At 34.9% G+C, this 61,655-nt stretch overlaps 2 protein-coding genes across 3 annotated transcripts; one reads left to right on the forward strand and one right to left on the reverse strand.

Moving 5' to 3' along the window:
- Window positions 1–13,626: 13,626 nt before the first annotated feature.
- Window positions 13,627–27,734, reverse strand: LOC138314244 (uncharacterized). Of its 2 annotated transcripts, none has more exons than XM_069254477.1 (4): window positions 27,665–27,734; window positions 24,499–24,562; window positions 19,726–20,368; window positions 13,627–19,133 (listed from the first exon to the last, which is right to left on the reverse strand). In XM_069254477.1, exons 2-4 carry the CDS (start codon window positions 24,499–24,501, stop codon window positions 18,829–18,831), a joined length of 951 nt encoding a protein of 316 aa, XP_069110578.1. In that variant the 5' UTR covers window positions 24,502–24,562; window positions 27,665–27,734; the 3' UTR covers window positions 13,627–18,828. The 2 variants fall into 2 exon arrangements, with proteins under 2 accessions (XP_069110578.1, XP_069110577.1); XM_069254476.1 differs by having other exon boundaries at window positions 27,632–27,710.
- A 274-nt stretch (window positions 27,735–28,008) lies between these two features.
- LOC138313764 (DNA-directed RNA polymerase I subunit RPA2-like) lies at window positions 28,009–55,831 on the forward strand. The gene is given in 30 exon segments (XM_069254069.1): window positions 28,009–28,117; window positions 30,066–30,143; window positions 30,698–30,757; window positions 31,288–31,362; window positions 31,915–32,034; window positions 32,690–32,755; window positions 33,120–33,194; window positions 33,646–33,744; window positions 34,662–34,757; window positions 34,975–35,051; window positions 36,030–36,176; window positions 39,250–39,303; window positions 39,715–39,802; window positions 39,804–39,833; window positions 44,084–44,219; window positions 44,590–44,663; window positions 45,482–45,694; window positions 46,264–46,467; window positions 47,271–47,378; window positions 48,106–48,282; window positions 48,735–48,818; window positions 49,412–49,472; window positions 50,079–50,175; window positions 50,978–51,119; window positions 51,420–51,478; window positions 52,003–52,100; window positions 52,411–52,536; window positions 53,179–53,306; window positions 54,048–54,212; window positions 55,028–55,831. Coding segments are annotated over 30 exon segments (3,240 nt in total). The 5' UTR covers window positions 28,009–28,033; the 3' UTR covers window positions 55,247–55,831.
- The last annotated feature ends 5,824 nt before the right edge of the window (window positions 55,832–61,655 follow it).

Consider the following 61,655-nt stretch of genomic DNA (forward strand, 5'->3'; position numbering starts at 1 on the left):
CCTCATAATACATTTGTTTTTCAGTTCGTGTTTGTATTAGTGTAATATTAGATAAAACGGCATGGCAGTTTATGCAATAATATTAGGTTCTCGTGTTGTTGGATCCTAATTTTTCGGCAACTCATCAAATCAATTACAAAAGAGCTTTATGAACTTTAAATGCTGTCATATATGATTCACGGATTAAAGAATAAAACCATTGATATCTACGATAATCAGTCGCACAAACGTATACAGAGCCCAAAATAAAAACAAAATATGTTTACCAATGCTTGCAATTCCTGTGCATGCACAGCAATCACAAAATTCAAATGTATTATTAACGTGCCAAGCCCACATGTTTACATAAAATCACCAAAGGATTTAGGACAAAACACATGCCCAGTCAGAAATAGTTTATTAGACATGGACATGATATATATTCATCAATTATTGATCTTTGTTCAAATGTCTATGGGGTTAAATCGCCCGATGAAATAAATAATAACAGAGCTATTAATGTTTATTCTACCATAGCGACATAACACAATATGAAATAGTTTCTTTGACAAATGTCAAAATAATTATCCGATCTAAATGTGAATTACAAGAATGATTATACAGTAGCAATAGAACGTCAACCGATATATATCAACCCATTTGTGACGTCACATAACAAAAGTAATATTGACTCGGTGATTCTAAAATCGTAAACAATATATCGAGTCCTACGTAGCCATGTATAAGTCTATGAGAATATTAGAAAATAATCGGGAGAGATTTTATTTAGGCTATGCCTGTTGTTCAATCCCTTTTCAAATAATATTTGATATAAAATTTGTTGAAATTGAATATAGCACTGTCAAGGATAAGGATAATAGTTCTTATACAGTAGCCTTCCAAAACACACACCGGTACTTCATATACCCGCAACACACCGCATACATGCGAAGCCGTTCTTATATGACCCTGGGTTTCAATAGGACGGTAATTTAATCAAACAAACAAACAAACAAATTGATGTAACTTAGATATCGCTCAAATTCAACCTTCATAATTACACATAATTAATGAGAACTGAAACGTGAATGCTATTTTCATATTTCATATACAGACTCGCATTATCATTTTGTTATTGTAATAATTACGATTCTAAATAAAAACCATTCATATTGGCGGTAACTATGACGTCACACTTCATTTTATCTGTTAAATGGAACGAAGTATTCAAAATCCAACACAAATACACGTGGCACTATTCTTCAATTAAGAAGATAACTGTTATATCACGACAATTGTAAATTGTCATACCTTTGAGGTATGGGCTGTCGATTTCTTCACCAGTGGTATCAAACCTCTGCACTATAGCGATGTTATTTTTGTTGAATTTCACATCAAGACACAGGGGTAATCTAGCACAGTTAACAGGTGATTTGATTTAAGGTAATTTATAAAGACATCTGTTTATTTTTTTTCTTCTAAAATTATAAAACAACCATATCATTCCTAAAATATTTTCTCAGTTTCTTCAAAATATAATTAGTATTATTTTCCATAACTGGGCGAAAATTTTGACACGTTAATTGTTCTTTACAAATCTATTAAAAACAATAATGTTTGATGAATTAAGCTGTGAAAATCATTCATTTATGATTTCTTAAAAAACTAAGTTCAACACTGAATGGATGCACTGTAGAATATTTGTTTTTTATGCCTTATGAATATGTGTATGGAGATGGATACGTTCCTGCAGAAATCGCTTTACAAATTTCAAATTAAAATGTTTCATGAAATTGGAGACCACAATTTGGCTTCACGATCTGACCGTATACATTCATTTCACTGCAATGTAAATGTAAATATAACATTTTTGGCAGTATTCCCAAAAATCATTTTCAGCTCTTGTAAAATTGTAAATACTTGTAAAATTAAACCCTATGCATTATATGTATTGTAATTCTCAAAATGTTGGTATTTTTCGTGGTGAATAACATATTGAAAGCTCTTCTTGATTCGTTAAAATTACGGCATATATATAAATCTTTAAGATATAATTTCTCACACACAAAAAAAAAGAAAAAAAAACAAAATTCACTCTAGATCTGTAACTATTCAAAAGTGTTCCACAAATATCTGTTATCCCCGATCATGCATGTCTGTTGTGAAGATTAATGTAATTCCTTTATCTGAATGCGGTAATGTTATAATTCCTCGATTTTATATAAGTTGATTGTCTTTAATCTGCAGTTGACATTTCAGTGATACAGTGTATGTTGTGTACATACGTATGGCTTCAATTGTTTTCAACTCATATCTGGCTTGGCCCGCAACCTATCATAAACATACAATAGTAAGAGGCCGATAGGCCTTAACGGTCACCTGAGTTCGGATACAGAATAAAAACAAAGATATATAAGCACTATAAGGCTCTTAAAGTCAGTAAATGATGATATCTCAATTCTAACCATTTAATCCACATTTTGTATGACGAGTATTTGATTCCATTACATCCTATGAAAATGTAGCAAATAAATTATAATAAATTTGATCCCTTACCCAGGGGATAAGATCTGAGACCAAAGAAATTCACAAAATCCAATCTGTGAAGAGAATTTGGTTCCATCAAATCTGTGAATTTAAAATTAAAATTACAGATTTTTGAAATTTTAGTCATTTTGACCTTTTTTGGCCCCGCCCCTCTGGCCCCTAAAATGTCAGCCGGAACCTATTTGGATATGATCTTAAAATGCTATCTCAGGCTAATAATTCTAACGCATTTTGACTCATTTGTATGAAAATTTAGCAAATAATAGTCATAAATTTTCCCATGTAAACGTAACTATAGAAAATTTGACCCCCTTCCAAGGGGAAAATCTGAGATCGCAGGGCCATTGAATTCTCAACTTTGGTAGAGGGCCTTGAGACCTTTCAATCTATGAAGAGTATTTGATTCTACCACATCTGCGAGTGGAGAAAAAGATTTTAGTCATTTTGACCCCTTTTGGTTAATGACGTATATACAGCGTTACAATGTGGACTCACATGGATCTTGGAATTAGTTACAGTGTATGTCAATTTGGACCCACCAGAGTGTCCTAGACCATTTTAAATGTTTTAAGGGTCTAGATCAAAACTCGGTAGTACTATGCAGAATATGATTTCACCGACTTTTGATATATACCCTTAAACGTCTAAAAATTGTCACATTCATATACACAGTAATAATTATCAGACCTTGGTGTGTAGACAGAATATTCATTCTGTTAAAAAAACGGAGAAAATCTAACAAATATTCATTAGTATTTGTGTGTGTACTTAGAAATATATTTGAAACGGACCATATGCACATTGCATGTGGAGACTTAGGTAATATGATTTATCGATTGTTTACTTTCATTTGTACTCTTAAATAGTACCCATGTAATTAAAGAAAGCACCAGACAGACATGAGAAGTACCGAGGCACGGGATGTGATGAATTTTAAGTAAAGCAGCGAGACATGTTTGTTTGTTTGTTTGTTTGATTCATTAACGTCCTATTTACAGCTATGGTCATGTAAGGACGGCCTCCCATGTATGCGATGCGTTGCCTGTATGTTGTGCGAGGTGCCTGTGAGACAGTGAGGCGGTGCCAAGGGAGGCATTAGGAAAGATAAAGTCAGTTAGGAAGAAGAGAAAAGATAAGATCCTAAATTTAGTCGCCTTTTACGATCATGCAATAGGGGCAGCAGGCACAATTCTGACGCCCTACCTGCAGGGCAGAAGCAGCGAGACAAGTACAGCGATTAGTACAAGTAGTGAGACTAGAACAGCGATTAGTACAACTTCGGTCGTCATCATCGGGGAGGTATTATATACATCGATAAGTTAAGAAATTATATACATACATTGTATGTAAAAATAGATAGATACTCCCCCTCCTTTCTCTCTCTCTCTCCTTATGTATATTTTTGTATATATATTTTGTGTTCTTTGTCATATCATTAATTGTAATTCTATAGGTAGAGGGCTTCATATAAGTTGGAAAACTTGTGTCCAATCTCATTGTATATAAAATTACGCAATAAAATATGCTTACATTGAAGTACCGGCCCTGCAGGTAGGGCGTTAGAATTGTACCTGCTGCCCCTATTGCATGATCGTAAAAGGCGACTAAATTTAGGATCTTATCTTTTCTCTTCTTCCTAACTGACTTTATCTTTCCTAATGCCTCCCTTGGCACCGCCTCACTTTTGGCCTTGAGTTGAGCGTTCGCCCCTGTGAGGAAGGCTCTGGGTTCTGTCCCCTGGCCGAGACACACCAAAGTCTATAAAAGTGGTAGTTTCTGCTCCTGCTTAGCGTTCAGCATACAGGGAGTGGGACGACTGGTTCGCCCGTTGTCAGTATAATGTGACCGGGTGGGGTGTGTTGCTTGGTGTCTTCGGCGGCATGCTTCAGTGATATAGCACTATAAAAAGGGCAACAGTTCCACTATACAAGAAGACACAACACGAACATACCGCAGTCTCCCAGTACACTCACCTCGCACAACATACACGCAACACACCGCATACATGGGAGGCCGTCCTTACATGACCATAGCTGTTAATAGGACGTTAATAAATCAAACAACAAATAAAATATGCTTACATCAAAGTACCCATTCTATTACAATTGTAGTATATTTCATTCCTGATTCTAATCATGTATGATAGAGTGCTGATAAGATAGTGTTGTATAGGCTGCTCTGTTATGTCTTTATACTAAACCTGTAACCTGTCAGAACCACACCGTGTCTTTATTCCGTTATCATGCCATCCTTGGGCCGAGTATCAGGGACAGTTTTGTCATTTTTTTACAATTTGTTCCTGACACTATTTCGAATCCATATAAAAATTCTAATCAGGTCATTATGGAGTAATCGAGATTTTGATCTTTGTTAATTTTCAAATACTTGATAACAAAGTTGTAATGCTATATAACAAAGTTGTAATGCTATTCGAAAATTGAACCTTGTTTGTCATACTGGGACACACGTGGCACTATTTAATTACATTGAGACAATTAGAAGGCAAAATACAAACACACTCATTTCTTAATCCACAAGTGAGAAGCATTTGCTTTGATATTTCATCAAATTTCATTGGCATTGAGCAGTTCACGGCGTATTGAAATACAGGCATTTTTTCATAGCTTTTTTTGGGGGGGGGGGGGGGGGGAAGGGGGATCGTTTGTGACAAGCTCCAAAGATTTAGAACATGACATGACATTTACATTCAAACCTGCCTTAGCGACCACCTCTGTATTCAGACCACTTGTTTATTAAGACCACTTTCTTAAAGTCCCAAATGGTCATTTATAACAGAATTTGATCTGTGTATAAAGAACACTTATTTCATGAATAGGAATGTCATCTTTAGATCTGCTGTCCGTTATTGAAAATGGGGATAAGCAATATGCAAAAAAATGGCAATAAAATATTTACTGCAAAATATTGAAAGATTTAACTACTAATTTTAACACTTTTATTTCATTTGAAATCGTATGCTGAGTGTTGTGTGTTGTTTGTTTTGTAAGGCTGTTGTCATTACGTGTTGTGTCTCCTTGTGATAGCAGAAACTCTCGTCATTGTTATAATGCTTTTTTTAATTACTGCAGCATATCACAAGAGTCACCGGACAGAGCCCCAAACCATGTCACATTTACGGCTTACGTCTAAATATGTGGAATGTGTTAATGGATAGGACCCAATGAAGTGTGTTGTTTAATTAAATGAATCCCTTAGCCTTTGTTTATTCATCCGTTTCTTAGCCAACGAAATGGAAAGGTTCCCTTGAATCGCTTTGATGGTGCCGAAATGCAACAAAGTAAAACATGTAAGTATTCTAATTTTTGAAAGATATTTTTTCAATCTTTTCAAAGATGCCCAGGACACTTGAAATATCCTTTAAAATATGTTAGGTACAACTTGAGCATAAACCAAAGAAATTATCACTGAAATGTCAATAAATAGATAAAAAGAACAACAACAACAAAAACGCAAGATCCGACAATAATTGTTTACGGTTTAATTATTTGGTACCATTCGGCAATGATTCTGGTGTGGTAAACCTTAACATTTAGGATAAAAATCTGTCATCGTCTGTTTAAGAAAATCATATTTGGTGTTTACTTGCGCAACCTTGGGTTGAAATTATCTCTGTAACTTAGTTCTACCCATTAATTTCATAATAAGGAGTCGTTTCGTGTGATATGATTTAAATCCGCTACTTAAATGTTAATGTCAAATAGGAATTAACGTTTATGGTTTTATATAAGCTAAATCACAGGGATCTGAGAATTAGTTACAGGTTATACAATCATGGACCAACCAGAGTACCCTAAGACCACTTCAGACGTTTTAGAGGCCTAGATAAAAAAACCCGGTAAAAATCGTACTCTGTATATATAAACCTGTATCTAATATAAAATATAGTGACGTACGATCACTTTGATAGAATGTGATATAATGCCCTCAGTCGTTATTTATTCTTCAACGGCAGTATGCCACCAAATGGACTTCAAGCAATAATCATTCAAGGTATGGATGAGCATTTGTATTTATAAAGAACTTTTGAAAAAAAACCAAAAAAAAAAACAACAACAAAAAACACATTCAACAGGAAGATGAGGTGATAGATATTCTGTAGACTGTTTGTGGACAATGCTCCTTAACATCCAAAAGTGAAGTTGAGTAATGTGAAAGTTCAGTTATACCATCAAACATCACCACATTCACACAGCCTATGGATCAGGGCACCATCTAGTCGGCAAGGGTCGAAGTTTCGAAAGAGACAACCAACTCAAACACATGGTTAATGAAATGGACAGGGATAAAACCTTGTGCGGTTCTAACATTTTAAAACAGATCAGTATCCTTGACGTCTTATCAGTTAAAGCATTATTGGGCTGAAGTTGCTGAACACACGATTAAGAGGTGTTTTTCAGAAAGCAGGCATCGGTCCTGGAGTCGACAACGAAGACAGCGACAGCAATGATGAATACAGCGAGGAGGATGAGGATGATATTCCACTGACAGCATTTCAAATGGGGAATGATGTATTTGGATGCTTTTTCAAATACTACAGTGAACATCGATAGTTCAACCCATACATCTTTCGATTGGGAGATGCAGACTAGTGAAATTCGCTTACATGATCACACAGATGACAAGGAAAGTGATGATTATGACAATGAAGTTGAAAAATGTCCATCTGAAGAAACTCCAGCATTAGCCGAGGATATAGCAACATGATTATGAAGTTAAAGTTATTTCCAATGTGTCGGTTTATTCGGAAATTCCGGATTGTATTGTAAAACTTGATGACAAACTTTCAGTCATTGTCGTAAATTCGAACAAGTAAAGCAAAATCCCGGAACTTTTCGCGACAGAGAGATCAAAATAGTTTTTAATCTTAGGAAGTCTTGTGCCTGTTCTTATAGCGGAACATTTTATTGTTTTAACTTGTTAATAATGCGCAATTATTCTAGAACATGTAATTACATTTATTTATCTGATCCCTATAAAGATTTTAAAATTATATGTCTCAGATTACCAGCATAGTTTTAATTTCATTATTATAACGACATACATTTATATACAGTCAATATATAAATGTGCAATAATAGAGCATAATCTTTTAAAAGTCACTAAATGAACTTGTGTTTGAATTTATCATTAATTGAACTATGTTGATATACAGGATAGTTGTTATACATGATATACACGAAGTTATAAACAAGGAGTGATCTAGAACTATTACAATTAATGAATCATTTTTCCCAGTGATGTAGCGGCCAGACTTGGACCATCTTAAACAACCCTTTTAATCGGTCCATTGAAAAGTCTCATAAGAAAATCTCGACTGTATTAAGCTTAACCGCGGTGGACGAAAACTGGAGTACCACAGGAAAAAAAAACCGACCAACAGTCAGTATATGCAACAACAAGATTGCGCATATTGGCAAGTGGATGATCGACTCAATTTAATCAAATACATCTTTTTAGTAAATTTTGTGATTCTCAAAACCGATTATATATATATGCAAAAGAAACATATTAAAAGAAGTCAATTGAATTCCCCCCTTCGCTCATTGGTTCGCTTTTTAATTGATGAATAAATATTGCAATTCATGTTGGGTCTACGTGTGTAACAGAACGTGAGCACATCAGGAATTAATGTATAATGCTCCAGTAATGTCGTAACGGCGGTTACTTTTAAGCCGATTTCACATGTTTTTGGTTGTTAATTTGATAGACGTAGTAATCTTATGGTGATTTAGAAATGACACATCATATGATTCCTACCTGTCATAGATCCATTTTACCGCAGTAATATTATTGACTTCAACTTTAAAGATGCTCCACCGCTTACAAATGATTATTTTCCTCTATCAAAACCAGGAGGAAACAATTTAATACTTTTCTTCGGTTACAAAAGTTACTTACTTTACACCATTATCGTCATTGACTGAATAATTAATTGCATCCCGAAAAAATCCATAACACTATGTCCTATATGGAATGCTGTACTGATTGCATTATATTTTATATTATTTTTTGTGTTAATTAGGCATATGTATACACGATTAAACACCAATTATTGTTCCAATGATTAATATCATTTATGCTCTGTCGGCGGTGGAGCATCTTTAAAATTCAGATCTAGATTTTTATCAATATCATTTCAATTGGTATATAACAAGTCAAGTGCTTATTCAACTGCTTAAGCCTCCAGGTCCCAATTTAATATTGCTTGTATCTCAAGACAAGAAAAAATCTTTTAAAACGTCGTTTGTATAAGTCATGAAAAGAAGAGGTCCAAGACTTGAGCCCTGGGGAACACCAGCATTTATGAAATCAGAATCTGAAGAAGTTACAGTAAGCCTCAAGATTTACAACATTCTGTGATCCCGAGGGTAAAAGTCGAATATCCATATTCTTCATATCCGCATACGAAATAGTATTTGTCTCTCATATCTCATATCTCATTATTACAATTTTGCAAGTATGATAACTTCATATTTTGAAAAAAGTTCAAAGAAAACCGCGACTGCAAGTCAGTTCTCCGTACATGAAAATTGCGTGTTATCATAACGCAGATTCTATTGTTTTATTTCTCTATAGTAAAAGCAGCATAGTTTCTGATAATAATGTTAAAGTCTTAGCAATAAAATGTCAATTGTGTTGACGCAGTGACGTCACGAGGCTGTATTACATGGCTAGTCATGTACATGTAATACAGCCTCATCAAACACGAATTTCTTTCATACCTACGGGTGTAATACTGGCTGGTCCAATGCAATAAAGCCTCGTGACGTCACAATCTGATTAAAATCAGATCTTCGATTACGCTCTGATACTCTACGCTCCAGTACGTAATCGAAGATCTGGTTTTAATCAGATTGGTGACGTCACGGCGTCAACAAAACCTCTATTTCCTCGGTAAAATTTTAATATTTTTTTCACAAATATGACTGGTTTCACTGTAAAAGATGCAAACAACGGAATTTGTGTTGAAAATATCACTAATAATTTTTCATGTATGGAAAATTTCCTTCCAGTAGTGGATTTCTTCGAATTTATTTCAAAATGGCGTGACATTATAGTTGTAAAATTGCAATAAAACGTCGAGGTATGAAAGATGAATCCTCTTTCATTAGTGGATATGAAGAATAGGGATATTCTACCCTCGGGATCACAAAATGTTGTAAAACCCTCGGCAAGCATCGGGTTTTACTACATTTTGTGTCCCTCGGGTAGAATATCTCTATCCTTCATATCCACATATGAAAGAGTCTTATAGTATTGCGTGGGATAAACCAGTAGATATGAGAGAAAGTATGATATAATTCAAACACTTGGTACACAAGTTAAATGGCCAGTCATAAAATCTGATTGGAACTGATAAAAAAATATCAATGGAGTAATTATGCAAATGTTGAACGCTTTCAAAACCTTTGCCAACAGTTCGTAGAGTTAAAATAATAGTGCATATCATTCTATTTTGGAAAGCGGCATACGACTCAAACAAATTAACAAACATCAAGATAGGTACATATTAATAATGATAGATTAAAAAGTAATTCAAGACGTCAACAGATAGTAAATTCCAACATGTTGTGGCTGATTTCATCTCCACTTGGAGCTTTGACAAGTCTTTCATTTCGCTTTAATACATGAAGTGTCTCAAAAATACTCCATTTTTTTGTCCTATGAAGGAATATCAGCATTAGTATCATCCAAGTTTTTTAACATGTATTGCAAAAATAAGAATTTAGGGATATTTGTTTTTTCCTTATCTTCAACTAACAAATGACCCGAAATCAGATCTAATAAATATACTGTGAAGTCTCTGAACTTCTCATCAGTTATTTTGACTAGTCGCTGATAGTTTTCAATATAAGGATCTGGTGAATAGTAAAAATCTTCAAGAATGACTGTTTAGCATACTTTTTTCTGCTTGTTTTAAATCTGGTTTTATCCTGATGTGCTTAGTATATTAAGTTGTTTTACGTAACCTTTAAAGGGACAATTCAGTCTAAGAGAACAATAAAATGTGTTAATGGAAATTATATCAGTCGGTTTTACTGTAATATGCCGGAAAAGCCCATGGTGGTGAAATGCGTGTGAAATGTTCAAACTCGCTCGCTGTCCGCCATTACGCATTGTGGTCGAACATGTTGTATGTCGAACTCTGTCCCTTGCTCATAGAGTAATGCAACTTTTGTCTAGAACTGCTCAAATCGCTCTGACAGTAGTGTGTTTACCTTATTAGGTGAATTATATTGCCTCAAAATTATTTCATCACCTCCTCAGCGGTTATGTAGTTCATTTGTTTAACGAGAGTGACCTGCTTAATCGTATTGATCAACGATTTGTAATTACAACGGTATCAATTAAAATGCTAAACATTGACGTGGAATTTGTCAATATATAATGTTATATGTTTCATAAAAAATGTAGAACAATACATTTATTCCATAATTTGCTGCTTGGTTATGTAAAAGAATTAACCTGAGTGAATTGTCTTTTTAATGTAATCTCATATTTTTTCTGATGTTTAAAGCATATATCGTTTGGTCATAAAATAAAAGTACAGTTACATGGGGTATCGATAACCAGTGAAATCAAAGATCGTTCACTGGCTATATATTAGGCATCATGTAACAAACAGAGAATTCCAATCATATCCCTAGGTAAGGCGATTAAATAGACCATAGTGACTTTGAGAAGGAGAGGGAGACAGACTCTGACATCAATAAAGTTTTAAGAAATTGCAATTGAAATCATTTTCTTTTCCATGGTAAACTACATGTAGTAAAAATACTCAGAGGTTCCATTTTGCCACCCGTACATGCTTACTGGCTTGTTGAATACACATGTAACATAAGTCCTATTTTGCATCATACATCTGCTACCCACCGACTCTCTAATACCTTTTGCAGCTGTAGCCACAGGTTTACGACGCGCGAGTATTTTTTTTTTTCTTTTTTTTTCTTTTTTTTTTTTTGCGCGTAGTAAACCTGTGCTGTAGCCAATCGTAAGTTTCTGTGCACTGGATGTCATTTAAACATTCCATCCATTTCAAGGCAATGCCGTTGGATACTGGACAATGTCGTTCGACACATCAGTGGCCCTTCACACGAAATGCTAAGTCTCTGAGCTGTTTGGTTATTGATAATTCATTGAAGTTTAAGGTCATTCATATCTACAAATTAAGAACATGTAGCCCAACGTCCACGCCTGGAATGAAATGTCTCGCTGCCATGAATTGGTCATCAAAAAGTTTGAATGTTTTAGCCAATTTGATCCTTGAATGAGACATTAAAAAGGTCGAAGGGCATTAATCTAAATAAAGTTGGAAACCTTCATTTAATTCTAGGTCTTTCAGTTATTGGAAGTAAAACTTGTTTTTAGATATTGATTCATTTTGAACCGGGTGACATTGAATAACAACTAGTGCAAACACTTTATTTTGTATTCATGAATGACATGAAATTTTATTGAAGACCATGACGGAATGGAGTCTTTAATTTGGAAGTTTCTTACAAATGTAAATGATTGCTCAAATAGGCTGCCATTCGAAAGCTTTTTTGTTTTCTCATTAACTAATACTAAGAGATACCTTGATATCTGGCTTACAATCTAGAATAAAAGGTTATAAGCTATAATATAAAGTTAAAGATATTTGCCTAAATCTCATCAGTAGGAATGCCATTGGTAGTCATTTCGAAGTACAAGAGCAGTAACTCATTATCATACAAAATAATTTACAACATTGTCATAATATAGTCTCCACTCACTTTACATACATACATACATCTCTTCATTTTAAAATTTACAATAAATAAATGGTTCTATAAAATCATCAGCTAGTTTTGCACTTTACAGTAAACACATGTGCAGCAGATTTCTTATCATCTCCATTGGTGAAGGGTATCTATTACAAGCATCAGCTATTGGTTTCCTATTTATTTTACCCCGAATATATTTCCGAGGAAATTTGGTTAAAGTTACATGTGCCGTAACTAGGCGAAAATTTTGACATGCTATTTTTTCCATCGTTAATCTATTAAAAACCATGAATTTTGATGAATAAAGCTGTAAAAATCATTCAAATGGCTTCAGATGACTTATAAACGTTAGTTATAACACAGAAATTTTGTACTGTAAAATTGTTGTTTTTATGCCTTAAATATGTTTACATGGAAACATATACATGCAGAAATCACTTTACAATTACTAATGACATTGTAAAAATGTGTAATGAAATTGTAGACCACAATTTAGCTTCATGGTCTGACCGTATGTACTCATTCCACTTCACTATTGATGTAAATAAATGATTTTTGGCAGTACTGCCAAAAATCATTTTCAGCTCTTATTTGTACATGTAAAATTAAAACCTATCGATTGAAAGTACTGTAATTTTCAAAAAGTTGGTAATTTTTGGTGATGAATAACATATTAAAAGCTCATCTTGATTCGTGAGTATGAAAAATACGGCACATATAACTCTGTTCAGTGCATCATGACAAGTGATATTTACACTGAAAATTTTGTCATGGTGACCAATTGGTCTAATTCAAATATTTCTTAATATAGTCTACTGTTATTGATATGGGTTGTGGGAATAGAACTTGTGTGGGTCAATTCTTATCAACAAGTACTGACCATACATTCTAGGCCAGACATTGTATGCCAGACGTTCTATGGTCACTCACATCAGACAGTAGTATGCCTTTAATGACCTTGTCCAAAAGGACCCTCATGCAGTTATCTAGACAAATATGCGCTCTCAGCACAAACTATCGGAATTGCAAATACCTGGTATTCCAGACTTCTGATCAAATTCAGTCTATTTCATTAATGTAAATTCAAATGTTTTCACTGACATTTCTGTCCGATTGTGATTTTCCCTGACTTTCAGCATTCAGATTACCCCGTGTCCACTGTACATGATAGCTTCCAAAAAGGATGTAAAACAAAAGGAAATCAGAATAAAAATCAGATATATTCCAACCACATTATCAAACCATTCCCAATTGATCGAGAAAGCAACTTTGTCGGACCAATTTTCTGATCAATGAAACACATGTCCAAACAAAGACAAGTAGAAAACAAAGCTATCTGAAATAATACTTTATTTATGTGCATAACAGAAAAATAACTACAACAGTTTTCTGATTACAACCAATATGGCCAGTGAGAGTAACTCCTGGAGATCGAGGGTGTCGATTCAGAAGAGTATTCATGGGAAAAAAATTACACTTGGGGAAAAAAACCGTCAGCATGAATCTATATATTTACATGTATACATGTATCATGGGTAGGACTAGGAATCAAGTTATTTTTAATATTTGTGACAAAATAAATCCTGTTTCTCACATTAATACAAGAGAGTGTGTTTGATTTCTGTCATTTATAAAACAAAATCATATAATAACATTTAAATAAATTGATCCCAGAATATGATTTCAAGCAAAGTTAAGTTTGTATTTAAAGCACATTAAAATAATTAAAACTTGCAGAAATAAAAGGTTTAATTTGGATTTCAATAAAACGTTTTGGATTTCATTTACGATGTAGAAGTATATATACTTAAAAGCTTTCCATCAAGCAATATATAGTTCATTTTTTTAAATTAATTTATTAGGAGAAAAACCTATAAAACTGTTTGGAAACAGTACATTTTGGAACACCTGAGTATAGACTAGACTTGTTTAATCTTAAAAAAACCATTTTCTTAGTTAAGTAATTATAATATACAAATATACGAACATAAAAGTAAAAGATTTGATGTATTTATTATGTATTAGTACTACGACTAATGGAAAGCACTTTTAGTCAACATCTGCTAAGAAAATTCTGTTGCGACAGATATTTTTTAACTTGCACATAAATGTTCCATTATTTTTTTAATCAAATTATAATTAGGATTTTTTTCTTGGAAAAAATCTGAACAATCTTCAAAATAATTTTCTAGAAAGCTTTCCATTTTTTTCTCAGTCACAAACAAGAAGGAATGTGGTCATTACGTTCCAAAAGTCATACTTAGACTGTAGTATATAATGATTCAAAAACAGTTTTCTTTTTACATGTTTACAATGTTACTTTTTGTGTGTAGATATACTGTAAATACAAAATGTCCATCATACATATGAGAACTGGACACTTTTAGGCACACATTTGAAACATAAAGTATGTACATCTAAAAATTGCACAACTATATGCATTACTTTTGTGTCAACTTATTGCATAGTACAAGTATCCGTGTAAAAAGGTATTGCATATTTATACTGAGAGCTCCATTTAATTACCACATCAAACCTAAAACACATTAAAATGCATACGTTATTCTACTGCAAAACTATAATCAAGTCATATTAAGCTGTATATTAATTTTAAAAAAGAATGGAAATTAAATACTAGGTACATGTACAAAAAAAATCAAAAAAATCATGCAGTGTTAACAAAATTCTATTTAATAGGCTGTTTTGTATAAATATATTGATTATCCATGCAACATTTACCATAATCGACCCAAAAAGTGCTCATGGTGCTAAAAAAAATTGAAGCAACTCAGGGCGCGCTTATTAGGAATAAGGACTTGCTTTCATAAAATTATTCTACAAAGTAAGTCATAAGTCAATTTACAAAGGAATTGGAAAGAAAACCAACAAAGTTTTCATATTTTCAGGCTGCAATAAAATTTAAAGTAAGTGAAATTGAAGCCTAAAAAAGGGGGAGGGGTGCTCATAGGAGTTGGGGGGGGGGGGGCGCTTATTGGGAAGAATACAGTAAATGATAAAATCCATCCACTGACATGAATACACAAAATATACAATAAAATCAAACAACATTTTTGAAAATTAATTGATAAGAAGTTCGACTTCCAAACACAATACATTCTGTATAGCTTTCAAACATTCAATATAAGGTTCATATCATAAGGTTATCATTAACTCTTTCACAGCAGAATAATAAAAAAAAACTGTAATTTTGAGAGAATTATTTTATTTATGGTACTTAATTGTTAATTCCACTCAAAGATAAAAAAAAAATAGAATTTCAAAAGCTTTTCAATCTAGAGATTAAGTTCTGGTGAAAAATATGTATTTAGAACAAAAATAAATAAATTATTTTGGTACCATACGTAAAATAACGAGAAGTGAATTCATAGATCTGATCATGTCTTTACATAAACATGGCTATTGTTTTATGTTAAAATATTTTTTTTGCAAATCAAGATGTTTTCATTAAAGCAAGTCACCAACTTAAAATCAATCGTAAACAAAATGAGTGAATTTTTGACACATTTAGATTAAAATCGCCATAGTCAAGAATAGAAAAATTAAATCAGTGATAAAAACAATTGTCACACCGCGATAATACAGCAATAAAAACAATGAAAAATTAAACAAATGAAGCTCGCATTAAGCCAATTTAAAAAGGCCTGATAACAATGTAACCTATACATAAATATAGCTACTTTTTTTTTTAATTTTAACACAGATGTTTTGAGATTCTGAATTGATGTGGCTATAAAGTATGGTTTACCATCGATTAGTCACACTTATCAGTGATTATAACGTCACAAATTTCATGTCAATAGATGACGTACACGCTGACATTCATCGAAAGGTAGGATTAATCAACAGTAAATTGTACTTTACCCACAACATTTTCAGATCTCGAACCCCCGTTTTAATTAATCTATCTGATTCAATACTATAAATCAAACATCACAGCTTATAAAATTTCTTAATTTAAAGTGTTTTCATCTGATCATGAAATAAGACCTGACTTGAACCATGTACATCTACATAATACTTATATGACTAGATCGAAAATACAACACATCAAATTGACTGCTTACACTGATCAATCGACCAACTTCAATATCTAACATTGTCATAATCTTACCATGACTCTTAATCTGTATTGGATGACCATACTAATGCAGTTAGTACATTTAACTGATAAAATTCTATTTGATGGTTTTATACAGATTGTGTCATTTCTATACTTGAGCCTTAATTTAAGCTGGTTTCGTGATATTTAATGTGATTCAATATCTGATTAACAACAAAAATAATGCTGGAAAAGAGTGGGTGAGGTTGGAATGATGTGGGTGAGGTATGATAGTGGTCGGCGCCTTCTACCAAGTTTGCTTTGTCATGATTTAACAAACTTTAACACGTAAACACTTGCGCAAAAAAAAGATCTCGAGAGACGACAAATTATTTGTTAAAAGCAAAATAAGGTAAAGGTTCGATTAAAGGTAAAGGTCAGATTAAAGATGCTCCACTGCCAAAAGAGCATAAACAATACTCATTATTTGAACTATAACTGATGTTTAATTGTATGTGTATATATATATGTGTGTGTCTACTTACATAGTGCCATCAACTTTTTTCAGGAACACAATTACTTATCTTTAATATTTTTATCTTGCAGTAGCTCAAACTTTTCAAAGGTGGTAATGATGTAAATTAATTAAGTAACTTTTGTAAACGAAGAAAAATACCAATTTGTCTGCTGCCTTTTTTGATAAAAAAAAGTCATTCGTCAGCGGTGTAGCATCTTTAAGGAGAAGGGGAGGGAATTTTAGTGAATGCAAATTTAAGTTACAATTATATGTTACGCTTATTACTAGGAATGCTGTTTTAATACTTTTATCAGCAAATGTAAGTCTTAACTTAATTTATTAAATTAACTCTTTCACCCCTTATATATTAGTAGACTCTACCATGCATTGATGTGGACGAGTCCATTATTGCCTACAGTGGTGAAAGGGTTTATTATCAACAACCTTTAAGAACCTTTAAGAGTCATACAATAATATTAAATGAGCAACTAATGAAGGGAAAATAGATATTCTGACAATCCTAAATCTGTGAAATATACTTATTCACAGATCTGTGAATGTAATACTGATTTTATCAATAAAAGCTTAAGCATACCAGACTTGTATTTTCAAACATACTGTCTTTCATACATATGTTGTACACTTTTATAGCAAAATTGAGCTGTTTATCACAACAGCTGGTAGCTCATTTTTTTGTTGTTTTTTTTTGTATCTCAAACAGCATACAACTGCAGCACCATACAGTCTAAGTATTGATTGTAGCGTACAAATACAAGTAACAAAAAATCAATATAGTACAATATATTTTTCTCTTGTACAAACCTTAGAATATTCATTTCAAGTATATAATGTATGGTATAATTTCAATCAAATAATAATGGTCCAAGTATGTAAAACTGAATTAAAAAAATATGACATATGTATTGTTCCACTTTCTAACAAGGCTTAAAATAACAATTAACCCACTTCATTTTTGTAACAGTAAACTTCTAATATTATCAGAATCAGAAAGTGCTAAAAAAATAAATTATATTTAAAAATCAAAATAAAATTATTCACATAAAATCAAGTATTTTCTAATGTTTCAATTCTAAAAAAAAATGATATTAAAATCCTTTTTAAAAAAATACTATTACATAGAGAATGACAAGTGCTTTATACCAACTTTCTTTGGTGTGTGATTTAATTTTGCAATTTTTGTGATTAAGATTCATTCACAAAAGTTTATCTCTGAAAATTATTATTCACTTCGATAATACTATAATTGAAAGATACTAAAAGTCAGGTTTTTAATCTGCGGACATTAATGTCAGTTAACTTGATTTGAAAATGAAACCGCAAAAATTTTTAGTAGCCGCGAATGAAAGTTGGTTCAGAGTATTTTGGGATGCCAACAGATGAAACCTAAGATGAATAAAACATTTACATACTAAAGGCACATGCAATCAACTTTCTTGAAAATTATAAAAAAAAAACTCGACATTTTTCAAACATCCATTTATTCAACTTTGGCAACAAACTACGATTTGATGGTAATTTAATTAAGTTTGGCTGATCATGTCATATCAATTAAAAAATTTTGGCTATACAATTAATGATCAGTTCAACAAAGTTCATCAATCTCATCAGTACCAATATCTAAGTATCAAAGGGCAAATGGTTTATACTTTTGCCAAATAGAGTGTGTTCAACACATGGAAAATGAACACACTAGCTAATTACGTACGTGTAAAAAAAAAATGAAAATAAAAACAACAAAAATTTCGTAAGTGTGAAATATATCATATGGTTTGAATGTATTGACTGTAAACATCTACCAGCACCATCTAAATAAAAATTTCAAAATAACAATGATCTTGATTATTATATAAGAATATAATGTTGGACCACAGGGACATTTTTGTTTTTCATGATTAAAAAACAACATGGAGACATTTTTCCCCCCAAAGCAATTATACTTAATACCATCGCTTCTTCCTTTTTCGTAGCTGCTTCTTGTAATTTTCTGCTGAAGACTTTGTACCATTCTGTCTGGTAGCAGCACCATTGGAAATTTTGACATCAACCGACTTCTGTCTCTTACTTTGTGGGCCAGACCAATCTGGTAGTTTGATGAACTGGTTAAGCTTCAAGGCAAAGAAACACCCAAGGAATGGTCCGACCCAGTACACCAACAGGTGCTCCCATTTCTCTGTGCCATCACATCCAAACGTGAGACCAGAGGCCATGGCTGGATGCATATACATCCCGGTAAAACTCACGCCTGAAACCAATAAATTACTTAAATATTCATTCTTAGTGGGTCTATAAATATTAAAGTGTATCGTATCTCACAGAAAGATATTTTTGTAAGAACCACAATCTAAAAGCAATTTGAATCAGTGGGATTTAGCAACTGTAGCCAGGCCACAACTCTAGATCTGTCCCCACTGGTTTCACTTATAATATAATTGACCCCTCTCCATTTCTTTCAAAATGAAAACAAAGTTGGATGCAGATAACTTTTACTTGGATGCAATCTGCACACGCGTTAAAGTCAAGAAGGGATTAGAGGGTTGAATGAATCTGTTTTATCTCTATGGTTGGTTTGATGTGATATTAACAGCCACGGTCATTAAAAGAAGTACCAGGTTTGTTGGTGGAGGAAACCAGAGTACCTGGAGAAAAACCACTAACCAGCGAGCGGTCAGTACCTAGCTGGCAACTACCCCACATGAGCACAACACACACAAGAATGACTGAGGCAGTATAATGGCCACAGGTTATCCATTCCAGATAATCTTAATAAAATGGTTATCAAACTTTAGCTTGTGAATGAAATCACTTCATTGTTACTTCAAATTTGCTTTACTCACCTAAATTCACCATAATGCTGACATTGATGAGCTTGAGTAGGAGGTCAACGTGGGGAATTTTAATCAAAGTCTGTTTACCAAGCCAGCCATCAAATGTTACACCAATCATCTCTAACAGGAAACCTGTAGCAAGAGTTGCCTTCATATCAGTGTAGCACCTCTCCGAGACAACAACGGAGGCGAAGGATTCGTGGAAGTCAAGCATGTAAATGTACCGTCCCAGGCTAAAGGAAGCAATGCCGCCAAGGATCTGTACAGGGATGTGCGTTAACATCGTCCATAGTGAGGTAGTTCCTTGTAGAAAGCCCATCCAGTAGCCAAGCGGGGAGCCCTTCCCTTTCGAAAATATTTGTATGGAAACGAAAACTAAAGGCACCATTGCACACATATAACCGACACCACCGTATGTCTGTCGCATTATAGCATGGCCGAAAGGATACGAACAGAAGGCTGTGGTGGTGAAGAAATCAAAGGCGTAGCTTTGGAGGAAGGAAGGGAGGAGGCAGGACAGTTGGTAGAGGACGTAGCAGAATATCATAATGAGCATGTAGATGCAGATGGAAGCCAATATGGGGTGGAAATGTAGGAATTCCGGGGCATCACCAACCGCCAGAGCCCACATATCGCGCCAAGTCATCATGCCCTGCAAATACATATATACCAGCAAATTCTAGAAAATTATCAGTAATGCTGATAATTTATTTTCAATCCATGGAAAAATTTAACATCAAAGTTTAAATATTGAAAGTGAGATACATGCATCTAAATGTCAAATCTTAATTAAAATTTTCACCATAATTATTTAGCAGCACATTACATCACCAATCTAATTAAAATCAGACTTTAATTCCGCTCCACTACGATGCTCTACAATATGCTCCATACAAGATCTAACAACGCCCCGTTCGAGGTCACCACAACATGACCCCTATGATTCAGTGGGTCGCCTAGGAAACCTTTGGTGTGATGTAAAGTAAAAACAGCTACTAGTGTACATGTGTCCCGAGAAGTTCCGATTTTAGGTCAGTGGTCATGCTGAGGTGATTTTAATTAGATTGATTACATCACCAAGGACTCAAAATAATTGCTTTACAAATGTATGAAAAATTGCTCAGGGCTGAAAAATAAATTCAAAAAGTCATCAAGTCAGAGGTATTACATGTAGGGACAAATTACTAATATCTATCTAAGGTACATGTGTATTTGATGTCATATATGTATCATTACAACATTGGCAGATGTACAATGTACCTGATGGGAATACGATATCAATAACACTAAATGGAAAATAAACATCGTGATTGTGTTAAGAAAATTTTAATGCAATAATTACTATCTTTATAAGATAAACCTAACCTGAATACACAGATGCTTAAAGTCGTTATTGTTTTAATTAAGAGTATATTGATTATTTTCACCAACTGTGGGAGGTAATTATAGATTCGAAAGAAAGTTTATTTTATTCTGGTCCATGCTAACTTCAAGATAACTCAAGGTTTAACATTAGAGTATAAATAAATGTTTTTATATACATACATTGTACATATATAGTTCTACATACAACTGTTGAACAGCCAACAAATTGTGCTATAATTAAAGCGACTGTTTGGTAGAATTGTTTTTTGAAATCTTATTAATTATTTCAATATGTCAATCCTTTCCAATGTTCATTTCACCCAAATAATACTGTATTCATATAGTGTATATAATTATATACTATACAACGTATTTGTACATTGTACCTACCCCTTTATGGTGATACCTTGAGATTGGAGAATTCTTGTGCTAATGCAGACTTAATATGTCATTCAATATATATTGTAATACAGATGTAATTGTGTAAGGTCATAGCTGAGTGAGCACAAGAAATGACAAGGACACCCTGTTGATATAAATCTATACGTTACTGAAAGAAGATATATATATCAATAATAAACTGAAAGAAAAATATACTTTTAAATATTGACATAACTTAACCACATCCCTGGTAGCAGTATATGACAATTCTTTTCCAAAGCTGGTGCATATTTAAACAGATCTGAGTTGATCGATCCGTTCATTGTTCTGAACCATCTGTTACACATAATTTCATGGACAATTAAATTTCCTTTTTTAATTTGTATGTATGGATTTTTTAATTTGTATTCATTTATTTTTTCATTTGTATTTATTCAATGTAAAATTTATTGTCTGGAATATGTAACACACAAAAAATTAAAGAGATATCACACATGTGTTAAATTAATAAAACTTTCTCTCCCAGTCTAAGCTTATCCCCATGCCTAATACCACTACCCTTATCATTCCTTCTACCCTCAACAGTCCCTACCCTCAAATCATGCAACATTCTCCCTACCCTCAACATCCCCATACCATAAACATTCCCTCTACCCTCAACATTCCCCCTACCCTCAACATTCCCCCTACCCTCAACATTCTCCCCATACCCTAAACATTCCCTCTACCCTCAACATTCTCCCTACCCTCAACATTCCCCCTACCCTCAACATTCTCCCCTACCCTAAACATTCCCTCTACCCTCAACACTCTCCCTACCCTAAACATTCCCTCTACCCTCAACACTCTCCCTACCCTAAACATTCCCCCTACCCTCAACACTCTCCCTACCCTAAACATTCCCTCTACCCTAAACATTCTCTCTACCCTAAACATTCTCTCTACCCTAAACATTCCCTCTACCCTAAACATTCTCTCTACCCTAAACATTCTCTCTACCCTAAAACATTCTCTCTACCCTAAACATTCCCTCTACCCTAAACATTCTCTCTTCCCTAAACATTCTGTCTACCCTAAACATTCCCTCTACCCTCAACACTCTCCCTACCCTAAACATTCCCCATACCCTCAACACTCGTCCTATCCTCAACAGTCTCTACCCTCAACATTCTCCCTACCCTCAACATTCTCTCTACCCTAAACATTCCCTCTACCCTCAACACTCTCCCTACCCTAAACATTCCCCCTACTCTCAACACTCTCCTACCCTCAATATCCACTGCACTTAACATTCTCCCCATGTCCTCAACATCATCCCTATACCATCCTCATTCTCCATCTACCCTCAACATTCAACCTACCCTCAACGTGAGTCGTTCCCTACCCTCAATCTTATCCCTTTACCCTCAATATCCCCATACCCTCAACATCCACATACCCTCAATATCCACATACCCTCAACATCCCCATACCCTAAACATTCCCATTCCCTCAACAAAACCCCTATACCCTCAACATTCTTCCCTTACGCTCAACATCCCTCTCTACCCTCAACAGCACCTACCCCTATACCTAACCTTCAACATTCTCTCCATGCCCTAAACATTCGCTCAATACCCTCAACATTCAACCTGCCCTCAACATTCTCCCCATAACCTCAACATTCTCCCCTTAACCTCAACATTCTCTCCATGCCCTCAACATTCTCCCCATACCCTCATTATTCTTCCCATACCCTCAGAATTCTCTTTACCCTCAACATTCTCCCTATCCTCAACACTATCCTTCCTTCACCCTTATCAACATTCTCCCCATACCCTCAGCATGCAACCTGCCTTAAACATTCTCCCTAAACTCTCATTATTCTCCCCATACCCTCAGCATTCTCCATACCCTCAACATCCCCTAACCTAAACATCCTTCCGATAGTGTTCAAATTCATTTTCCCTCAACCCTCAACATACTGCCTACCCTGAACACTATCCTTTCTCATACCATCAACATTCTCCTCATACCCTTAACATTCCCCCAACTCTCAACATTCCCCCAACTCTCAACATTCCCCTAACCCTCAACATTCCCCCAACTCTCAACATTCCCCCTACCCTCAACATTCCCCCATACCCTTAACATTCCCCCAACTCTCAACATTCCCCCAACCCTCAACATTCCCCAACCCTAAACATTCCTCTACCCTCTACATTTCCCCAACCCTTAACATTCCAGACACCCTCAATATTCCCCCAACCCTCAACATTTCCCCAACCCTCACATTCCCCTACCCTCAATATTCCACCAAACCCTCAACTTTCCACATACCCTAAACATTCCAAACAGCCTCAACATTCCACACACCCTCAACATTCCACACACCCTCAACATTCCCCATACCCTCAACATTCCACACACCCTTAAAATTTCCCATATCCTAAACAACCCCCATACCCTGAACTCTTGAATCATTCCCAGAATCACAACACAAATTTGTACATATTGGTAAAAGGTTTGGGTCCAAAAGAAAATATTTCATAAGCCAATTTAATGAGAAGATAATATGTACATTTTGTTAGATTAAAAAATATATATTAGGTAAGCTCTGGTTTTCCACCATTCTCACTGGCTAATACACTGACATATGGAGGGCGATTTTAGAAACACAGAGTTGATATTTATATTGTTACCTCACTCCCAAGTCGATATTACGATTGTGACGTCACAATACCCTGACGTTGTGTTCTTTGGGAAGATGTAGTAGAGTTATTCTCCATGCATTTCTCTATATTATTTAGCATGAAGCAAACATTTAATTAATTATCATATCTGATATAAAAATTAAGGACCTTTAATTTGTTTCATATGGTGTTATACCACCCTGTTCGAATATCAAATAATGACCTCGGGCATGCTTTAGGTCATTATTTAATTCTACCAGGGTAGTATAACTTGATATGGACCTCAGCGAAGGTCCATAATTTATATATATATGTACGCTACTTATAAAACAGTAAAGAGATATATATACAGTACTGTACTTACCATGGTTGAAAGTAATTTATATCCAGCGATCTGTTCAACTCATTCTGCCAAGATCAGCAGGAATCTGAAATATATTGATAATTATATAACATCATGTCACTTAATTTCTATTGATATTATTCATGTTGTGTAGTATCTGCCAGCTGTTTCACCAGATCATAATTAACTACTACAGTGTTATACCGTCTACACAATATTACGTATACATGTCCTTACAGCATCAAAATATATACATAAATGTACATGTATTGTTAATGAATACTAATTTGATATATATTATATAATATAGTATACCTGCCAGCCCTGCATGTGTTTGTATACAACGTTAACCCTGCATGAGCTTGAGGGTTAATGTCATATGCAGGTAACTACACATATAGTATTTGTGTTACTGCTCCTGTATATAAAAGAGTCATTCAACGTAACTGGTTTAAATGCTGAACGCTTCCGAGACTTTAATATCATACATGTAGTATTAGTTCGATAATTATTTTTTTAACCATCGATCCTAGCCTACACATGTACATGTTTGCGTAATATACTACCCTGCAGTTAAGTGTCCAGCTCATATTGCATCATCAAAGAAAGAGGTGAGTCAGTTAGATGACTAAATAATTCAATATCTTATCTCCTATTCTCTTCTTCCTAACTGATTGTTTTCTTCCAAAGTTATCTCCCTTAATTGCCTCACTTATGGCCTTGAGACAGTCATTGAGACAATTAAAGCCAAATAACAAATTTTCTTTATATCTGGCTTTCTGATTGGCCTATATATTTTTTTCATTCCACGATGAAAAAATGAATCTGAGAATCGCGCGGAAACCCGACGTTATCGTGACGTCACAGTAGAAACTTTGACATTGTGTAATTGATTTGGAAAAAAATAATCCCTTGGAATAAATCAATGGAATCGTACGTGAAAACATATTTCATTTGATAAGGTAGCCTGGAAAATTAAATATAAGCATTGAAGTCACTATTTTTTAATTTCATCGGGATATAAATGAAATCAATTTTGTTTGCAAACTTTTGTGTGAATCCACTACGCGGATTTACACAGTTTGCAGACAAAATTTCTTTCATACCCAGATGAAATTAAAAAATAGTGACTTCCATGCTTAAATGATATAAGCCGAGTTGTGTATTAAAGCAATAAATGAATAACTATAAAATGTACATGTACAAGTACAACTACTGGCTTTGAGCTAATGAGTGACAACTGCTCGCATGTATGAGGATAGGGCTATTTTCAGGATGATTTGGGCTGATTTTGGGCCCCCTTCCCCAATTAAAGGCAAAGCCTCTAAAATTTTCCAAATTTCCAAAATCCAAAGTTTCATGAAAACTATCCAAAAATATAGCATGAACTTAGTTGGCTAAAGCTTTAAATATTTGCGAATTGGCTTCAGAAAAGTACCTTAACTACACAGGCTAGAAATAAAAAATCTTATTTATGATGCTTTATTTCATATTTCTTAAAGTTTTCCCAAATCTTTGTTTTGTCGAACATTTTCCCAAATTCGAAGGTACTGGCCTCATTCCCAAAACAGTGAGGAAAAGCTCTTGAGGATTTGAAGACTTTCGGTTCTGTCCCCTGGCCATGATACACCATAGTTTACAAAAGTGGTGCATGTTATGTAATTTCAGCTCCTGCTTAGCAGTCAGAATAATAGGAATGGGATGAATGGATAATGATGTTGGTATAATGTGCATTATGGGGTACGTGTTGTTTGGTGACATAAAACTGACACACAATATGAAAGTGCAAAAAAAGTTCCACTATTCAAAATGCAAGGATTGAGATGATTATAATAACAAATATCATATGATTTTGTTTTATGAATTTATTACATACCTGTGCAATATATACAGTTTGCAGTGACATGAACTCAATAACCATGCTTTCTAGTATTATCATTATCAGTGTTTAATGATAGTAGAAAATGTTCGGTGATTCTGTTGTAAAGACAATCGATCAAGGGAAGGTAACTCGATATAAATTGGAAATCAGTTGGTGAAATATAAAGAAATGATACTTAAGACATTAAAGCATTGTTAAAACATTTTGGAAATTATGTATTTTGTTAAAAATGAATGTTTTTATGACATGATGACCATTAAAAATTATAAGAAATGGGGAACTATTTTCTTTTGTTGTCAATGCTGCAATGCAGCGGGAAACGTGGAGTCATGACCCCACTTTTGGTGGGAACACATGAATGACTCAATTTCAATCTCAGCTGTTCAATCAAATTTGTTGACGATGAGGGCCGGAAGAGAAAAAAAATATGGGTAATTTAAAATATGGGTAATTTAAAAAGAAAATCTCCAACTGTTGCGAGAATAAATAATATTCATTTGCATGAAAAACTGTAAATATAAGGAATAGATTTTTATTTTGTTGAGGTTATGAGGGTATAATGATAATGGAGCACGTGTAAATAATGTAATCCTGGCGAACATTCTATATATAGCTATCATACCCTTAAAATCTACTCCTTAAATATACATGTGCATGTAGGCTCATTCTCGATACTTCAGGGTTTTCGATCATATACAATCTCTACACCCCTGGACTAGGCTATATCATAGTAAAACTGGAGGCAGCTCAGGTGAACAAATCTGAACCAATCACAGTTGACCATCAAAAATTCCTTTGAAGACTACAAAGTACAAAGAGAGTGACATCCTACTTCAAAGCAAAGCTACACAGTCAACCACAGTGTACCGTTATACAGCTCTTTTGATGTACATCAAAGGACTAAATTACCTGTTCTGTTATGTTGCCTCCAGTTTTACTATGAGGTAGTCCTGGGGTGTACAGATCGTAAGTGATCGGAACCCCTGGAGTATTGAGGATGATGTAGGCATATGTAGTTAAAAGTAAATAATATATAATGCAGTATAAGCAGATGATGGCCATAAACTTTTTGGTCATTTCCTGCTCTGTTCAAACTTTACATGCACAGAAACAATACATGTATCAGAAACTTTCTGAACGGTGTACACATGCAGTTATCATAATGTTACAAATCGAGGTGTTTTGACAGTTTCGATTTGACAAAAAAAACTATTTATTACAGTAAACTTTTTAAAATTTTAACATAATTATTGCCACAGTCTGTATGCCTACCATTTCTCCATACCGCCCTCATTGATGACCCACCTTCTGCATCCCTGGCCTGCTGTCCTTGCTGCTGACAGGTTCACACGTAAAAGATAAGAGCTAAAATAAGGTCATGTCAGGTCAATCCGGTTGTTAATTTAATCATTACGAAAAGTACATAGCTGTAGCGAAATAATGTTGATTTATTGTGAAATTCTTTATTTTGAAATATCCTCATTTTATTATAATACCACAGTAATATTTTGTCTAAAACTAAATCAGAAAAAACCCGAAATCCTGACTTTACACTTGACCTAAATTTGCTTCTCCTAAAGTCTTAATCATCTTTGCGTTTGTAACAATTCGGTGCAGAAGCTAAAGCGTTTAATTGACATTGATTTCGAAACGCACGTGGAAGATTCTCTCAAAATGTCAACAGAAGAGAGAAATCAACCGTCCTATAAAAAGCTTACGTCGAAGAATTATGGTGTCCCGAACGAACGTCAACATTTGGTAATTTAAACATGCATGGTTGTACAGTAAATTATTCAGATAACTGGTCTCTAAGCTAATTTATTCTACCGATTTTCTTGATCATGTAGCCCGAGATGCTATGGTCCTGACACCAGACTAGACATTATGACAGATAGGTGTCTGGTGTAGGGCCAGAGCGTAGTGCTATATCAAAAGCTGAAACTCGCCGATACCGTTTGATATTCGTGCCAGGTCATCTCCAGATTCAAGCTGACCTCCGAGAAGCCCCATTTACTTTGGTCTTTTCAAAAAATTAATAATTTATCTACTCAAATATAGCAATCCGTCGGGGCGATTTGCATACTATAAGAAAATGGCGGAGGAATATTGTAAGTTGCGTAAAAGAAACTACTATATTGACATAATATAACGTGCATGGGTAATAAATTATTCATTTGTTGAAAGACCAAATGCAAGTTAAGTGACACTCCTCGGTGTTAATGCTTTGTAAGCAGTCTCAATCGGAGATGATCTGGCTCGATATTAAATGGTGCCAAACCTCTATCTGTCATTATGTCTAAGTCTGTTGTCCAGAGTATCTCGGGCTATTGATCATGGTACTGTTATGATCTCAGGTCGTTTTGTCCTATTCATCATTTTATTGCTTCAAAAGATCTCCAAATAATCTTCTCCGATTTAAATACAATTTTAATTGATTAGAGATTATCAATGAACCATTTTTAAAACTCCAATGACAAATGACAAAGTTAAATGTACATTGTAGATATAACTAATCCACATTTATAGTTGACCCATAGCAATTATAGGTTGGGGGTAAAGAAATGTCTAAATTCAGTGCAATAGTGACATTTTGGATTTTGGATTTTACATGATTTGGGATAATTCTTTTAGTATATGAAAGGTCAGTGTAAACACAACTTAATATTTGGAATTTACATCGATCCCATTTCTGCGCCTTGTGAATTCTGCCTACATGTAGATTGTTAATGATCAAAAGTGTCTCGTCGTGCTATACCTCTAACATTGTTGGAGTATAGCTAAAACAAGACCTGTACATGTACACATTAATTCCCGAAAAACCAAATGCATAATATGTACATGATTAAACAACACTCCAGCCCTTTAGTTTCACAATGTACAAGATAATAAAAAAAAAATATTAATAAAAGCACTGTTCTAATATAAAAATAAACACCATTGCCATTCTGATATATCTGTATTGGAGTTAGTGTTGTCATGATTATAGATTATAATAGATATTTATATGGAATGACAATCAATTTCCGATATAAATTAAAGATATCTATTATGAGATGTAAGTATTGATGATCATTTCAAAAACAGAATTGCAGGTTTTCTTGTTTTTTATTTAGAGAGAACAGGTGTTCTATGTTATTTTTACTTTTACCTATAATGTCTTACCAATCATGCTTTTTAAACAGAATCAATTAATTGGAAAAAATATGTGTACATGTATCTATACATGTTATTGATGAAGATTGTTATGCTAAAATGGGATGATCAAAAGTAATAATGTAAAGCTGGATATGATAAATTTAATTGGTGATGAATTTTTTCATAGGAATTAGGCCTAATTAATCCTTGGCCAAAACAAGCAATATGTTTTTGAGGATTTATGTAATTAAAGCTAGCCGATTAATAATTGAAAATCAATCGCTTGACACTAATCAAATATAGCTTATCACCAGTAATAAATCTTGATCAATTCCTAACACTAATCAGAGTTATTTCCCTTAATTCATTTCAATCTGTCAAAAAAGGGGAGTAACTCTGATAAATTTGAATGAATTATTACCACAAACATTTGCATATTGTCTAATGTTTAACCATAAAATTCAGGTGAAACTCTACTACAACTTAGGGCAAAGAAATTTGGCACATATTTATAGGAAAGATATTTCAAAAGGCTAAGTACAATGGTATATTATGCTCTTTTATATTTCAGCCTCTACAAGAACTCACCAGACCACATGTGGAATCTTTTAACTTTTTCTTAAAAGAAGGTCTACTAACAGCTGTTAAGGTGAGCTAGATCTGACCAACAATTTTAGTTATTTTTTACCTCAGTGTTTGGTTGCAATGGTTGTGTAATTTGATACACTGGTTAACTGGTTTAATTGTTGCAAAATGCCATTTACAAATAAAATAATAATTGTAATAATTTAAAAAAAATATAATTGTAAAGTATATTCATTGCATTTGAAAAACATTGTTGACTCTTTGTAGGGCGTCGGACCAATCGCGTCTGTGAATTAACCATTATATCTAAATATTCTTAATTCAATGTAATATATAATTACATATATAAGATTTATTACAAAACATGTTTACAACATCATTTAGTTAACTTAGTGTCCTATCACTGTCAGTAATCACTATCTCTGGTTACTATCAGTAATAATGGGATTTTCTAAATGTCATTTTTGTAATAGACTAGTATTTAATAAAGTCAAAGGTAAACAAATAGCACTATTTATTTACACATACAGATATTTGCTCACTATAATAGATTGATTAGATAATAATAATCCAGTAAATTTAAAAATTTTATTTTATTTTTACCTTTTTTTCCCTCAGAACATCCCGGCAACAGAATTTGCTCTTCCAAATGGAGATAGAGTTCGATTTAAGCTTCTGGTGAGATATTCCAATTATTAAAGAGTCAAAAACTTGAATATAAAATCATTACATACTTAAAGATTTCCTTTTCTATTATTTCAATATAGATATCATGTCCATATAAAGTATCCATTTTCATGGTATACATACATGTCTTAGCGTTACATTATTATATATTACTACAGTACATTAACTTAATGTTAACACTAGCATTGGTCAAGAAATTTTTATCCATTACAATAATTGGGTAATTTACATTTTGTTGTCATTGGATTTTTTGAAAAAAATCATGAGGTTATCCGTGAGGTATATGCACAGTTATTTTTTTTTTTAATTTCTAAGCAATAAAAAATGTTTGTTATACTACAGTTACAATTCACATCCATAATCGATCAATCATAATTGATTAAAAACAAAATGTTGATGAAAATGATCATATTGAATGTTGAATTAAATCATTTAAATTCGATTTAAATGTAGATAATGTAATATTTGCTTGTAGAAATATTTTAAGTTTTAAATTCATGGTTTTCTTTGGATCTAAACAGGATGCTACTGTCTACACCCCCAGAGTTGCTCAAGGCAATAATTTTGCTGCAACACAAAAAGTGTATCCAGCGGAGGTAATGTATAGTTTCATTTCATAAACAAATCTTGTATACAGTTATAATCCTCTTGTTTAAATAACATAAATTCTATACTTTTGTGGTGTTCACCTGTTGTGAGCATGAAGAAAAATATTACATAAGGTATGTGTTACCACAAAATCTGTTATGTAAATATACATTAACAGTCAAATTATTTAACACTATAGATATATTATTGTGCATGCTTACATACACTATTAAGTTAAACTGCAATATGAAAAGATGGTAATTAATGTTTTGCAGAACCTATCATACCGTATTAAATCAGAAACTGTTATTTATTGAACTACAATAAGGTGTTGATGTTTTCCTTGAAATACTGTTATATAAATATATATACATAAATGACGTGCAAATTTTAATGCTAATATACGATTAAAGACATTAAAAAAAGTATTCTCGCCATGATATCAATACTGATACCTTTTCTTAATATTAAGCATTGTTAGCTAGTTCGAAAACCATTCAGAATAGTTGTAACAGTAAGATAATCACTAGATTGGTGTAAAATGCTGATTTCCACTGTAGTGTCGAGAACGAGGGGTTACCTACAAAGGAACCATCATGATACAACTACTTTGGACAGTCAATGATAACCGTAGTGGAACCATGGAAAAGGAGCTAGGCGCTATTCCTATAATGATAAAGGTAAGTCAAAGGACAGGTCAAGGGAGGTCAAGATAAAGGTCAAAATAGGTCATAGTAAAGGTCAAGGGAGGTCAATTAAGGTAAAGGTCAAGATTAGTCATAGCAAAGGTCAAGGTACTATTGTGAAGGCCAAGAGAGGTTATAGTAAAGGTCAAGGGAGGTTAGGGTAAAGGTCAAGTGAGGTCATAGTAAAGGTCAAGGAGGTCAAGGCAGGTCATACATGTAGTAAAGGTCAAGTGAGGTCAAGGTAAAGGTCAATTAAGATAGGTCATAGTAAAGGTAAATGGAGGTCAAGGTTGGTTAAGGTAAAGGTCAAGGTAAATTCATAGTAAAGGTCATGTGAGGTTATATTAAAGGTTAATGGAGATAACAGTAGAGGTTAAGGGAGGTCATAGTAAAGGTCAAAGTAGGTCAAAGGTTAATAGATGATAAACAAGGTAAATGGATCCTGAGGCCAACATAAGTCAAGGCATATCAACCATAGTAGATATAGTCCAGGTACATCCTGCAGATCAAAAGAAATGTCAAGTTCATATAAAGACGAAGGTAATTGCAGAAAAATTGCCTAAAAATAAGCAAATGTAAATGCATCTACAGAAAATGAAATTTCATGAAATATATGATCTATAGTCCTTTTGTTGCCTTTAATTTTCAGTCGGAGGGATGCAATCTAAACAACCTGAGTCCTGCTGATCTGATCAAGAGAGGTGAAGAAGCTGAGGTATAGAACATCATTACTTTATCGTCTAAATACAAAAGTAAAGTTAAATCACCCCTTTCATTTACATTGTTTTGTTATTGCTTATAATTACTTCAATGAAAAAAGTCTATTATAGTTTATTGAAATAACTTATAGCTTACCATCAGTAATAATAATCAGAGTTTTATTCCAATTACCAAAAAAAATATAATTTTGATAACTTCAAGACAAAATTCACAAAATCACTTATGGTACGATAAGTATCTACCTGCTGTTTATGGTAGGTTATTGTTTTTAACTAGACTGAGTTTGATTTGTTGTTCTATTATATAATATCATACTGTGTCATTAACAGTTATTTTCTGTGTGTGGTATCTGTTGACAGGAGATGGGAGGATACTTTGTAGTGAACGGCCTAGAGAAAGTGATCAGGATGCTTGTCATGCCGAGAAGAAACTTTGTATGTACAGACGTGTTTAAATTTGAATTATTCAAGTTCGGTTACTGTCAACAATCTTCATCTTGAAATTATTTAAAAAAAAAATTAAAATTAAATTATTTAAGCTTAAATAGATCTGAAATATTTATTTTTCAAAATATCATCAATTTTTGTGCAATTTGATGCTGAACATTTTTGAAAAAATTGATAGATCCTGTGAATTATTTTAAATTGAAAAGGGGACATAATTGTAATACCTCCTATATTGAATTGATATGAAAAGCTTGCTTGGAGTCAATATGGTTCAGTGATATCAATTTAATATAATAGTCATTTTCTTAATTACCTCTTTTATTTTTTGTCAGAACCTATTACTGATTTTTTGTTCTTAATTGTCTCCCTTTCACGATTTCCATGAAGCTTCAGTCATATTGCCTGATTACCTTGATTGTCTCCCTTCTTTTTGTGATAGCCTACCTGTATGACTCGACCCTCATGGAAGAACCGTGGTAAACAGTACACCGAGTTTGGAGTGTCCATTCGCTGTGTTCTCAACGACCAAAGTGGAATCGTAAGTGTTTTTCTCAAATATCTGTAGTTATGTTCTGGGATGAATAGTACCGGGTAATTTCCTCTACTATATGTTTGCTAAACATTACCTTATATATGTTGTAGCAGACTTTCATTATGGTATATGGTATTTCTTGCCCTCATATTTTAATAAAATTAACAAAGTGGAATCGTAAGTGTATTTTCTCATTGATGCGCAGAAATTGATATTGATTTACTCTGCTATGTAATTTTGTTTTACATTAAAATACAAATTGTAGAAGAATGTTATTTTGATCTATGGGATCCTCCCATATATTGATGTTTTCACTGCTGTGTTACATACTGTAGTTACAATTTATAATCATGGTACATGGTTTTGTATGTCTCCCTAATATCCGATAAAGAAAGAACTCAATCTAGTCATTGGACATGTAGTATGGTACCATCTCCAGATAACTAGCAGAGTTCAAAAACCCCTTTAGCTTAGGACAGTTACTCTCTGTACAGTTGTATTTGCCCCTGTGAGGAGGGCTCTTGGTTCTGTCCCCTGGCTGAGACGCACCAAAGTCTATAAAAGTGGTAGTTTCTGCTCCTGCTTGGCGCTCAGCATAAAAGGAGTGGAACGACTGGTTCACCCGTTGTCAGTATAATGTGACTGGGTGGGTGTGCGTTGCTTAGTGTCTTCGGCGACATGCTTCAGTGATATAGCACTATAGAAAGGGCAAAAGTTCCACTACAGGACTTTAATTAATCAAACAAACAAACAATAATCGTTATTTTTTTTCTCCTGTGCTGTTACTTTCCTCCACCTCCTAAATCTGACACAAAGTAACCCTTGCTGTTAGCTGGACATAAAACAAAACTTATCAAACCAATGTTTATGTACATAAATAATTTTGTACAAACTTTTAATTTACAAGTGAATTACTTTTGCAGACAAATATTCTTCACTATCTCTCGAATGGTACGGCAACCCTCAACTTTACCTACAATAAAGAGATGTTCTTCGTACCCGTCGTATTTATTCTGAAAGTAAGTATTCTACCTATAACAAATAGTTTCAGAAATAATGCATAAAGACAACTTAATATTCAACGTATTTTGCTGTTAATGAATTTCATTTCAAATTCACTTTGAAATCTATACTTACCTGCCAATGCCACTTACCAGTAATATGATAGAGACATATATAGTCATGGACATTTTTGCAATTCATGCCCAAGATAAATGAGATACATGTATTTGACAGGCTCTGATGAAGGTGACAGACAAGTATATTTATGATGAGCTGATACAGGGAAAGGAAGACGACTCGTACTACAAGGGGTAAATATAGTACTACTATAGTGTGACTTGTCTAAACCAAGACATCACAAAATTTGCCGGTCCGACGGATATGTCCGGCAAAATTTGACTCGGACCGCCTATTTTAAAATCTGGTCCAGACCGACCGTCCGGCAATTATAGAGTACTGGAAGTTGGTAAAATGGTGTCTCTGAAGTATTATGCAGGTGCCGAACCTGGCAAATATGTAAACTGCATAAGATAAATTAGATAATCATGAAAACAGCTGCCCGGATACTTATAGCAGGAAGTTATGTTTACTTCAAAACTTAACATTAATGTTCGGTCCGCAAAATCTTGTTCGGTCCGGCTTAGTTACAGTCCTTGCTGGTCCAATGTCCGGCCATTTTTTTCAACTTTCGCAATGTCTGTAAACCGGATGTCAACCAGTATATTATTTTATTAATTACTATAAATCAAGAAGGAAAATGTCATACAGTTTTTACTCATTAATTAATTGAAAGTTTATCAGAATATACTTGCACTGACCATAACACATAAAGCATGTCAGAAATTACATTATGTATCTAAGCCATGTAACCTTATTGAAATGATATCCCAAGTGCTAAAGGACATTATAATGAATATTTGATGTGGATCACCTGATTGTCTCCCTTGATAGAAATATCAAAGTCAGATTATATATATCTTTTCGTATTACAAATGCTTGTAATTTACATTTGTATAGTAGCCATGTTGAGAGTTTATCACAGTCATACTTAAAACATTTATTATTTACAGATGCAGGTATATACCATATTCAACCAAATAAGCGCCCAGGGCGTTTGAAAAATTGCAAAGGGGCTTAATGAGACGAAATTATTTTATGGTCTTATACCCGGCAATTGAAATTGATGCCTCAAAAGTGGGAGGGGCGCTTATAGGGACATGGGCGCTTATTGGGTCGAATACGGTAGTAGCCATACTGAGATTCTATATCACTGTATTACATACAAACAGGTGTATAGTAGCCATGTTGAGACAGACACAGGATGAAGGCCTCCTGACTCAGTCCAGCATCCTTAAGCTGATAGGAGAGCGTTTCCGTGTAAAGCTGGACCTCCCACCCTGGTATACAGATGCTGAAGTTGCTAACTACCTGCTAAAGTAAGAGTCTTTACATTGTCTTTGGTTTAGGGGATGAGTTTAATATACACTGCTGCTCTTGTGTATCTTGTAAAAAAATGAGCTATAAATACTAACAAAATGCTATTTTTGATTGTTTCATGTTTTTTTAGCTCACCTGGTCCGAAGGGCCGGTGAGCTTATGTCATGGCGCGGCGTCCGTCGTCCGTCGTCCGTCGTCCGTCCGTCCGTCGTCCGTCCGTCCGTCCGTCTGTCCGTCAACATTTCCTTTAAATCGCTACTAGTCATAGAGTTCTGCATGGATTGTAACCAAATTTGGCCACAAACATCCTTGGGGGAGGGGGAACAGAACTTGTATAAATTTTGGCTCTGACACCCCGGGGGCAGGAGGGGCGGGGCCCAATAGGGGAAATATAGGTAAATCCTTTAAATCGCTACTTGTCATAGAGTTCTGAATGGAATGTAACAAAATTTGGCCACAAACATCCTTGGGGGAAGGGGAACAGAACTTGTATAAATTTTGGCTCTGACCCCCCGGGGGGAAGGAGGGGCGGGGCCCAATGAGGGGAAATAGAGGTAAATCCTTTAAATCGCTACTAGTCATAGAGTTCTACATGGATTGTAACTAAATTTTGCCACAAACATCCTTGGGGGAAGGGGAACAGAACTTGTATAAATTTTGGCTCTGACCCCCCGGGGGCAGGAGGGGCGGGGCCCAATAGGGGAAATAGAGGTAAATCCTTTAAATCGCTACTTGTCATAGAGTTCTACATGGATTGTAACCAAATTTGGCCACAAACATCCGTTGGGGAAGGGGAACAGAACTTGTATAAATTTTGGCTCTGACCCCCCGGGGGCTGGAGGGGGTGGGGCCCAATAGGGGAAATATAGGTAAATCCTTTAAATCGCTACTTGTCATAGAGTTCTGAATGGAATGTAACAAAATTTGGCCACAAAAATCCTTGGGGGAAGGGGAACAGAACTTGTATAAATTTTGGCTCTTGCCCCCCGGGGGCTGGAGGGGTGGGGCCCAATAGGGGAAATAGAGGTAAATCCTTTAATTCGCTATTAGTCATAGAGTTCTACATGGATTGTAACTAAATTTTGCCACAAACATCCTTGGGGGAAGGGGAACAGAACTTGTATAAATTTTGGCTCTGACCCCCCGGGGGCAGGAGGGGCGGGGCCCAATAGGGGAAATAGAGGTAAATCCTATAAATTGCTACTAGTCGTAGAGTTCTGCATGGATTGTAACCAAATTTTGCCACAAACATCCTTGGGGGAAGGGGAACAGAACTTGTATAAATTTTGGCTCTGGCCCCCCGGGGGCTGGAGGGGTGGGGCCCAATAGGGGAAATAGAGGTAAATCCTTTAATTCGCTACTAGTCATAGAGTTCTGCATGGAATGTAACCAAATTTGGCCAGAAATATCCTTGGGAGAATAAGAACTGAGTTTGTAAAAATTTTGGCTCTGGTCCCCGGGGCAGGAGGGGCGGGGCCCAATAGGGGAATTATAGGTAAATTCTATCAATTGCTACTTAATTGTCCAAGAGTTTTGTATGGATTGTAACTAAATTTGGCCACAAACATCCTTGGGGGTAGGAGAACAGAACTTGTATAAATTTTGGCTCTGACCCCCAGTGGCAGGAGGGGCAGGGCCCAATAGGGGAAATAGAGGTAAATTCTATCAATCGCTACTTGTCCTAGAGTTCTACATGGATTGTAACCAAATTTGGCCACAAACATCCGTGGGGGTAGGGGAACAGAACTTGTATAAATTTTGGCTCTGACCCTCTGGGGGCAGGAGGGGCGGGGCCCAATAGGGGAAATAGAGGTAAATCCTTTAAATCACTTCTTCTCATAGAGTTCTGCATGGATTGTAACCAAATTTGGCCAGAAACATCCTTGGGGGAAGGGGAACAGAACTTGTATAAATTTTGGCTCTGGTCCCCCGGGGGCAGGAGGGGTGGGGCCCAATAGGGGAAATAGAGGTAAATCCTATAATTCGCTACTAGTCATAGAGTTCTGCATGGAATGTAACCAAATTTGGCCAGAAATATCCTTGGGAGAATAAGAACTGAGTTTGTAAAAATTTTGGCTCTAGTCCCCGGGGCAGGAGGGGCGGGGCCCAATAGGGGAATTATAGGTAAATTCTATAAATTGCTACTTAATTGTCCAAGAGTTTCGTATGGATTGTAACTAAATTTGGCCACAAACATCCTTGGGGGTTGGAGAACAGAACTTGTATAAATTTTGGCTCTGATCCCCAGGAGGCAGGAGGGGCAGGGCCCAATAGGGGAAATAGAGGTAAATCCTTTAAATCACTTCTTCTCATAGAGTTCTGCATGGATTGTAACCAAATTTGGCCACAAACATCCTTGGGGGAAGGGGAACAGAACTTGTATAAATTTTGGCTCTGACCCCCGGGGGGGTAGGAGAGGTAAGGCCCAATAGGGGAAATAGAGGTAAATTTTTTAAATCGCTACTAGTCATAGAGTTCTGCTTTGAATGTAACCAAATTTGGCCAGAAACATCCTTTGTGGAAGGGGAACAGAACTTGTATAAATTTTGGCTCTGACCCCCAGGGGGCAGGAGGGGTGGGGCCCAATAGGGGATTTAGAGGTTAATATTAAAATTCCTTCAGAAAAGAAACAATGAACCTGTATTCAGAAAATTATTTGGCATTACAAACCAGGTGAGCGATACAGGCCCTCTGGGCCTCTTGTACTTCGTGAACTGCAATTTACAGTTTAAAAGCTTGTGGTTGAATCTTTTTCATGACAATTTATTTTTTAAAATTTACAAATATTCTTATCGCCTGCAAAATTTGTAAAATTTAACTGTATATGCAAAATAAATTTACAGTATTTGACAGAGTTATAGCCCCTTAGGATAATATATGCCTGGTCTATTTAGTAACTCTTGCCAGTTGCCATTATACTCTTAATTCTGCTGCAATACAGTGTACGTACAACCATCCTACTTCTTGAAGACAGGATAAATAAATTACACAATTTTTTTTTTTTCAGTCATTTGATTGATATTTCAAATTAACAGTAAAAAAAGTAACATTTTTGCTTGTTTCATATTTCAGATATTGCATTGCTATTCATTTGGAATCAAACACAGATAAATTCAACCTTTTATTGTAAGTATCTTGTCAAAGCCAAATTAATGTTAGTAATTGCTAGTAATTGCAGGGTATTAGAACCAACACCGGGTTTAGGTTTAATTATGTGGATACTATAGAGTTCCAGGTTCTCATTCAAAATACAGGGCTAATTACTTTTCTGGACATGATCAACATAATCTGAAATTCATTTATATGAATATACTAGATCAAAGAAAAATGATGAATTATCTACTATAACTTAAATTTACTTAAAACAATTAAAGCCATCCAGAATCTGCCAAAAATCATTCTATCACAAAAAAGGCTGAAGAGGAATCCTCTCTAGCTAGTCTTAATATTAACTGGTATGTATATTTGAATGATGTTTTATCTGTTATGTAGTTATCTAGTATAGATTTTGGGACATAAATATTTGTTGCGCCATAGATACATGACGAGGAAGCTGTTTGCATTTGCCCGAGGAGAGTGTGCGGAGGAGAGCGCTGACAACACGATGTACCAGGAGGTCCTTCTCAGGTGGTCACCTGTACTGTATGGTGATTAAGGTAGGTCACCTGTACTGTATGGTGATTAAGGTAGGTCACCTGTACTGTATGGTGATTAAGGTAGGTCACCTGTACTGTATGGTGATTAAGGTAGGTCACCTGTACTGTATGGTGATTAAGGTAGGTCACCTGTACTGTATGGTGATTAAGGTAGGTCACCTGTACTGTATGGTGATTAAGGTAGGTCACCTGTACTGTATGGTGATTAAGGTAGGTCACCTGTACTGTATGGTGATTAAGGTAGGTCACCTGTACTGTATGGTGATTAAGGTAGGTCACCTGTACTGTATGGTGACTTAAGGTAGGTCACCTGTAAGTGTATGGTGACTTATAGGTACGTCGTGATACTGTGTAGCACGCCACTAATATTTTCTGCAATTTAACTTCTTACTTTTTTTTTTTTTTTTGGGGGGGGGGGGGGGGTCTGATTTGGGATTATATCTACAATTTGGTTTATGGGACATTTACCATTTCTAAATTTAACAAAATTCCATTTTGAGCACGGAAAAATACTTTCAGTAGAGGTTGGTATTTGTGTTGTTGGCTATGATTCTCTTATTCCTAAAGCAGATTTTTTGAGAGTGACTTAAGAATGCGCAATCTGAGCATGTGCAGAATTATATTCTTATTATCGACAATTTGCTGCCACGTTTAACAAAACTTCTACATATGATACCATCCCGATGACTTCAAATCGCAACTAAACTCACTCCTGCTCGGTGTATATGGTATTGCAGGGAGAAGATGCATGAACTGGAATTCGGTAGGAACATCTGTAAGCTCTTGCAGGTGGAGTGAGAAGAAGCAACTGGGATAACGGAGAAAAGCTGGGCACCACATATAATAGCAGGGCACACACATACAAGTAGATGATTGTAGGTATTTATATTAAACTTTTCCATCGTTTATAGAGGTTTATCTGCCTTGTCTGGTAGGTGTTATTGATTGTGACGTCCATGTCATTACTTTCGTGAGCAAAAAAGGTATAGTGGATTCGTGTTCTGGAAAATTAATGATGTATGTATGTGACATTCATAAGAAATGATGTACGAACAAATCTCAATGTCTACCAGCTCAGAAAGAACAAATTTAATGTACCTATTCAAGTCATGCATTATGATGATTTTAATACTTAATAATATTTTTTTTTTTATTTTCCAGATTGAATAGTTTTGATATTCAAGATTATTTGAGATAGGAAAAATTTATAGTACTTAGACATGTCCATAGCTACATCGATATTCTTAAACATACAAAGATTGTTGAAAGTATTGTGCATTTGAGGAAGAACAATAACAGTTTAAACGTAATAAATAACTAAGTATAGTCATTAATATGTTGATCTTTCGAGACAATTTCATAAAGGAGTGTCGTCTATATTTACAGTTATATTAGTGCCCCCATCCCTTATAAGCGCCCCTTACCTTTATTGGATACAATGAGGTTGTAATGTTGTATACATAGGTCCCTTTCCATTGATTTTATCAATGTTTTAAGAACATGTGATTTTATACCCACTCTATTATCAGCATTGTTATAGCCACTACTTATATGACTTACGATTCGAGCGTACGTTTTACAGTGTGGGCAATCATATGACTTAAACATAATGTGTCTCAGGGTTAAAAGGCATATTGTATGTATACTGGAACTGATTAAGTGAATAATGAGTACAGGAATAGAGTTTAATCATTTGTGATGGACTTTTCTTGTTAAACACAATTACTCTCATTTTGTTCACATAATTAAAGAAACATCCACACTTTGTTGCTCAATTTTGAAAAACGCACTGGGGTCTTAGCGTGCTTTTTATGTAGCCGCATATAGTAGTTAATTATTTCTTTATGACTAATTATGGTATAATATTTTCTTTCATTATGGATACTACAAGTTTGTATATTTTTTGTCTTTAGCTTACCTCAGTACTTTATTCATTCGCTGTCGAGCTACTACTCCATAACGAGACCGGATGGAAATAACCTTGTGACGCAACAGTGGAACCTGATCTATTCGGACTTGTTCTGGGACTGTTGCAGGATATAATAAAGATTCTGTTAGCTGTAGTGATCGAGGTACGGGTTTATTCACGCTCGGTGGCTAAGAATTTTTGGTTACTATAATACCCCAACGCAAGGACGTTAGCCGCGGTTGGGGCGCCATTGTTACAAAATCTTAGCACCCTTCGGATGAGAAGTGAGATAACCCGTTGTCTTGATCTACTTTAAGGTAATAGACTTTGTTTGTTTCTGTCGCGCCTCTATAAGATAAATTAAATTAAGAATCATCTTAATGAAATCGCAGTTCAGAAGTAAATTAATCCCGTACTTAGTGCTCTCATGAGGTTTTCAAAGGTACGATTGACATTACCATTTCATCGGCGCCTTCCGAAATTTTTGTCAATTCCGAGGCAGTAAAAACTATTAGTTCATTTTTATTGATTCATAGAACAATCTGATCATTCGGTTTCATACTGCTATTAAGAATCTAAATCAAACAACCAAACAATGACATGGTAATAATACATTGAATGTTCATATTTCTACTTAATTCAATTATTGATACTGCTCTGATATGAACGTGGTCTGTTGACATCAATTCGATTCCCGTAGAGTTATGGTAGTCACCTATGCTGGCGGAACTTGTTACCCATGAATGTGCGTATTAAAATTCCGCCCAAAATCGCGTAAAGGTACCATGACAGATCGAACGATGATAGTATAAAAATCCTATAGTCCATAGGGTTTCATGTGAGATTTTCCTGTCCGAGGTTGCGCAGCAAATATAATGGAAGGATATGTTAAAGATATGTCTATGACGGATACCTAAACAGCCGTAGATGAATGATGTAGAACTATTGATGAAATTTACTGTGTTGTTAATAGTAAAGTATAGAAGGTGATTACTAGATAACTCTAAACAGGTAGATGATGAGTAGAACTATAGATAAAATTTACCTGTGTTGTATATAAATATAGAAGGTGATACCTGATACCTAAACAGGTAAAGATGATGAGTAGAACTATAGATAAATTTTACCTGTGTGTATATAAATATAGAAGGTGATACTGATTACGCTAAACCAGGTAGATGATGAGTTGAACTATAGATAAAACTTTTACTTGTGTGTATATAAATATAGAAGGTGATACAGATACCGAAAACAGGCAGATGATGAGTTGAACTATAGATAAAATTAACTGTGTGTGTATATAAATATAGAAGGTGATACTGATACCTACAACAGGTAGATGTATGAGTAGAATCTATAGATAAACATTTACCCTGTGTGTATAATAAATATAGAATCGGTGATACTGATACCTAAAAAGCAGGCAGATGATGAGTAGAAACTATAGATTAAATTTACCCTTTGTGTATATAAATATAGAAGGTTATATTGATACCTAAACAGGTAGATGATGAGTTGAAACTATATAGATAAATTTTACCTGTGGGTATATTATAGGTGATACTGATACCTAAACAGGTAGATGATGAGTGTAGAACTATAGATAAAATTTACCTGTGTGTATATGTAGGTTCTTCTCTTCTTAGCACTCAGCAAAAAGGCTGTGGGATGACTGGTTTGTCTGTTGTCTGTATAATGTGACCGAGCGGTCATGATGTGCTTGTTCCGTGTCTCTGGCCGTATGCTTCAGTGAGATAGCACTATAATAAAGGCATTTACAGCGCCACTATTATATAGAGTCAATTATTTAGCATGAACACACTACAGTCTCCCAAAACATGGCAACACTTCACACATCCAAGTGTATACATACATTGAACGCTGTACTTAAAAGACTCTGACTGTTAATAGAATATTATATTCTAATGAATGAACCAACCAACATCCCTGCCTACAGAGTAATACACTGCCCGTAGTGATTGTCCCAGTCTTTTCATTAGTTTAGATTTGTTCACATTGTCATAACTGCATCGTCGGAAGAGCTGTAACCAGTGGGTTTCTGACGATGTCAATATAACTGTTGTTCTGTAACAGATGCCATCCTTCTACAGATAAATTACTAACACAATGATTGAGAGATGTTACAAAATGATGAATACTGTGGTATAGTTTTACGGTCATCAGGAAATATTGAAATCGTATTTATTTTGATTAAGCATGCTTAACACATTAAATTCCTGGCTATTAAAATCAGCGCGAGGCATCCACAGGGTTATATAGAGTGATTATAACATTTTAACATGGCCATGTGTTTGTATAATGTTAATGTTTATTTCTACAGACGACTGGTCTAACAATTGTCGCTGACAAACTGAACTTCCTGCGGTACATCTCACATTTCCGTTGTATACATAGAGGTTCCTTCTTTGCTGAAATGAGAACAACAGCTGTCAGAAAAATGCTACCAGAGTCCTGGGGTAAGAAGTTCTTTCATTGGAAGATTTTTTCTTTTGTATGCTGATACTATACATTAAGAATATACTGGAGATAGCTCCACATGAAACAGTTATTTTATGTTTTAGATATTGTTGTACAATTTAACTGTAAAAACTTGTGTAATTTGTGCACTTTTTCTGCGTTAAAATCAAATTTGATGTTGGGAGTGTATTTGCACAGAAGACATTAATACAGAATGTTTAAAAAAAATTACGGGGAAAAATTCACATTTATATGTCATGTTTATGACAGCAAAGGTGTCTTTCAATTATATCTTATTGCATATCGAAATTATTTTGGAAACAAATGTTAAAGATGAATGTAGATCAAGTTGTTTGTGTGATGTTTCAGGGTTTATTTGTCCTGTCCACACCCCGGATGGGACCCCCTGCGGACTTATGAATCACATGACAGCCCTCTGTCAGGTATGGAAGGTTTCAGTATTTTATGATTTGATTACTGCTGATTTGATATAGCAACCATTTTGTTTTTTTTTATTTATGTTAAATTTGCTCCACCGCCGATAGAGCATAAACAATACTCATCATTTGAACAATAACTGATGTTTAATCATGTTTATATGTTTCTAATTAACACAAAAATGCATATGAAATAGGTTTTTTTTTTGCTTTTGGTGAATGCACAATCAGTCCTTCCATATAGAGCATAGTGCAAGGAAATTTTTTCGGGACGCAATTTTAATAAATGTTTTTATAATTTTATCTTGAATTAAAATAAGAAGCTCAAACTTTTTAATAGTGGTAATGATGTAAAGTAAGTAACTTTATAACTGAAAAAATACTAATTTGTCTGTTCCTGTTTTTGATAGAGAAATAATATTATTCGTCGTCGGTGGAGCATTGTTTATTTGTATCAGATGTCATTAAAGCCTATCGTTGTAAAGTTGTCAAAGCAGGAATTTAATAAAGTTAACTGTTGAAATACAATTTGCCTGTAACAAAATGAATATTGAGACTATAAAATGACAATTGATTTTACACTGTTTAGATTTAATTTTAAGGCATGAATGAAGAATATACATAAAAATATTTTGCATTTGACAAATTACACCTTGATATCTTGATCTAAAAATATTGTCTAGACCTATTTAAGCCAGAAAAGTGTTAAAAATTACATTTATTTGGCAAGACTATTGTGATTATCAAATTGCAAAGCTTTTTTCATATCTAAATTTTAAATTCATGCAGGTATAGAATTTATAAAATCCCATTTTCCCCCACAGATTGTTAACAAACAGTACAGTAACGTTCACCTGCCTAAGTTACTGTGTTCAATGGGAGTTACGCCCCTTGACTCCCCACCCCTAGGGAAGTATAAGGACAATTACCAGGTCTTCGTGGACGGTAAAATCATCGGTAACTTACACAGCAGTTTGGCAAACAGTGTGGCACAAAAACTCCGGGTCATGAAGGTCGAAGGTCACACAATCAGGTTGGTTTTTTGTCAAAATGGAAAATATAACTGGATTTAAAGGTATAATGGTATTAAAGGAGAGAATTTCAAGCTTAGATAGTAGTTTTATATTTATAACCCTGACTTGTGTTGTGAGATATCATAATGGAATAGCCAGATATGTATTTTTGAGTTAAAAATGATTGTAGAAATCAAAGTTAATATGTCAGGTGTCCTGGTAAAGGGGAGATAATTCAACAACTTTAAGCTTAAAATAATGCCTGTCATATTTCAGTATGAGTAAATACATTTTGTATCATAGCTTCTTTGAGCTAGCTAGTTAATTTGATTGCATGATAGAGTTGATCAAACAATGGAGATTAAGCAGCTGTTCAAAGCCCTTCAGCTTTTTCTAGTCACAATTCCATTATACCGCTTTGTCTATTTGTAGTTGGTGAAAGTTAATGTATGAACAAAATATTTCAGAAATATTTTGTGAAAATATGAGACTACTGGTATATTATAGACAAAAACCGTTTTTCCTCAATTCATGAGGTTTCTTACCCATCATGGACAGCATTAATGTAAATGTGTTTTCATCAACTGGAACAGGTGCCCCCAGTGACAGAAGTAGGATATGTACCTCGTACAGAATTTGCCAGTCAGTATCCTGGTCTGTATATCTTTACCACGCCAGCACGGATGATACGTCCCGTCCGAAACCTGAGCCTGAAGAAAAATGAGATGATCGGCACATTTGAGCAAGTCTACATGAACATTAGTTTAAATGACGAGGAGACTCACAAAAATCAGAAGGTAGGTTGACAACTGTTGTATAAGTTTACATGTTCTGAGGATTCTACTAAAATTGATAAAACTATTTACATATTTAGATCAAATGATCTTCAATCAGATTTAAGGTAAACCTCTGTAATAATTTATGGAAAAGAAATTTATTTTTGAGTTTACATTATGAATGCATTATAATTAGAACACCTGATTCAGAGGTTAGAAAGGAGTTGGGACTTTGGCCATATGTGCATAAAACCTAAAAATGGCCCATTGAATTTATTCATTTGATACTAAGAAATATAGAAAATGACCCCATCAACATTGCCAAAAAGGCTGAAAATGCCCATATGACGAGTTGACCTTCTTAATGCCTGCTGATTTAATATATGTTATCACTTTTGTGAAACTGATCAAAGTGATTGAGCTGAAGAGAAAATATCTTTCTGACCAAGCAATATAATTGTATACTCATATTGCAGCAAGCACTCGTCAGAGTTAGGAGTGTAAAATGTGACAATCATGCTTTTTGGTAGCTACACACAGTCAGTTCCATCAATTTGTTTGTTCACAGATTCATAGATCATCATAACTACATTCACATCATATTCTACCTTGTATTTACCTTGAAAGAGCAAGTCAATTTGGCTGCTAGTGCTACAAATTCAATTTTAATACTAAAAACCAGATATTAGTTAATTAATGTTATTCATAATCCTAGTATGATTTGTTTACTAACTGATCGGAGTACAATGTGTGTTTCATGCTTAAATATACCATTATTAAATAAACAAATGTCATGTATTTTGTATGTTGATGCTTGGTTATAGCTGGTGACCCACCAGGAGCTGACAGAAATGGCCATGCTGTCTACAGTCGCCTGTCTCACACCTTTCTCAGACTTCAACCAGAGTCCCCGAAACATCTACCAGTGTCAGGTGTGTTACTGATACATTGATTCTATTCTGTATTTGCATATTACAGAGTTATCTACCCTTGCGGGTAGGTATTGATTGTGATGTCATGTGTTTGAGAGCGTGACGTCATACTTTTCAGAGAAAATGATGTGAATTGCGCCCACAATATAATGATGTAACAATCGATACCTACCCGCAGGCGCACTAACTTTGTAATATGCAGAGACAGAATAGGCATCGTTAAAAACTTTGATTTAAACGATCTTCATACTGTTTGGAGTGATGAGAGATGAGGTTATATGAAAGTAATGAAATAATATCTGGATAAAATCACATTTCTGGATTAGTGCAGGATAAGATAAGTATATTGTTTAGGAATCGTTTTCTACATTGATTCATAGTGAAATTATATTGATGGGTGGTGTGAGGATTGGTTAGGGATGAAAGGAAGTACCGTATTTGACCCAATAATCGCCCATGGTGCTTAAAAAATTGATAAAAATTAAAAGTAGCTAATAAGTCGAAATTATTGCAAATCTATACCGTTTTATGTAATTTTGGTCCTTATTTATGCATGGGCAATTGAAATTGAGGCCTCCAAAATTGGGAGGGGCGCTTATAGGGACATGGGCGCTTATTGGGTCAAATACGGTACATGCATGTGCATGTATCACTTGATAAAATAAAATCCTAGGCTGGAGGAGATGGTTTATGTCTTGATTTGAATCATTATTTTGGTTGTGAATAGATGGGCAAACAGACGATGGGTACACCCTGTCATGCTCTCAAACACCGTTCAGACAACAAGTTGTACAGGATTCAGACGCCCCAGACACCTATGGTGCGGCCCTACATGTACGACTTCTACAATATCGACGAGTACCCAGTAGGAACCAACGCGGTAGTGGCCGTCATTTCATACACAGTAAGTACGACTCACCATGTATATTATAAAATATATACACCTCATCAATGTTAATGTTTGGTATTGCATGACTACATATAGCACAGTATCGCCACTATCACCTCAGTGACATATTAAACATTTATTGTAAGATGACGGTCCCTGATGACGGCCTGCCTTTAGGATGACACATGTCCACATCGAACTGTACTAGAATAAACCAGAATACATTATTTGGAACCTGTCTCAGGATCGAGTTGCTTCTTTTCTTATTTTGATGTTTTTGCAATGTTTATAAGATGGATCCTTCTGTAGACCTGGAAGATATGAACCACAACACCTATGAACTTAGAGCAAGACATTGGTTCTTTGGAATTCTTCTTCTGGAGATTTCCTGTTTGTTCTTATTTAGTGTTCATGTGGCAATAATCTAGGATATACAGTATATATATTTAACTTCTTCTGTTTTCCAGGGCTATGATATGGAAGATGCCATGATTCTGAACAAATCCTCCTTCGAAAGAGGCTTTGGACATGCTACTATTCACAAAGCAGAGGTAAACACATGTATAGTGCATTAAACTCTCACTACAAAATAAATGTCCTTTCTAGAATATTATTAAGCAATTATTTCATAACAAAATCATTTGATAAGGTAACGGAACAAATCTATATATGTGTTTTATTTTGGAGTAGAATGTACATAAAACAATTTATTTTTCATTGAATATCTTTTCTGTTGTCCTGCAACATTAATCAACATTATACTTTAACTTCATGTGAAGTAAATATCTACCTGACCCGCAGCTTTCTATTGATAATAAGTCACTTCCATTGGTTACATTGATTGTCCTAATCGTGGGGGTGGTAACTGATTTAGATAAATAGCCAATTGTTATTGGACACATACTCTGTATTGTTTTTGCATTTTTTACATCTGAAATGCAGTGCTAAAAATAACTTAGGTTCCTTCCTACATTATGTATAAGTCACTTATATTGCTATGACTGGTGTGGAGTGTCACATTAGAAATACAACATTGCAAAAATTCATTCAAAGGATATTACTTTTAAAAAATCCTTGAAACAGTTAGTATATTAACTTAAAACAGTAAATTTACTACACATGTGAATTTTTTGTGATTTTTCAGATCATAAGTTTAGCAGAAAAAGACAATTCAAGTCGTGGCCAGAATTCCAATCTAGTATTTGGTGGGTGATGTTTTACCAATGATTTTCTCATGCTTGATTAAATGATGCTTATCATAGAGTTTAAAAAGCACAAACGTTCTGAAATATCACTTGTTTTAGATGATGATTGACTTTTAATTTTATTTGATTTGAAGGGAAAATAGTTGTTTCTTCAGTAAAATGATCCATTTTGTATTGTTTTATGAATATCTCCTGTTGAATACAATGCACAGTAACCAAATCCAACTTTGCATCAAGTTATGTCCCTTACGGGGAGGTATCGATTGTGACGTCATATTTATATATGTGAGCAAAAAGATATGTTGCTTTTGCTGCAAAATATGAACTTACACTCATACAAATGTGAAAACAATCATTACCTACCTACAAGGGTAGATAACTCTGTAATATGAAAATACAAAGTACTTATCAATTTGTGAAAACATGATTATATCCAAATGGAACATGAAATGATAAAAACGTAAATGATACAATTAATTGAAAACTAGGTTCAGAAACCTAATTCTCTAAGACATTTACCTCAATTGTACCATGATATATATATGAGTATTCCACTACTCAAATACTTATTTACATCATTTATCTTATATCTATATGTTTCCTTAGGTTTTAAAGGAGATAAAAAGTCGTTGGAGGGCAAACTGGACTATGATGGACTGCCCTATGTGGGGACCTATCTACAGGAAGGTGACCCATATTACAGGTACCAGGGACCTTTTGATTTTTTTTTCACTTTTTTAAAATTCATATATTAGTGATAATTTTCGCATTTTCACAACTGTTTTGTGTGTGTGTGTTTGAGGTCCTATTAACAACTGTTCTCGATATTAATGGTTTGGTTTCAGTTTTAGTTTCATTACTTCACACTTATGTCTTATCCATCCATCGTCAGTAAAGGAAGAACCTGTAGTATGGGTGTGTGGTTCTGTGTCTCTGGCTACACGTTTCAGTAAGATAGCACTATAAAAAGGCCAAAAGTCTTACTATTACAAAGATTGAGTCACAACATGGACATACAGCAGTCTCCCAAAACATGCATGAACTTCATATACACAAGATAACGCATGTGCATGGGAGGTTGTCTTTAAACAATCCTGGCTTTTCATAAAATGTTAATCTAATCATGCAAGCATCCAACCAGACCTACAGCTGTCAGGATTTGTCAAATGTGTAACCTGTTAGCTTAGTAGTTCAGGTGAGGATGGACTCTTTGGTGAAATTCTATTAGATGAATGTAGACAATAGACTAGTTATTATCTTTTCTGTATGCCCGTGTCATCAATAGGGGACATATATAGTGTTACCCATGTTTGTCCCATTTTGTCCCTTACTGCCCCTTACTGTCCCATGTCTGTCCCGTTACTGTCCCATTCTGTCACTGACTGTCCCATGTCCGTCCCATTCCGTCCCTTACTGCCCCTTACTGTCCCATGTTTGTCCCTTACTGTCCCTCATTGTCCCATACTGTCTTTTGCTTACCCTAATGTTATATATTTCTGTTACAGCTATTATAACCTACAGACAGGGGAATCCAAAGTTGAGATCTACAAGAATGCTGAGCCGGCACATGTAGACTCCGTAAAGATTCTCGGTAACGACCTTGGCACTGGCGACCTAAACAGGGTCAGCATTGGCCTAAGGATCAAGGTTTGTAAACATGGTGGCACTCCATAGACTTTGGATTAACTTAAAATCTTGAGTCTCATTTCTTAGTCCTTTCATAAGCCTAAAAGTCATAAATGGCAAGGCTATTATCAGAGGTAAAGTTTTGAAATAATCTTTGGTGTTATCATAGCATAATGAATTCTAAATATCCAAAATATGCGGCTTGTTTGATTTTATGTGAAAATTTCAATAAGGTCAGTGTATATTTTTGTGATATGGTGTTGTGTCGGGGAAATAGTTCATGTATTTGGTGTGTGGTGAATTTTTTGTTGTAATTTACAGAGAAATCCTATCATTGGAGACAAATTTGCCAGCAGACATGGACAGAAAGGCATTTGCAGGTAAGGATTCTTTAGAGTTTAAAACAAAGAAGAAAATATTTCAAGATGGCCAGTCATGAGGAAATTTTTTTAAGAAATATATATCCCAGCTCATTTTAACATTTTGATCCATGTTGATAACTACATGGTTATGCAGAGCTCTCTGCAATATTTATTTATCATTAAATATGTCATTATATAATAATTCTTACATCAACATTATTTTGATTAGAAATGAGTTTTAAAAAATACCGTATTCTAAATACAGAAATTATCAGATTTGTACTGATTTGGAATAAAGCACAAGTTTTATAAATATTTTTTATGTGCATCATTATATATATGCTTCCACTTTATAAAATACACTATAGAGTAACATTATAAAGCATTATAATTATATGTAATTCAGATGTGGTTTTATTACAATGTATATCCAATTTAAAAGTTTCTTCTCAATAATCTTTTAAAGTGACAAAATATTAAATTAAAAAAAATGAAGTGTCAAGTCTAGTATCATCTTAAAGTTTAAACATGTAATGCTTCAGTATGCTGTGGCCTGTGGAGAACATGCCATTTACAGAAAGCGGTATGACGCCCGACATTTTGTTTAACCCTCACGGCTTCCCATCCAGAATGACCATAGGTAAGTACTGCCCTATTCATTACAAATCTAATACCATAAAATGAAAGGGCTTATAATGTTCAGTATTTTTCCCATCCCATTAAGTTCATTCATACCAGCTTATCCTGTCTCTATTTCTTATGAAGATGGAGCAAAAACAAGTAGATCTTTCATTTATTTCCAAATAAATATTCAAATGTGATTTTTAGAAGAAAGAAACATAAAAATTAAAAACTAGTTGATCACACTTTTCAAAGGGATGTTCCCCATGGGAAGCAATGTCAGGATAACTCCGTTGATAATACCTAGTTTATCATTTAACATTTGTCAGGGATGATGATCGAGAGTATGGCAGGGAAGTCAGCGGCCAGTCACGGACTTTGTCACGATGCGACGCCGTTCAAGTTCTCTGAAGACCAGCCGGCTATTGACTACTTTGGCGATGTTCTTACTAAAGGTATACTGACCTTGGGATTGTGATAATCAATACTATTTATTATCTTTGTATGGTTTTATTCAGCAGTTTAGTATTATCTCCATGTTCCTCATGAAACAAGTCATATTTTTGAATATTTTTGTTTGACTTTGTTTATGTTTTTTGTAGGGGATTTGTATATTTTAAACAAATTGATGGTCATGCCGACCTATTTCGACCTTTGACCTTCATCAAGGAATGTTTTATTTCACAATTCATTCAAAAATTGCAATTTATCTATTTGATACTTTAATAAATAAAATGTCATTGTACTATGATTAGTTCTACCTTCCAATCAAACAATCCTATCAAAATATGACGTCATAATAACTAGAAGGCCAGACTAAGCACACTGAAACAAGCTGTATTTATGATGTTTACAGCTGTCCAGTAAATATATATTATTATTTCCTGATTTTAAATAAAAAGGGAAAAAATCAATTTTAGTCGATTCAAATTTTCATGATATGGCACTATATATAATTCAACCATTTCTCCAAATTTTGCAGATCAAAATTTCGTGATTGTATGGCAATGTGTCGCAAAATAACGAAAATATCGTTCCCGTAAAATAATAACTGGCTAGTGTGCAGAATTTTTAGTAATCTGTGTTTGTGATTCCAGCTGGCTACAACTACTATGGGACTGAGCGTATGTACAGCGGATCTAGTGGACTAGAGTTGGAAGCTGATATCTTCATAGGCGTGGTCTATTATCAACGTCTCCGTCACATGGTGTCCGACAAATTCCAGGTACACTTTGGGACAGAATTTTCGCGAATTTCACACTCAAGAGTGAAATTGCAAAAAGAAATCACCGCAATTGTGGCTCATACTTAAAATGCAAAATTAAAGTTTTCATGAAAATAAACTAATTTACAGTAATTTGAAAGCTCTTCTTTGGGTATTATTAGGGGTCTTGTTGATTGTATAGCAAAACATATTTGAACAAATGTGTAGTTTGTCCATTGTGTCAAAGGCAAAAATCTGATTATTTTTATTACTGGTATATAGTGTCAACAAATGAATATGCAAATCAAAAAGATACATGAATGAGAAGGGGCGCTTAATTACTGGAGCATGGGTAATTTATGGTTAACAAATTTTTTGTTTCAAGAATTCATCATGATAGTTTGTGACCACAGCATTATTTGAAAGCTGCAAACCTTTAAATTTATTTTTTTTCATAATAAACAGTAAATAGAAGGTTCCATTGTATTCAAAACATACAGTTAAACCTTCCTTATCGACCACCTCTGTATAAAGACCACCTGCATAACAAGACCACTTTCTTTGAGTCCTAGATGGTCATTTATAACAATATTTGATCGGTGTAATGACTCCTTGAATGCGGAGACCAACTTTTACCTTGTCCCTTTGGTGGTATTTATATACAGATTTGATTACATGAATGTACATGCATCTTTGTTTCTAGCTGGTTTCAATGGTTTAAAAATTATCATGACAGCTCTTTGTTTATCGCATGTTTTGTAGGTAAGATCCACAGGTCCTGTTGATCAACTGACCCACCAGCCAGTGAAGGGGAGGAAGCGTGGTGGAGGGATCAGGTTCGGCGAGATGGAGAGGGATGGTATGATAGCTCACGGGACGGCCTCTCTACTACAGGATCGACTGCTCAACTGTTCTGATTCATCTACGGTGAGTAGAGGGTGATTTCAATATAATAGGGACATAGAGGCCTCCTGAACTCTTCTGATACGTCTACAGTGAGAAGAGGGTGATATCTAATTTAAATAAAAAATGGAGGCCTCCTTAAGGCCTCCTTAAGTCTTTGGTAAAATGTTAACGACAGAATATTACAAGAGATATTAATGGGCCCCTTTCCTGTTCTTAGGTCTTAAAAGAATAGTAAGTGAGATGGAATATAGTGATTTGAGAGGGAAAGGAAGTAATCTAATTATATAAGTCTACAATTAGATTACTTTTAAACAGTTCTGATAATGTCAAATTGTAGAAAATTATTCCATGAGTGTATTGGGTACATATAGGTTTCCTCAGTATATAGATTTAGATGTAACATTGAATAGGGAGATGCTCACTTTATTTCCATGTATACAATATTTCAATTTATTGTTACTTTCAACATATTCACGATGAAGTGATCTTACTGACAATTGTCCATATATATATTTACAAATAATAAGAATTCAAACCCCTGAAGACCGGCATGAGCCGAGAAAGCGCTAGGGAGAAAAAACTGTTTTATAGTTGTGTTTTTTTTTTATGTATATATATATATATATACCTGGTATATATTTTCACAACGATTTATACAATATTTGAATTTGTGTTCAAGCCATCTCGCGAAATTACCCAAAAATATATATCTTGCAATAATAAAGTGGGTTAGTGTAAGTGACATGATATTTGGAGTTCTTTTTAAAAATTTATTTTTTATTTTTTATCCATTATCAATGGATGTATCAAATTTATTGATTATTTTTGTTTTTCAGGTTCATGTTTGCACAAAGTGTGGCAGCATGTTATCTCCCTTGTTAGAGCGCCCAGCAGCCGCAGTGGCGGCGGTCACTTCAGAAAAAAGACGTAAATGGACATGTATGATATGTAAGCGTACCGACACGATACAAATCATCACAGTGCCCTTTGTGTTCAGATATCTTATAGCAGAACTAGCAGCCATTAACATCAAAGTGCAGGTAGAGGTCAAATGACACTTAACGAGGTCAACTCCAAATTGATTTATCTGTGCTAGTGGTGAATGTAGAATGTTTAGTGTGAAGAATTCTGGATTGAATCTATAGGCTGCAAGAGAGTGTGTTTGATGCTCTGTTTCTGACAAGATTGTGCATACTTCACAGACTCCAAAATGGGAGAAAGCCTTGACGATTGTGAAATTCAAAACTCCAATCTCAACTGAGGATAAAGAAGACTTTATAGTCAACAGGCGATGCATGGTTGTATGATACTGCTAATGAAAAAAATGTGCCTATGATATCAAAAGAATATCTAAAGACGATTTTCAGTTGTGGTTGAAGTTCAAACTCCGGAGTTGATAACTATTAAGTTGGGAAAAGGTCAAGAAAATAATATAGTGCTCTCACCTTCCATACGTTTCTGCCTAAACCATTTCCACTGGAGTACAGTAAAGGAATACATGTTGTTGCCTCATAGGTCTATTTGTTCTTAATTGCATGTATTTTGATATGCTGCTGTTAGGATCATGTGACCTTTCATTGCACCACTATATTATATTGTTATGTTTATAAATGGTTGTTGATTAAATATTTTACAAGAACTGAAGTTCATTTTTGTTGTGACTTCAATGAAAGTTTTAGTCCACTATCACCAGATTCAAATGGACTTTCGTCCATGGTGCGTTGTCCATCTGTTAACTTTTCTATGATCACTATTTCTCAGACACTACTGAAGGGATATTTCTCAAATTTCAAATGTCGGTTCCCTTATGACCCTAATTGTGCATATTCCATTTTCATGTCGACAGGTTGCTATCTTGGATTTTGATAATTGATTTTGTTACCGCTATATCTCGGAAAGTACTGAAGGGATGTTTTTCAAACTACATATGTATAAGTTTGAAAAGCAGAGAAAAGATCATTCTTTCCATTGTTAGACATAGATTATTCTTTTGTGGGCGCTAAGATCCCTCTGGAATCTATTGGTCAACATTTAATTTCATGTTATCTGTTGGCCTCAATAGTTGTTTCCTGATATGCTAAATAGCTTAGTTTATCTGTTTCTGACTTATTTCCATCTTCTATGAAAAACATAAATTATTACACTACCAAAATACATATTATAATCTTGATTGAAGATTTCTAGAATCTAGATATATTTCTTCGCAAATCATATTATTTTGGCATTTTGGCATTAAATGTTCAAAACTGTTTTGCTTTGTGAAACAGCAATTTTAAAAACTGTGATGACGCAATAGGCCGTCTTAGCCGGCATGACAACCATGACAGCCCTACCAATTTTCGACTCAATCGAACCGTTGACACTGATGAAGTTTTACATTGTAAAGGCGTTTTTTAGCCCACCATCATCAGATGGTGGGCTATTCAAATCGCCTTTCGTCCGTGGTCCGTCGTCCGTCCGTCCTTCCGTCCGTCCGTCCGTCCGTCCGTCCGTTAACAATTCTTGTTACCGCTATTTCTCAGAAAGTACTGAAGGGATCTTTCTTAAATTTCATATGCAGGTTCCCCTTGGACCCTAGTTGTGCATATTGCATTTTGGGACCGATCGGTCAACAAGATGGCCGACAGGCGGCCATCTTGGATTTTGATAGTTAAAGTTTGTTACCGCTATTTCTCAGAAAGTACTAAAGGGATCTTTCTCAAATTTCATATGTAGGTTCCCCTAGGACCCTAGTTGTGCATATTGCAATTTGGGACCGATTGGTTAACAAGATGGCCGACAGGCGGCCATCTTGGATTTTGATAGTTAAAGTTTGTTACCGCTATTTCTCAGAAAGTACTAAAGGGATCTTTCTCAAATTTCATATGTAGGTTCCCCTAGGACCCTAGTTGTGCATATTGCAATTTGGGACCGATTGGTTAACAAGATGGCCGACAGGCGGCCATCTTGGATTTTGATAGTTAAAGTTTGTTACCGCTATTTCTCAGAAAGTACTGAAGGGATCTTTCTCAAATTTCATATGTAGGTTCCCCTAGGACCCTAGTTGTGCATATTGCAATTTGGGACAGATCAGTTAACAAGATGGCCGACAGGCGGCCATCTTGGATTTTGATAGTTAAAGTTTGTTACCGCTATTTCTCAGAAAGTACTAAAGGGATCTTTCTCAAATTTCATATGCAGGTTCCCCTAGGACCCTAGTTGTGCATATTGCATTTTGGGACCAATCGGTCAACAAGATGGCTGCCAGGCGACAATCTTGGATTTTGATAGTTAAAGTTTGTTACTGCTATTTCTCAGAAAGTACTAAAGGGATCTTTCTCAAATTTCATATATAGGTTCCCCTAGGGCCCTAGTTGTGCATATTGCATTTTGGGACCGATCGATCTACAAGATGGCTACCTGGCGGCCATCTTGGATTTTGGTAGTGGAAGTTTGTTACCACTATTTCTCAGAAAGTGTTGAAAGGATCTCAAGCAAATTCTATACACAGGTTCCCCTAGGGCCCTAGTTATGCATATTGCGTTTTGGGACCAATCGGTCAACAAGATGGCCGCCTGGCAGCCATTTTGGATTTTGATAGTTAAAGTTTGTTATTGCTATTTTTTAAAAAGTACTAAAGGGATCTCTCTCAAATTTTCTATGTAGGTTCCCCTAGGACCCTAGTGGTGCATATTGCATTTTGTAACTGATAGGTCAACAATAAGTTGGCTGCACGGCCTCCAGCTTGGATTTCATTGTTGAAGTTTGTTACCACTATTTCTTAGAAAGTACTATAGCAATATGTCTCAAAATTTTATATGTAGTCGTGTTTGAAAAAGTTTGAAAAGCAGGGAAAAAGATCCCTCTTTCCATTGTCAGACATATAGATCATTCTTTGGTGAGCGCCAAGATCCCTCTGGGATCTCTTGTTTTCCTCTATGTCTAAGAATATACTGAAGGGATCTGTCTCAAATTGTATGTGCAGGTTCTTCTAGGGGTCTAGTTGTGCATATTGCATTTTAGGACCGATCGGTGAACAAGATGGCCGACAGGTAGCCATCTAGGATTTTGATAATTGAAGTTTGTTACTGTTATATATCTCAGAAAGCAGTCAAAGGATCTTTTTGAAATTTCATATGTAGTAATATGTAGTAAAAGCTATAAAAGCAGAGAAAAGATCCCTCTTTCCTTTGTCAGACAAAATCGTTCTTAGGTGGGCGCCAAGATCCCTCTGGGATCTCTTGTTTCAAGGTGAATGTGCTGATGTGAGGGTGATACTAAGAATTGATGATTACGAAAAGAAAAAATGATCGCAAAATAATAACAGTTGGTCAGGTCCATCTCAGTATCATTCTGGGCAAGTTCCAGGTCAATCCCAATGGTAGAATTAGAGAAGTTTGATTTTTATGTGAAAAAAATGCTTGCGTAATCGGCCTGCCATGACAATCATGATACCCCTTCCTTTCCCCACTGTGAGTTTAAGATCAATCAAACCGCTGGAACTGAATAAGTTCTTAAGGTTTATTTCAAGGTCATAGCTTTAGCGGCCGCCTTGAAATTCAGTCTTACCCGGAAAATAAAACACTTGGTCAATATTATCTCAGGATCATTCCAGGCAAGTTGTAGTTCAATCCCACCAGTGGAACTTATTTAAAATAAGAAAAGATAACGGACGGCGGTCAAGAGACACGGTGGTAAAAGATCGTTATAACCCTTCGGGTCAGATGGTCAAATATATGTAGTTGTCCATTTCACTTAACAGAGCCCGTACATTACAAACGACAAGGTCGGACGTTGGAACAGGAGAGCACAGCAAGAGGTATTGTGGCATTAATATCAGCATAATCTTGAAGAGGAACATCTCGTTCATTTGGTGTTTTAACAGATGTAATACTAGAATCTACACCAAATAAGGACGCGCTACATATATACAAAGCGATTGTGAGACCTTTCTAGTATACGCTTGAATATGCAGCAAGCACTCATTTGAGACACCAATGCACAAGGAAACACTTAAGCCAGATATCATAAGGCTGGACTGGCTAGACCGACGATGATGTTACATGACTTTGTTGATATTAAGCGCTACAAACATCTAGTACTAGGAGACGGATTTATTCAAGGTACCAACGAATTCCTAAAACAAGATCTAGTGACACATTTTAGTTCTCCATTTATCCACGTACTATGTGACAGACGAATTAGCTCCCAACAAATGTAGCATCTGCACTAGAAATAGAGAGCTTCAAAGCCCAACTGAATATGCTACTATTGTACCAGCAGGGCACATTTATCGTCTAAGTCAGCAAACTTCTTTTATTTTTTAAGCACAGTGAAAAGCTTGATTGTCCGTCAACATTCACATGTGGTAAAACGATCTATAAGATACAAACTCGGTAGTGGAAGAGGAAAGGAAGAGTGCTTCAAAAACGAGAAGATAAAACTGAATATAATTCTTGCCAAAATGAACTGATCTCACCTGTTCAATTTCATCAATTACACCCATGACGAAACGATAAGGCAAAGGGTCAGCAACCTGATCGAATATCTACAATTGTAGGTAAACAAGTCCACAATGAATTGCTGTATCAGTGCGGATTTCCTGTCGATGCTCAAATTGCTGCGAATCATCAATTAAGACACAAAGGACGGAAACACTTTCCCTGACAGCGTAAAACACGAACACTTTGAAGTATTGAGAATCATTAGTGAAGTGTATGGTGGCATATTTCTGCCATCGAGTTGCCGACTAAGGCATTAAGTCGACATCATATCGGAAGATGTCGACATAAACAGAAGAATATGTCGACTTACCACATGTACATGCCAACATAATGATTCCCAGATAATTATGTAGAAAGTCGGTAACTCGGCGATTAATCGTGTTTATGCTCGGGTGTGACACCGACTTGTCAGGTATTGATGTCGGCATCTAAACTAAAAGATGTCGACATCTGGTCTTGAAAGTGGAAATCAAAGGCCACTCTTTCATGACGCACTGTGTAGATCGACGTTGATTTTGTTAATTAAGGTTTTTATTCATTTGATTTCATTTCAAAATTAAAAAAATTGTGATCCTGCACATCCCGACCGTGCAGCTGTAACTGTCCATGTAGTACATACCGTACTATACTATATTAAAAGAATGAATGAAAAATGCAAAATAATGATTTTTTTTTCATGTTTTATTTTCTTGCGAATCACGAAAAATACCAGTTACGTAATTTAAAAGCCATAAAGGTCACAGTACAGGTACACAATACACATTGGGAAACCAGCTTTACTTGTTAGCTTGCCCTGTCCATATATGTACATAAATATTTACATCCCTCGATACACTTACATGTATATAAAGGCACAACGAAAATTTGTTATGGTCTTAATGGCCAGATTCAAGCTTTGTGCTAAAATCCTCCCGGGACGCGGTTTTAAACTCCAAACTTTGAATACATCTGCATCTATTTTTTGTAGTAAAAACACGCGTTCTTTGTAGTCAAACGTAGTAAAACAAGTCACGTGCTTATAACCTCATTCATGCCATTGGTCGGAATATACAATTGTATTATGGGTAACTAGTGATCACGTGATTGTGTGTTTACTTCCAAATATGGTGATAGTTTGCTTGCCATTTCTTCGGAAAAATTGGTTTATTTGAAAATATTTAGCCTCCAAAATGGTATTAATTTTGCATGCATATCATTTTGACTTGCATATTTGTACTGTTTTACTATAAATAATGGACTGAAATGTGTTATAAAACTGCCATTTTCACGTCTTGTAAATAAATGATATAATGCGAATTGACCAATTCAATAGGTCTAACCGTCTAATCTAGGATCAGCGAAGATCGGCTTCTCCCGGCTAAATTCGTAGAATTCTAAATTTATATTTATATATATTATTACCTGTTTTAGGTTTCATAACAGATACATATAACACAGAGAAAATAAGATCTTCGTCAAAAGGCCAAATTATATATAATAAATTCCAGGTCAGAGACATCACTATATTTGGAAGTAAACACATACTCATGTGATCACTAGTTACAATGTACCAATAATATAATTCCATATTTTTTTCGGCCAATGGCATTGATGAGGTATAAGCACGTGACTTGTTTCACTACTATCATTTTGTTTGTCAGAAATACTCTTCATAGATTGAAAGGTCTCAAGGCCCTCTACCATTATTGTGAATTTCATGGCCCTGGGGTCTCGGAATTTTCCCCATGGGAGAGGGTCGAATTTACCATAGTTTATATAAAACATTTATGAGCATTATTTGCTCAATTTTCATAGGAAATGTAACAGATGTAATAGAATCAAATACTCTTCATAGATTAAAAGGTTAAATTGATACCTCATCACTGACTGATTTCATGGGCCTGATAGGCCAATATATGGTGCTTATACAAACAGTGTATGTCTTTGTTTCATTCTGTATCCGAACTCAAGTGACCAATCAGAAAAAACATGGCTGACAGGT

This window comes from Argopecten irradians, chromosome 2 (genome assembly GCF_041381155.1).
Source record: "Argopecten irradians isolate NY chromosome 2, Ai_NY, whole genome shotgun sequence".
NCBI lineage: Eukaryota > Metazoa > Mollusca > Bivalvia > Pectinida > Pectinidae > Argopecten > Argopecten irradians.

Coding starts and splice junctions, on each gene's coding strand:
- LOC138314244 (XM_069254477.1), bottom strand. Junction 19,134..19,725: donor CAGCATTATGGTGAATTTAG/GTGAGTAAAGCA, acceptor TATTGGTTTCAG/GCGTGAGTTTTACCGGGATG.